The sequence below is a fragment of the Ooceraea biroi genome, chromosome 3 (genome assembly GCF_003672135.1).
Source record: "Ooceraea biroi isolate clonal line C1 chromosome 3, Obir_v5.4, whole genome shotgun sequence".
Lineage (NCBI taxonomy): Eukaryota > Metazoa > Arthropoda > Insecta > Hymenoptera > Formicidae > Ooceraea > Ooceraea biroi.
The window spans coordinates 5,790,327-5,862,415 of record NC_039508.1 but is presented as its reverse complement, the minus strand read 5'-3'; the positions used below and the strand labels follow the sequence as shown (position 1 = coordinate 5,862,415).

The 72,089-nt window shown below is 44.7% G+C and overlaps 1 protein-coding gene and 1 pseudogene across 1 annotated transcript; both read right to left on the bottom strand.

The window, feature by feature from the left end:
• Positions 1-41,909: 41,909 nt before the first annotated feature.
• Positions 41,910-49,069, bottom strand: LOC105277495 (zinc finger protein OZF). The gene is made up of 5 exons (XM_026968481.1): positions 48,956-49,069; positions 48,398-48,744; positions 47,960-48,041; positions 47,202-47,577; positions 41,910-46,293 (listed from the first exon to the last, which is right to left on the bottom strand). The coding sequence occupies exons 1-5, from the start codon at positions 49,067-49,069 to the stop codon at positions 45,959-45,961; spliced, it is 1,254 nt and encodes a 417-aa protein (XP_026824282.1). The 3' UTR covers positions 41,910-45,958.
• Positions 49,070-64,065: 14,996 nt separating this feature from the next.
• On the bottom strand, positions 64,066-66,282 carry LOC113561687 (annotated as a pseudogene).
• Between the last annotated feature and the right edge of the window lie 5,807 nt (positions 66,283-72,089).

Genomic DNA, 72,089 nt, shown 5'->3' with positions numbered 1-72,089 from the left:
ATCGAATCACGACGAGGGACGGATGGCTAGCCGCTAGGTGAGAAGCGGGGATTTAATCGCAAGAAAATCTTGGTGGAGGATTAGGCGTGTTTGTCTCATTACAAGCAGTGGTGACGAGCAAATCTCCTGCCTCGCGCTATTCAGTTATATTCCGCCAGAGAATGCTGATAGATGCAGCGATGGAAATAATGCCACACGACAATCCACCGAGTCGGTGCCAACGTAATATATCGTAGCTGAGACTTTATCCAGAACTGATCGTTGACCACCACGATGTCAACAGTACCAGGGAGTGTGCATTCGAAGGCGACTCGCGCTCCTAATTAACGTAACGCCACGGCGAGGGGTGTTTCCAGGACGGCGTGGAGGGTAGCGAGACGTTCTTAGCCAGGCGAATGGTGCCGATTAATAAAAGCGAAGAAGCTCCGTGCGGAACTACGAAGGATTTTCCAGTCACGTTCGCCTTGGCCGGGAGTTAATTTACGAAATAAATAATATCTTCTTCTCTCGCGCCGCTCGCCGAGGGGCGGTGGGAAGCGAAGAGGGAGCGTCGGGAGCGAGTAGAAGACGTAGCAGGATGGAGCAGGGGGAGGGAGAGGGGGTCGCGGAGAACGTTGCAAGGAGATATGGCGAAGGTCGAGGGACCAGGGGAGAGACTCATAAAGCTGCCTACGTGTCGAGCGTAATGAGAACCGGTGATTTTTCTTTCCGCGCTCGCGAATGTAAAAGAAAAATGAAGGCGCGCTCTTTCTTCTCCCGGGGGGTGTCGTTGTATGGGTGCCACCACCGTGGTTGCCGCAGGTGGCGTCGTCGCACCACCGTGTGCCAGAAATCCTCCTTCGTCCAATATCAACGGCGGTCGACGGCATTCGCCGGAAATCAACGCCGCGATGTTGTATATAAAGCAAAATCGGATCACGACCGCAGCCGTAATGGAATCGTTAACGATTCTGTGGCTGCGTGGGAGAGCTTAGTTATTCGAAAAATGGAAATGTCAATGTTCCTTCGCATGTTCCCATGATGAAAAAAAACTCTTCTTCGCATAATTATATTTTATGCAGAATAGCAAGCACAGTTGAAACAAATCTCTTTTGTTTCAGATTGTTAACGCATATTGTGCTGAAAAGATCAATATCATCTGAATATGAAATTGACTAAGAAGATAGCGCTATTGTTCTTTGCTGTTCGCTCTGTCGTAAACTGGGTTAATTAAAAACGCTTCTGAAAAATGCGGCGCGGAGCAATGTATCATGTATCGTGTGCCGCGTCGATGAGCGAATCCCGAGGAGGCTTTATACCCGCGGCCTGCCTGGCTACCTAATACCCGGGGCATATACACGGGCATCATTTTTATAGCGGCAATTTCATTTGAGCCTCGACTCATGCAGTGGTTTCTGATGAGCGAACTAAAGCAACCCTCTTGCTCCGCTGCCGGCCCTTCCTCCTCCGGCTCTTTTCCCGAGTCGCCCTTCCTTTTCCCTCCCGCCCCCGCCGCGACGCCATCTTTTCATTAAAACGGTTCATCTGTGAGCCGTACCGGGGCGCTGCCCTTCTCCAGATCTTCCGATGGTGAAGAAGAGACGATGAGAGACGCGAGCTAGAGGGACAGAGAAGAGGAGGTAGAAGAAACAGCGGAAGAAGAGGAAGCCGGTCCGTGGTAAAGACCGAAGGGGGAGGGGTAGGTGGCTTCGCTAAGTTTTCCTTCGTTTCATATCTCAACTCGCCCTCCCCCTTCGTCGGTCCTCTGCTCGGTCTGTTTCTCTCTTCCTCCTGGACCAGACCGGCTAGGCGTGCTCTGATTAATGCCCCCGCTAATAACGTCTTCTCCCCGGGGAAAACCAGCCCCTGCTACCGCCATCCCCTGCCACCGGACCGGACCGGGCAGACTTATGCGGAATTAAAAACACATCTCGCAAGCCAGCACCGAGTTATTGCGCCGGGCATTGTCTCCGATCTTCCGCGTCGCTGAACTGTTTTTCGAAGATGCCCTCCGCCAACCCGAGTCGCAATCGTCGTGAGATAAAGGCATACTGGTCGTTTATAAGATTCATAGCTGCGTCTTATGATTTTCTCTTTGAAAGCACCGAGACATAAATGAATTAAACGTGTCGGAATAATGCTACATCCAAGAATGGATCGAGTGCTGTCTTCTCTCTTTCTCTTTCTAGGTACTCATTTTATTTTCTACAATCATCTTAAATGCTTTTCTGTGACATTTTATTAAGTTTGCATTATTAACATTTTAATATGACGATGATCATAACATTAAAAACTGATTTTTAACTATTAACAGAATGTCTAACGTGCAAGAGTTTTACATTCTTACAGGAGGAACAATGATTTGTATAGAACTGAAGATTTGGCAAGTTTCGCTGAGTTTATCGCCATCCAGCGAGAACCTTTCCGTATCCACTGAAAATCATCGCGACCATAATCACGGCACTTTTCACGCAACCGCGTGTCAAACGAAATCACTGTGTAAGAGCGCGGCAATTTGTAAATCTCGTTTCTCACCGGAGAGACCAATCTCTCGCCCCGTGGACGCGAATGCAGTTTCGCACTCGTTCGTTTTGTTCGTCGCGCGGTATCGCATAGCCGCACAATGCCAGGTTTCTCTTCCTGCTGCAATTGCTTCTCTTCTTCGTCTATTTTTTCCCTCGCTCGAAGAATTCACCTTCCCCCCCCTCTCTCTCTCTCTCTCTCTTTTCGCGAGAGAACACGTGGAATTTCCTGCAAAGTGCGAGCGCAAAGAGGCGAACGCCGCGGGAGAGAACTGTCAGACTGTCGTCACCTCCGCGCCGGTCTGTCGTTGATTAATGACGGTAATATTCCGCCGTATACGGTGACCCGGCCGCGACCGACACGAGATCCATGCCGTCTGTGGTATATAAACGGCGTTGCCGTTTTACCGCGACACCCCGCGCAGCAGCCACCCCGGCCGGCTTTTACAGTGTCAACCACGACAACGTCGACAAGAAACGCACCACCCATTGTAAGATTAGCACGGATCTTCGGCGTTCCGTGAAATCGTTCCCCTGACCAGAGACATGTCCGCGGCGATCGTTACGTTCAAAAGTTACCTGCGTCGATTTCACACGCGCGGCTAATCACTCGCTAGAGATCGCAGGTCTGATCATTATCTTCGTTCCGTTGATGGTTCAAATTCGCGTTAAAAATCTCTCTTAGTAAGTAAAGAGTAGTTAAATTGCAACCATGCACATAACGGCTTCAAACGATAACCGATAACGTATCTTTGAACTTTCAGCGGAAGAACTGCCTGGAGCGGCTGGGCTGTTCCTCGCTTCCATACTGAACGAGCATTCCGCATCGCGCATCTTCGATTATTCAAGTTACGTATCTGCAATTCTTCCTAGCACGTACGCGGCGCGAGCAATTACTTCGGCCACACATTCGCTTTGGACTCAATTGGTGACTTCAGCCTCTACTCTGCATTGTCGACACCTTCAGAGTGCGCGAGAGCACCCAATCAGGCCGAACTGGATGAGAGAGTAAACTCGAGTAAAACCAACAGTGGAATCTCGCGCCAATAAGCGATGTAATCATGTCACCTTCCTGGCGGAGGCAGGACGGAAAGGGTTTCGCGGATCTCGCCGGCTGCTGGAAGATGGTACTCGGGGCTGTTCCCACGTCGTTAAGCAACTCTTACCTCCACCCGGGAGGATCTCTAACAGCGAAGTCGACAAAGGCGTTTTTGCATCGCGCGTAAGACCGTGGATCGCTGTGATTTTCTTGCGGCAACAGCGAATACGTCGGCATCCATTTCACAACGAAGAGACGCATGCATTATATTGAGCTTGATTTCCCATTTTATTTTGTTTTATTTCCCTTTGCGTTTTTGGTTTCCGTAGTTTATGCACACGTGATTGATGAGCATCATCATGAGTAACACGGGATGCACGAATCAGCATCGCACTCTTCAAAAACGCATGATTTCAATAATTTATATATTTATATTAGAAAATTATTATATGAGATTTATTGCAATGTGAGATTTATTAATCGCTTTATATAAATTATTTTTTTATTCTAGAATGAAAATAGTATACTATGTTTTTCATTTTCTTATTAAAATTGGGAAAACTGATGCAATTATATAAAATAACAGCAGAGACGTTCGATAATTATAGGACAAATTAATTATAGGACAAATTGTCTAGAAAATATCGGAAACATCGGTATCTTGTAGACAAGTGTAACAAGCTGTACTTAACAAATAGCGTGATGCATCAAACAAGAAGGGCCGTGAGGTGAAGGATCTCGTTCGCGAGGAAGATGATGATTTCGAGAGATCGTGTTCAGGCAGGCGTGACAGCTCGTTAGCCATGATATTCGATTGGATCTCGATCTATTAGGTATCGGCATCGGATATCATACCTAGTACTTATAGATATATATTCCCATCCTATCTCTTTCTCTCACTTTCATCCTCATCTTTTTTCTCCTCGAGAAAATAACTGTGTAGTGGAACTGGATCACCTCATATCTTTATCGTACGTTAATAATAATAAGCTAGCTATGAAACAAGCAGATTCGTGCAGAGAGATTCGTGTGAAGAAAGGTAAAAGGAAAAGAAAGGGGAATCGTGAGAAAATAAATTATAACAAATATAGTTTATACAGATGATGAAAATCTTTATTTTAAGATTAACTCATGCAAAATTTATATTAATATCTAAAATTCATTTTTCATTTGCATAAAATTGACCGTAAGCGCTTTGTTTGTAACTTCGAAAAATATTACACAAATGCGGACACGTCTCTACGTGTCTACCCCGGAAGAAATTTATAAATTTTTAAAAATAACAATTTTGTAAAGTAAGCTTTGTGGAATAAATTTTTCAGTGGCTCTGATAATGAAAAATCATAAGTGTACTCGAGGAAGATTCTTGATAATCGTTAAGAATGACTTGCAGGACGCGCGCAATGAAAACGCGTAACTGGAAGGATCAATTAGCACAATCATCGGCGTGGACAGGATAATTTCGTTACCGTTACCAATCGTCCGTAAATTCGTTTTCGCATTAAAGCTCGTTACGCGATCGATTCGATTAGATTAATGGATAATACACTGCCTAACGATCCGAGGGAAAGATGAGGAAGAAAGCGCAATCTGGCTCGAAATCCGTCGAATTACGATCGGTAAGATCTGAGTCCCCGTCGTACTCCGTATTATCTTCGCCTTGCGCTAAACCATTTAATACGAATGTTTGCAGGTGAGCAGTCCGCATCATTGTTGGAAACATCATTATTGCACATGTGGTTCACCCTATCCAACTAAATCGTCGACCCTCGATTGTATCAGCTCGGCACTATTCGCTGATCCCTGACGGATAACAATTGAGGTATATGGAATATAATTTTAGCGTGTTCAACGAGAAATAAATACTAAAATAAAAGTCCTGCACTTCCTTTTCTCAGATTTTAATCCTCTTAGATTCAGGATGCCAATTGAGACAAACCGCATAAGATAAAATCGATACGATACAGTACGATGATCCTCGCAATCCCATCGCGTCTTGCTAGACACGACCTGAAAAGTCCACACGTATCATGATGCATCGAATGTACCATATTAAGGAGTATAATATTATTTCCGTCTTACGTGACGTGGGCTCGTTCGCGGAGAGTACCACCGTGTAAACCACGCGAAGAAATCCCGCAGCCGTAGCAACAGCGTCGACCTACCGGTTAACTCTATGGAATATTATATATGTAGACGGCCGGAGAGAGGTGGACTGACGCGATCTCTATTAACCCCGCGTCGCAAGCCATTTCGTTCGCAGCTCTCATCCGCGGGGCTCGTCTCGGCTGATAGGGTTCAATCCTAGCATGCGGCTACCGGTCGCGCTACCGCCGCCGAGGGACCATCCATCCGCGACAGCGGTGTCATTACGCGCACGTGTAATCCATTCGATCCTCGTTACCGCGACGTCCCCCTACGCCACGTTAACACCTGCGAGGATCAAGCGCGCTCGCGCGATCCTCGGCGAGCCGAGCACCGGCTGGGGGGCGCGATGATTGCGAATAAATTCACAATCGAATTCGACGTTTCGACACGCGTGATGAGTTACGCCCGTCGAGCCTGTTTGAGGAGAAAGGGCTACCGCGAGAACGGTAGCCGATTGTCTGCGAGCCTCCCTGACGTGAAACCTCTTGTCCTTTTACCTGAAATATCGCGACGATTGCGCGAGAGACTGTGCGAGAGACTGTGCCAAACAATGCTCGAGGAACTTGTTGACAGGAATCCTTTTTGATTCCGCAATGCGAGAAACTTGGTTTATATTACTGATAAATAATCTATTATAGTTTACGGCTGAAGAAAGCTACACACATGCTTATTGTGCATCGATCAGCGAAGGTATCCAATTAACAATTAATAATTAGAATTACCGCATCGCCGTAATATCGCCGATCGTGCGCGTGTAGCAGTTTTAATAGGCAAACAACCGAGAGAAAACACCGCGATTCCATCGGTACGGGGAGATCCGCGTGGCGGAAAGGCCGCATCTTGATCAGCGCGCTCCTCTCCGCCGGCAACCTCGCTGGCAGCCTCCAGGGAGACGCGACTTCCGAGGTAGGCGAGGCGTAATCCGGTACATAAAACAACAAGGAGCTCCTAGCATTGAACTTTGCCCGCGGGAATGGGCTGTCAGTGCGGGTGCCCGGCTAGGTAGGCCTGCACACGCGTGTGCATGTGCATGCACTTGCACACGCACGAGCGCACGTGATCGCCGTCTCGAACCGAGCCGAGAGCGTCGAGAGGAGTTGCTTTCCGACTTCAGAGCCTGAAGAGTTCACGACGTGTTCCGACAAGGCATCGCGAGACTCGAACACCATACGGCAAACAGAGTAGAAGGAGATTAAACCATAGGATTATGGGGCTTGGAAAGTACATGAGGAAAGATCCCCATAAGCACACGGGAAATTAATCATTTCAGCAATAATAACAGCTCGAAGAGTATTCACGCGGAATACGCGTGAATGAACACTGGACCAGAGGGATTCCGATCGGCGTGTTCATCCCGCGCGCTACCGTTACGATCTCTCCATCGGCGGTCGTTGCGTCAGTGATGCTTGCCCCACGACAGTGGAGCATTTACGCTCGCGTGGGAAATATCAGCGTGTGATAAAACCGTTACAAATCCGTGGCCTGAGCCGCGCGGCTCGGTGCAATATTTGCGTGTTGCATTATCAGGCGCTCATCCGCCGCCGCATATAAATAACGCCTCGCGCGATACGCGGCCTCGCTGAAGGAGCAACGTGCATTAGAGTCGTAATGCTATTGGCTCTCGTCCTGATGCCCGATAAGCCGTTTGCAGCAGGTTTTGTAATCTCCGTCAGGGATTATTAACCCTTAAACGGATAGTACGCGGGTTGTACTGTACGCCGCGAGAAATGTTAGTAATACCTATTAATCGAGCGGCCTGTATCATTTGCTCGGCGCGGTTGCATATCTCGCAGGTCGGTACGTGCTCTATCGCGCATCGAGGAAGATAATCGTTCGCGGATAGACCTGCGAGCTCGAAATCGCCGAGCGCGATTTCGCCATTCGCGATGCTAATTCGCGAGTCGTTAGAGCTAGAGACAGTCGACGTTAAGTCGACGTCGTTACTCCGGTATATCGCAGGATCCTCGACATTTCAGACGCTGCACGCCGCGCCGGGCAGATCGCTAAACGCGCGTTTCCCGACTCGTCTCGCGTATAAACAGCCCGCCACTTCTCTCGCGGGCAGAAGCGGGCAGAAGTCGTGCGAGATCGGAGGGAACGATAAATCGCTCCTACCAATAAAGTTCGTTACCTCGGGGAACACGCACGCCCCGTGTAACGAAGGAGAAACGTCAAATTAAGTGAATTACGCGCATAATTACGATGCGTACGTTTATCGCGCATCGACAAACATTCGTAATACGGGGTTGTCTGTACGCCACCGCAACTCGGCGCGGTGGGACTCGCACGAACTCGCGGCGTTTGCCCGCGATACACGGCGGAATTGCCGATGAGCAAGACGCGAGCTGACGCGGCTACGTGTGAAATTTCTCTGTGGAGACTCGTGGTAACCCAATTCGCGACCCGAATCGAAACTTTGAATTGCAGTTGGAGCGCCACGCGTTCCACTACTTTCGATATCTCTGGAAATGCAGCTGCTGCACTTACATTCGTAAGAACGTTAATTACAGAATTTTAACTTTTATTTTTTAATTTAAATATTTGATAATTATATTATATTTAATTCTCTTTGTTTTACAGTATTAATGGAGAATCTTAATGGGGAATCTTAGTCCCATGTAAATTTAGAGCATTGCGCCAGAAGAGAGTAAAAGCTTGGTGATCTCAATCGTCACGGTAGCGTTGCATGAAGCGCATTAGGAGGTCCGATGCAGCGTGTACATGAAGGAAAGCTAAAAGTAAATCTGTTTCAGGTTACATGCCGAGGCGGTCGGAGCGTGATGTGGCTATATGGCAGCGAGTATTGCGTACGACACGTCGATCCCGTTTCCACTTATAAACCCGCGCGTTTTCTACTTTTCACTCGATCGCGAGGCGCGCAGCACGCCCGTTCGATGAACATCTACGGTGTATGCAAAGCGTTTCGTGTCTGCCATAACAAGCACCTCATTGACCCGTCGCATACGCGATACTGCTATTGTGTGTAGCTGGCGAGGCGCGGAACCAGTTTACACGCTGGGTGGTATTGGAATCCGAGATGGTTACGGCTTTCCTAGCTTGAATATCTATCGCTCGATATCGGGACCGCGCCCTATTTCGCAGTTAAAAGAACGTTTGCTCTAGATAGCAGTGCTGTTGGCGTTCACGTACATTATACATACAGTCCTCTTTAATACGATTCCATGCGTTTCATGCAAATGTAAATTTCCCTCCAAAATCATCTTGCTTCAAAAAAGATGAAAATAATTTCTCCTAAGGTAATTTTTAGAATCAGCAAATTCTATGAAACAATCTACTCTCACTCGCAACAATGGGAACATCCAGAGGAGCGATGTAATTTTCTACACATGTGTCAAAAAACTCTCAGAAATAACAAATTGCACTATAAATTATAAGTTTAAAAGAAAATGAATTTAAAATGTGGGAAAATCGAAGTGAAAGTTACAATTTTTATTTTAATCAATGATAGATATCAATATCCGCTTCTTTTGGGTCCGATCGGTTCAGAAGTCGATCGGACCTGTGCAGGAAGACCTCGAGAAGCTGCAAGTGCGCGTACCGGGTGCGGTCGTGCGATCGCAGCGTGTCCGTAGTCGCGGGGATCTCGATCCGGTGTAGATCCCGATAGGATCTCTCGGGCCCCGGCCAATTACACCCGCCAGCTCGCGAAGAGGCACCAAGAAGATCTAGCTGCGCCGGTCGGCTTGGCCGAGTTAACGCTGGGCCTTAACGTGTTCCTGCATACGTTTCGCCATCGCCACGATATCCTCCGCACCGCCGTCTCGTGGATCTTATCTACGCGTCACGTTACGTTAAACCCTACGTGTGCGTGTCGTGCGTGTATACGCCGGACGACCGTTTATACTCCCGCCGTGAAACGGTAAGCACCTCGTTGACTGTAATAGCGATTTTAGATCCGCTCGCACTACTAACCACCACCGTCGCATGCACCGTCGCGATTCTTCTGATTCGTGCGAGCTTGTTGCAGGTTGCAGTGCAACTCCTTGATTTTATTTCATCGGGATTATTCATGAGTGGTTGCGCGGAATGATGATTTCAGCAGACTTCACGTTTTTCCTTTTTGCAATTATGTCTTTTTATTATTTACAATATCTATACGTGAGAATAATGATGAAGATATGCAGGATATAATATTAGAGGAAGCTGTGAGATAAAAGTAGGAAACTGCCGTTAAAGAGGTGTTTAAAAACAATTTATTTTTATGCATGTGAGCTTACATGTTTTTACCGTTTTTCATTAAAAGTTTGCACCGTTCACGGCTTTGCGAACAAATTAACGATACGGGATACCCTCGTGTATCCGCAATAACATAAAATTGCTCTCGTATGCGGCGAACTGCTTCGCAAACATCATGCAATCCACACGATCGACTTGAGCGTATTGTTCCGAGCGCGTCATAAATATTAATATAGCAGCGCCGCGCGTAACAATTATACACTTATCTGTTCGTATAAAATAATCGCGCGCGGGATACTTCCGCGTTTCGTGTTTACTTTGTACTTTCCATCGTATCGACGGTATTACGGCGAGCAAAGGCATGAAGATGCAGAGTTTCTATGCATCATTGACGTACGTTGGACCGATTAGAATGCTTTCGCACAGCTTGTGTTTGCGGTGTTAAAGCGAACGCCTCGCGTGCGCCACGAAACTCGCGCCTCCCGATGATCTCACGGGATTGTGTATGCTTCCTTCCCCCGGCGAGATTTTCGCGAGATCTCGTTTCCGTCTCGGCAAACGAGCAACGGAATGAAGATCGCATCCGTACGCGGCGTAAAAATAATTCGCAACATTAGACTATCGCGTGTGTGCATGTAGGGGCATGAAGCTGTCAGACTCTCTCGTGCACCCTCGACAAAAATGCGTATAGTTTCGCGTTGCTCAACTAGATGCTCTAGTAACGAGTAATTTTTGCTAGCTGCCGAGAGATATAGCGAAGATGATAGGCACAAAGTAGCCTGTAATTAATATATAACGCAACATTGCTACGCGAGGCGAGTACGACGAATTAAGTAGTTCCAGCTCCAAGTTGTCAGACATTAATTATACGCGGCGTAACGTATGTACGATGCATAAGCTGCAGGAATGGACTGACTCTCGCGTGCGCCACGAAAACTGCATAGCATCCTGCCTATGCTAATGATCGCGCGGAACACATTTCCCTCGTTCCCTTGGCGTTAACCTTTCCGTTGTGGGCCCCACCGTTTCACCCTGGCCCAGTACGGGCCCGTAGTAGACCGCGGCAACATATGGAGCATCGCCGGGTTAGCGTGCACGCTCGCAATGTATCATGAAAGGGGGAAGGCCAGCCGCGCTCGGCCACGTCCGATGCCCGTGTGGTGTCTGGTTCGGTAGGGCCCCGACTCGGCTTCCTATCGGACCCAGAATCGACTCGCGTAATTGGCCGCCTAAGAACGTACGATATTGCACCATGCAAATGCGCGGCGTCCGCCACGGCGGCGAAAAGAAAATAAAGCATGAAATACGCGGGCGGGAACCCCATGCATGCATGGGCCCCGGGAACAACGCGTACACCGCATCAACCGAGGAGAAAAAGAATGCACAGCTTCAAGGAGCTGCGAAATTGGTGAGAATTTATCGCGCGACAGGGCGCACTGGAAATCGAAACGATATAAGCGGTTGGGAATAATTAGATTCGAAAATCGCGTGAGCCGATCACGCAGCGTACACGAGCTTCATTAAAGTGCACGTTTGTTAAAAAACTCTTTCGTGAATGAAATTTTCCAGCGGTGTACTTTCAAGTTATTTAAACTTAGGTATCGATATTTAAACTTAGGTATCAAAGATAATAAATTTTTGTTACGTCTTCTGTATAATATTTTTAATATTATAATATTTTTAAGATTATTAAAATCGTTGATAGAGAATAGAGAAAAATATCATCAAGATTAAAACATCGTATTATTAATGAATTGAGATAATAAAAAGATGGCACACAAGAGCAAGATGAGGCCTGAATCATTTCGTTTACAGCTAAGTAGCTCAACACGAAGCGATTTCGCAGCTCGGCTCGTTTCATACAAATAAGTGGGTTAACTGATTGTTATATAACACCGTCCGCGCGATTCCGTCGTACGTCGTGTCCTCGCATAATCGTCGCGTTTCCTGCTGCCAGCGAGCGGCAGTGCTCGGCGCGGCATGAAGCCGTCATTTTTACGATCGCGAAATTTAACGAAGCCGAGCGTAGCGTACGACGCGCGGCTCATTAGCGGCTCGTAACTAACACGACGGGAGAAAATAGGCGCTGAAGAAAATAGGCGACGTTAATGCGCCGTGACAGAATAATTCGCGGTCTAAACGCCGAGGCGGTGCCTCGTTAAAAATCTCCACGAGAGAGCCGAGGCCCGTGAATCGCGGCATGATCCGTCCCAACGTGTCCGCGTCGCACACGGAGATACATGCACCTCAGATGTGCGCGTTGGCACCGCGAAGGTCCGCACCGCTCACGGGTTTCTCTTAATTGGTCGGTTTTTGTACCGCACAGCTACAAATTGTTCGTGTTGTAGGTATGCGGTTCACCCTACCGTCCTCGTGGTCGTGGTCGTGGTCGTCGTTGTCGTCGCTGTCGCAGCGTCGAGCTGAAGCTGATGAAGAACGAGGAACGCCCATGATGGACGAGGGGAAATCGCGGCCGGGCCGCTTGGCCTGCTTGTATTTTTCCTCCGTCCCTTCTGAAGTCTGCTAACCGATGTTTCCGGGAAAGATTCTAAAAGCTTGCTGCAACCGGTACCGCGCGCGACTCCGCGAGCGGCCACCGCGCGAAAACGCGCCGCATGGAACTTCGCCGGAGCTTTCTAGAGTTACTTTGATGGATTGGGAGAGATCGGGTGTGCCGCCAGATAAATGCGAGGTACATCGCGCGATCGTGGATCATTTTTAGCGCTAAAAGCAGTTACGGTGGCTTTGATTCTCGTCTTTCCATATACACGTAACGTAATTGTAGTAGCTGTTCTCTTATCTCAGCCACTTGTATTTTTATGGCTTTACGGAGAATTGGATGCATTTTTACACTTATCTAAAATTACTATTACAAATCTGCAGGGAATTAGAAAAAGACGAGGAACCCAGTCGCAAGACCGCGATTCTTTGCGACTTCGGAATCGCATTATCATCCTATTCCTCGTTTGCCTCCTGATTCGCTTGTCGAGGTGGCGATCTGAGATCGTGCTCGCGATGGACCATTCGGGAATCGCCCGAAAACCGGCGTTTCGTGCGACAATTTGGTCTTCGTCGGTCGCGCGGGGCCGCATTATTCTACGCGCTTTTTCCGCGGTTGCGATTTACTAAAGCAAGATCGGATTCCGCGAATGGATTGGACCGCATTCCGTTCGCACTTGGGTTCCTGGGCTCGTTGCTTCTTCTGCAAGTCGGAGGACACCGCCTGGATTCGCGAGGAGAATCTTTTCTTCCATCTGCGTGATTGCGAGCGCGTAACTAGGCGCGTCTGTGTTACGATCTCGTCGGATCGATGGAACTTATGATCAGATTATTTCATAATTTTCCAACAGAGATATTGACGCATTTCAAAACTAGGCAAGCATTATACATATTTAAACGATGACGTACAAAATTTTAGGTATTAAAATAATACAATTATGATTACGACAAAGCGTCTTTATAACTCTAAACTTTGTAACTAACAAGTATTTATGTGTAATATTTATTAAATTAAAAGAGATAAACACCCTTGGCCATTGATTGGCCAGTTATTTTCACTGATTGCTTCATTTATGTTTGATTTATGTTATATTGCAACGCCGGAGATTGAGAAATATTCTACAAAGAATATTTGCAAATATTTCCGTGGACGATAAATTTATTTTGAGCTGTACTTAAATGCCATTAAAGGCGAGGTTTCAAAAGGAAAAGAGAGAGAGTATGGGAACATTACATAGCGCGCATAAATATGCGAATGCAATTCAAGGAGGCTACGAAGCACTCAAAGACATCCACCGGCAGAACAGCAGCTGCGTTCCTGCCAACTCGCCCCCAGTGGTTCGCATAATCGCCAGAGGGGAGAGAAACGCATCAAGATTTATCTTCCTGTAATTGTATTTTCCCGAAGACGTAATTGTCATACGAGATAAAAGACGTTCACTAATCTTCATTTCTGTACGAACAATACTTATAAATTAATTTCTCTTTGCTTTTCTTTTAATTAAAATTTATGTCGCTTTATTAAAGATATACAATATAGGAGAGACTTATTTTCAAGCAACGTGAGGAGCTTCGGAGCCGCATTTTGCTCAAAAAATATCCATCGCAGATACGTATAAGAAAATTCCACTCGTTCTCGCATCTGCATCAATATTACTCAAATCAGACAAGGCAATGAGATAGAGATTCAGATTGCTGATAGAATTGCAGGATCAGTCAATTTAAAATTTATCCTTCGTGTATTCTCGATGATGCTGCAATGATTCAAGACGATTCCATTCTCGATTCCGAGCAAATTCAAATGGCGAAGGCGGCAGTGAGCGTCACTGCCGAAGGACAGTTTCTTGCGCATTGGGCGCGCCCGTAAAAACAATCGTATCAACTCAACTCACTCATGGCTGGCCGGTCGGTCCAGGCTGATGCTGGTCAGTCGAGGGAACGCAGGTTGCAACGAGCCGCTCGCGTCTTGAGACGCGGCGAGGTGCAACAGCGGTTATAAGCCTGCTCACGGCCGTCGACGACCGCGTCGTCATCGTCATCGGGTTCGTCGCTATGCCCGGCATTTCTCAGCTGAGATTCCCCGACAGAAATGGCCGTATCGGGGGTGCAGCTCGTACGTTTTGCGATCCGCGCGGCCTTTCCGCTCTATCAGCGCGCAACCCTTAATTTCCGTTTACCCGTCTCTGACTGATTCCGCTTGCTCTCGGCGATTCGCGCGAGACGATTAACTGGTGCATGACGGAGGTCATTTCGTCTGCGACCTGGACCATGACAGAGAGAATGAGATTGACAATTATCAATGACGCAATTTTCAATTACATGGTATATCGAAAATAATGTTTTAATTAGTTTTAATAATGAAGCAATTGAAGAGTGAATTCCTCCTGAAATTTGTAAATTGCGATTCTGCTTGCAGCGAAGCGAAGTATACGTACACATCATCCAATATTATTCATATTATTTGAAGCGTAATTATTTCTTTACGTTCAAGTTGGAAGACATTTCATAGTTTTAGAGGTAATGCATCTTGGTGTCAGCGTCTCAGCACCTCCTTGCGTACAGAAGCGATACGCTCAATCCCTCGCTGCCCGTCATCAAATCCTCGACTTCTCGAGCGGCATCAAGTGTATGAATACGTATCAGGTGCGCGTCGTTGCACGGTGTTGCACGCCGCGTACGTGACCACGCATGGGCTCCGTTTTTGCCCCTTGAGAATGCCCGGGACGGCGGTTCGTTTGAATCGTCCGGGTATCTCTGATGGCAACCCGTCGCGATTGTTATCGGCCGCCATCGGCCTGAAACAGGCTGATTTCGTATGAGACGCGGCGCAACCGGTTGATCACCGTGGAATTTGTAGCTCAATTATAGCGGACGCCATTGCGAGTCGTCACGTGAAGCAGAGATCGGTGGGTTCCCCCTCAGCCACGAAGAACGGCTAGAATCTTGAACTTGTCGCGATCGTCACGTAAGGAACCTGCAACGAATCGCATCGCACTTGACGCGGCCGGACGACAGAGGAATCCTCCCCGGAAAATCCGGAAATGGCGTCCGTGAGATACGAAACGTATCGATATCTTCGAACTTGATGGCAGCGACGATTCTCCCAGCGACTGTTCACAGTCGTTGATCCCGCCAGCGGTCTTCAAAGTGTACACGGGGAAATATAACGTCACATTACCGGCGACGTTTGCACGCGGGCGGTTCGCTACCGAAGCGTCGGCAGCCCTGAAATGCTCGCGGATCCTGCCGGGGTGGCGACTTGATTTATCCTTGCCGGGAATGCAGATACTTCATAAATTATATACATTGGACGTCGGACGTCGGACGTGCATGCGTTTCAGGCCGACGAGACGTCAGCAGGCACGCAAGGCACGAGGGCAACCAGATACCACCCTCTCTTCTGCCCGTCTTCGCTTTTGCCTCCTTTCTCTCTTTCTGCCTGCTCTTTCTTTCTCTATCCCCGCTCGAGTATCTTGTCCGCCGGATGACAACGCTAGACGTCCAGGTTGATTTGCGAGTCCGTGAACGACAGAAATGGTATAGGGGCGTGTTCGATGTAGATTGGTACTGATTACATGTTGCCACATGTGACATTCTTAATTATTTAAATATCTTTAATGATTCTCTATTTTTAAATTAAATCTTCTTTCATTTCAATCTTTTTACATTGTAAGGGCTGCCGTGTCTTGATCTTCTCTTGATCTAAAAACAAATGGACACATGTGCAATTTTTTATAATACGCGCGTATACTGCTATATTTTTTTATTACGAAGAAAACGCAATCGCAACCTTGTGGTTGAATAGATTGCCAAGTATCCTCTCTCTGCGACACCGTGGCCTCCGCATAATCTTGCTATCCAGTACCAAGGAATGTCACTCGTCAATATCGGTCATGAAGATATCGATTGTATACGCACCTGTGTGTGCATATGCATTTTTCTATCTGATCGACGATAGTAACCCGCAAATTCCGTAAATTCAGTTTCGTGGAACTTCAGCAATTCCTTATATGACACATGAACATAATATAACAAAGATAGTGTGCATAGTGGTTACAAATGTGTCTTATTTCTTCCAGGATCCAATTTAATTCTTCCGTTTAACGCGATACGTGTTATCCAACATTCTCAGAAACCGCGATAGATTTAATTATTAAATTATCTTATCACTTCAGCCATATCATGGTACACGCTTTGGAGCGTCGAATTCCGAAGATGAAATTTTGACATTAGCTGTATATATACGCTAGAATTCGCGCACTATATACCAAAATTAGGAACGACACCGAGATCGTGCCAGTCTGGCGAATTCTGCGGTAGGAAGAGGCGCGGCTGATAGCCGGGCCATACGTCATCCTTGACGCGGGAGGCCGCCGCACCGCGATCCCCGTCGTCCTTCTTGCGCGAAGAAATCGGTCCTTCTTGCCCGCTATTCTCCCCGGACACGTCCTTTAACTTGTACGAGCGACACCGACGCGACGCTTCGATCGCTACTTAAACAGCGTTCGCCTCTCATCGATATGTATGGACCGACACGCTGCTGGAATTTTAGTTGGTCTCTCACCTATCAGCGGACCCCCGGTACACGACGGGCAAATAAATAGATCGATGTCGTGATGCGGAAAAAGGAGAGAGAGGGAGAGAGAGAAAGAGAGAGACGGGCACCCGCACCAGGAGCACTTTGAATTTGTATGGCGTTCGGTCCTTTGTATCGTCCGCATAGCCTGCAAGAAATACTTTCCTGCGTTCTCGCGAGTGCAGCGAAACAACGTGAATACCTTTCACGAGTACTCTCTACGAGAGACCAAAAGTACACGCACTATTTTTCTAACACCTGGATGCCAGGTGCTAACTGCTGCTATGAGATTTTTGGTACGTCATGTTACGTTGTACTATTGATTTTTAAAAAAAAGCGGTTCGTATTCGATATGAAGATCATTAGACTAAAGCAGACTGAGATCGTCAACTGTTCTCTTTTCCGCTCACGCGTGACGTTAGGCACCAAGTTTTCCCGCGATCGGCCGCAATCGTTCCGTTGCATCCAGAAACGAACGCATTGCGTCAAATCCGATACGCCACGGCCGGATTACGCCACATCGCGTTAACGAGACGGGAATGCATCTAACGTGCATCTTCGCGATTACCGCGAGAACGGTTTATATCGGCTTGCGTCGTCTTGCGAGATTATTCAATACGAAGGTGCAAGAGGAAGAGACTACAGAAGAAAAGACAGAGAGGGAAACGACGAAATGACTGAAGCAAATTTGTACACGTTTGATTTATAGCATCGTTACAGCTGTCGCGATAATTATGCATTATTACATGCGATTAATTAGGAGAAAGCGATGCAAATTGCCAGATAAAGCCGCATCATTCGCAGCGAGTCCGATGCGTGATAACACGGTAAGGCATCGCGACTTCATAATCGCGGATCGAACGATCTATCATTGTCAGTGCGCTCCCGGGGCGCGTCGGCAAAAAGTCACGTTGTATCTCGCTGTGTAAACGACTCGCCGACGTGTATCGCCAAGCTGAGCAAAACAATTATAAATTATTTAATGTGTCCCGTAAAGAGGGACTGCGGAAAGTGGGGGCGAAAAGGAGCGAGAGGGATTCGCGAATCCTCCTAATTGTAAGGAGAAAGGAAGCCGAGCTCTTTTTTCGCATAGTGATCTCCCGCGTTAAGGGCTTCCCCGTATATTCCTTCTTGCGTAATTCCTATCCCTTTCCTTCTCCATTTCCTTCTTGCGCTCGTACCTGTCTCTCCTCTTCCTCTTTGCATTTTCTTTTCATTGTTTTGCTCCTGACAAATTACGATGTCCAGGAAAGTCGTTGACCCTCGAGATGATCCTTCGATCGAGCGATATATCGATATATCGATAATTCAACGTTCAATTCGATTCAAGATACTTATCGTGCTTAAGGAACGGTGATGATGGTAGATGCAAATGAATGCGATGTTGATGAAAACAGCAGTAGTCCGTAAAAAGAATTTTCTGCCCGATGTTTCTGGAGGCAGTCGAGTTATTCGAGTCCTTGAAAAGGATCCTTGGCGCGAATCGGAAATGATCGTCGACCGGGCTGGAGCTCGGGGGATAGTGTGATTTACGATCTACCTACATCCTCTTTTTGCTGGATTGCTTAAAAGGTGCTTAGAAGTCACGCAATCGCTCGGGTTGGTTAAAGCAATTGAACTAGGTTGGGCAATCATCGGGGAACCATACCGACGTGAGAGTAATTAGCTGTCGATCGTTCCGACAAACGCCGCCGCGGATAGCTTCGGCGACTCGTGTAATTGATAAATTAACGTAATTTCGACGGCGTCCTGTCGTTTGTCTTCATTATGATCAACTTATGCGCCCGTTAAGTGATTCTAACAGAGACGTAAGTTTCGACTAGTTATATTCTAAAAAAATCATTATTGCTAATCTGATTGTAGAGCAGATTATAGTATCCTTCTAGAATCGAAATGGATTTTGGATCGGGGATACATTAACGTGTAATCATTCGCGTTACAGTAAATTTGTTACATTACATGTCGATGAAATTTTAATAAATCCTAATTTAAAAAGAACATTAACTATTGGAGGTAACATTGAGAGATCATTGCCTGATCGAAACGTTCATCCAACAGGCAGACGCTGATGCCTGATATTTTGGAAAATTCGAGTTTATCCCGCTCGCTCGCGGACTGTGCTGCGTGTACTTACGCGCACGTAGTTCGTGCACTTGTCCCGTGGAATGTAGAAGCTGCGACAACGACGACGACGGCGAGAAGATCCAGAACCGTGGGAAGCAAAAAGTAGCTTGAGAACCCGTACGAGCTACGATAGGTCGTTGTATATACGGGGCTATTCCGACTCTAAGGAGGTGTCGTTCTACCCCTACCTCGCGAACCCGCCTACGGACCGGCCAGTTTATCATCGATTTCGTATTTATCCCGGTATCCCGCCTTCTTCTCGGTCGGCTCGTTTCGATGACATGTTATCCGATGGTCTCGCAGCGACGGTCGCGAACGCATCGCGAATTGAACAGCTTTCATCATCTACCTGATGCACGGATGCATGAGAGAATTTCTTCTGCATTTATCGCATTGCAGCCAATTACTGATGCATCCGAAATGACAATCCACATTTTTACGCACAAACATAATTTCAACATATTATATATATGAAATATTTTATAAAAATTGACAGAAAAATTGAACAGGATATTTATCTAATACATGCAATCTATTCACAATTGCATATTATTAATACATCGATATGAAAATGTGCGAATATAAAAAATATGTTTCATGTTACATTTAATAGAAATCGAAGCTATGCGTTTGCGGTCGTCCAAAGCAAGCTACAACAAAATCGTACAACAAAATCATAACTCATCCTCGTATCTCGTCACTTATGCTTGCGTAAGTGGTTGGATCCAATCCATCGCTACTTGCGCGGTGAAGCCGCAAACGCGCTGGACCAAGACGGCGAGATAAGCGGTAGAAGGGGCGAGCCAGAGTGGGAGAGAAAGACAGCGCGTTGGCAGCTGGTAGGGAGATGCAGCGAGATGTTTCTGGACCAATGAAGAGGCTGCGCCACCGCAACCGTATGCAAACTGCATCACCGCCTCCACCTCGAATGCTCATCGAGTATGCAAAGTCTTTGCTACGTGCTCCGCCCATCGAGACGAGTAGTAGGACAGATTTCTACGTGCACTTGAACACGTACTGGCATACACATACTTACATACATATACTTACACCCGCGCACGTACCCAACGCAAGTGCAACCGTGGATACCCCGTCTCGCAAAAACTCAATGACCACTCGCGACATGGACCTTTATGGGCAAGCAAGATTTCCTCTCACGTTTTAGTGATTTAATTCTCCACATTGGAGTGACAAAGATCGGCGCAATGCATAATATGTAATTTAGATTACATCTATTTGATATTATCTTGTGCGCTGAAATATCGTGGGAAACGCATGACGTTAAACATGGTGTAAATTAGAAAACTACAAGATGAGGGGTAAAGCACGTCGCTCATTAGATTCCGATCTGAGTCGCAGCAATGCGCAAACTGGGATAAATCAAGGTACGTTTCTCTGCAACAAGTAGCGCCTCTCCCACGTTCCCTTGAACAACATGTATTCGCACGAGGTCATATTTGCTATCTTATTACTTGCCTACGTTTTTAGTTTCCGCAGCAATTTTTCAAGCTGACGTAAGAATAAGCAAAAGCACGATGCACGTTACCTTCAAGTGCCTGCATTAGTGCACGGAGGGGGTTGAAGAACGCCCGATCCAATCGACAATGGCCAAGCTATGCGCGATCGATACGTCGTTCGTGGTACGTATATCCATCGCTACCACCCAGACAGCGCGCGTCGAAGCACCGCCGAGCACACGCGTTTAGGGAAGCCTAATGGCAAAAAGCGGCATAACGATTTCAAGAGAGTCATACCGATCCGCGAGCACGCTCCGCCTTATCCCGCATGTATGTATACGGCAGATATAGGCGCGTCATGCTCGTGCAGGGCTCTCGTAAAGGTAAGGACGGCTTGAAAATCCATTATTAACCCGCCGCGATCCGCTATAAACCCAGAAGCGACGTCGTTCGCTCGTCGCGGTGACGATTCGCCGGGGCGCGGCTGGGGGTGCCGACAAATCCGTGATATTACACCACCGGCGATGACCGGTGGGGTTGGTTGGCTGTAAAAACAATAATTCCTCCTTAAAACCGGAGCGGCAACCGCGCCGGCTACAAAACGCCCGGTGTGACGTCATATACCGAGATAATAATTACTTTAGCTGCGTGTTGGTGTGCGTGCCATCGAACCCTTCGGAGGCGGCGGGCGCGCGAGTGCACGAGCCGCGAGGCTCGAGCCACCCCCGCGACGCGTCTACATGGTCGAGGCTACGGCACGCTTATACGACAAGTTGAGGATCGTAAAGTCCGAGGAAGCTGAGAATTTTTTTTTTTCCAGGACACAAGGATTCCGCTATCGACGTGTGCAGGGCAGTCGTAAAGAAAGCATGGTCTTGCGTAAACTAACGTTTAACGGGAGGAATTTCCCTCGCACACCGACACGGTTGATGGTAACGTCGCAGCAACTCTTTAAATTGAGCTTTAACTGTTCACGTAATGGACACTTTTGTCTCGTACGTAGCAGAGTACAGAAAAAATTGTGTTTGTGAACTGATATGAAAATAATTCGATCGTGTTCTTGAAAATTTTTGAGTTTGGTTTTTGTGTCTGAATGCGATAAGCATCAAGCTTACACAAGCAAACGTAAGTAGAACTGATAACATGCAATGAAAAGATGAAACGACCAGCAATTTTCGTAGGAAATGTTAGAACTAGACGGACCAGGGAGGGGTGTATTTTGAAGAGCGAAAGACCAAGGGTTTATGGTGGTCGCTCGCGCGTTATCGGTGTTATGCGGGCTGCGGGGGTGACTGGTCACCAGCCCCATCGCAGATATCAACCACCCTCCAGACCTGTCTTTTCCTCTTCGCTCCCCTATACACACATATACATTCCGTGAAAAAGTAGGTGCGCGTGCATTAGGTGTCACACATGCTAAGCATATTCGTGTGGCTAATGTGTGCAGATATGAACGTTCTTTCGATCGAATAGATGATTTATCATGACATGCTGAGAAAACAATAATTTAAAAACTGATATAATTAAAGAATATATAGGTATAAAATTTATTTCTCTGAGAACAATTGGAATAATTAATCAAAATAATGAGAATTAATACATGAAAGATAACTAAATATTTGAAAAATGTAAATTGGGTAATTGGAGTTTAGAAATCAATACTTACAAATTATTGTTTAGATATTTTAGATCCACGTAATTACAATTCACGTATATAAAATTACCGTTACCGTAAAGTAATGCATCGAACTAACGATATCCGCACGAAGTCAAAAGTTGAAGTAAGGTTCCGAGGAAAAGATCGAACGAATCTTCACAGGCAAAGGCTGGCATTATGCCCACTCGTTAGAAGCTCGGAAGAGATCGGTGTCGCGATTCCACCGATCGAGTAGATTAATGGTCATCGCTGTCACTTAAGCACTGAAAATCGAGATTTATCTCGCCAACGGATATCTAATTGTTTAAACCGACGCGCGCGGGCCCATATATAAACCGCGACGATCTACCAACGTACGAGTATACTGGACTTTTTCAACTACTTTCAATTCTGCGATTCTGCCATCAATTTCATCTTCATAAGAATTTTATGAACTGCATTACTTTCCCCAGCAATCTTTTAGAGGTCGCATTCTCAATCATTTCTGCGAATCAATCTCAGATTAATTCCATTTAAGTGTCTCATGCCATCAGAAGATTAAATTTACAACTGTTGACCAACTGTCGCAACTGTTCATCGCTATTCATTTAACGCAACGTATCTCAAAGCGTACGCTCCCATCGGTACGCGTTAACGAGCAAGAAGCGAAGGAAATCTCATATGATGCAACGTGGGAGAATCTCAAAAAGGCATCGAAAGCGTTCTCGCTTCCTGATGCCTCCTCGAACGCGATAGTCGATAGACGTGCCGTTTCCGATACAGGTGCGAATCGTCGGCGCTTGTTGTATTAATGAGTCTTCCGCCGTATAAGCACAGGCAAATGCATAATACGGCGAGTGTTGCCCATGGACGTGCGTGCATGCGTGCGTGCACGCGTGCAGATGAACGGATAGATCCGGGACGAACGATAAAGCGAGACGGTGGCATTTCTAAAACGACGACCGCCCGCGTGTGGGGGCGTAAGGGTCCTTTGATGCGAGCCGCCACTTCGACTTGAGGACGCGCGCGCGAACGTCAGATCCTTGGATGGCGGAGGAGCGAACACGGCTCCGGAATTCGCGGGATATCTCGTAATGCGAATTAACGCATAAGATCTGATATTTATTACGAATTCTCTACGTGACTTGAACGTTCCTAAAAATTAAAATTAAACGAGATTTACCTAGTCGACTTTTATTTTACAATGGAGAGTTCGTTAATTAGAAATTTTTTATGATAAAGAGAGTCTATCATAAAAATTGGTTTGTTTGTTGTAAAATAGCTTAAAAGTTAACTTTGCCTATATATATTTGCGTGAGTAATGGAGATTGCTGAACCGAGAGAGGAATTCGCGAATTTATTTTTGAGTTTCAAAAGTAATTCGAATTTCTTAGATACAAGTCTTTTTTATATAATGATTATTAGTAACGGAGTATATAATAAAACTCGATTTAAACTTAACTACTATTTTAAGCAATGTACGCTATGTACGTATATAAAAAAGTTTTATATTTTAATATTTCTAGAAAGATTTATATATTAATATTTCTATAAATCTTAAGTTACTGCACATTACGTATCGCGCGAATCATAAATAAGTGCACACGAATTTATTGGCCGCGCAACGGGTGCGTAACCGCGTAAATAACTCTATTACGTACAACAATGTCAGCGCCCGATAACTTCAATCCGATAAGATCGCGATATCTCATCCGGATGTTTATTTCAAAGGCGGAATTACGAGTCTGGAGCAACGCCAGGCGCCGTAAATTTCTCGAAGCGAGAAAAATGGCGTAAATTCCCTACTCTCTCCACCCACAGCTCCGTCCGTTTAACGTTTCGTTGACAAGCTGCCCGCCAAAAACTGCGATAACGGGAAACAGATACGTCAATGTAACGGTACAACTACATCTGTGAGATGAGATTAATCATCGGAACATTATTTTTACGTTCACATTTAGCAGTAGAAACTCCCTTTCTCCTTATAAAATTATTCCGCGTCGGATACGATTTCGGGGAAGACAAATTATTCGAGCGTAACATTTGACGCAACCTTATTTGCAATGCTCAACGAGCGAATAAAAAGAATAATAAATGCAGTAAGAAACGCTCGGAATAATTTTCGAGCGTTGTCGTACGTGTCAGCGCAAATTATACTTTATTGTTGCACTAATAGCCATGAAAAGCGAGTAAAATCCACTTTTTCGCCGCTAATCTCATGATATCCGTTTTACGAAGCTATAACTAAGGCATAGCTCCGCATGGTTGACTTGTCTTTTATACACGCCTCACTGACTTTTCCTTTATCCTGCAAAATGCGGAAGTCGCTGGAATTCCTCTCCACCGGCTAACAACGATTCTCCTCCGTCGTAAAGAGTAACAATTACAGTTGGACGAGCGAAAAGTGACAAAGTCGCAAAAAAGCACCGCTCGCGCCGTGTCATGTCGATAGGAATAGTTTTTCGTTTAGCACGATACTCGCTACATCTTCAATAGCGTACCATGCAACGTGTACATACTATCTTTTGATTTCGTTCCATGCAAACGGAATTTCTAAAACAATTTGGCAAATAGAAGAATTAAAAAACAAATTTCCCTACCATTTATAGAATCGAGTGTAGAATGCAAGATTTATCGATCCTTTTATATTTATAATTTTTTTATGCACATTTTGAGCTAAAGAATTCTTTCTCATATAAGAAAATGTATGTAAGAAAAATATAATAATAAACAAATTCGTGTCGCAATTTCCCTTTTTGACAAAAGCTCATATATAAAGCGCGCCTCGCGGAGCAGCGTCGGCGGGCAGCAAGGGGTGCGAGCGGCGGTCGAGGGTGGCGTTCTCGAGGTGGGGTGTTGTACACCTCCGCGATCCATATTTTACAATATGGCCGGGGGTGGCAGGCAGGTTAGGGGTGGCCTATAGGCGGCACGCTGATGTACGCAGGTCTGCCAACGATTGGTCGATAGCAACGCGATGATTCTCCGCGAGAATGCTTCTCGTGCCTTTTTCCCTTCCGTGGCCACCTCGCCCTCGCACAGGCACAATTTACGCGTATCGTATGCGTGCGTGCGTGTGTGTGTGTGTGTATGTGAGCGTATGCAGATCCTTAGCGAACAACCCCACCAGATCGCCCATTTCATCCCCGTAGGAGAAACCCTTCTCGCTGTCGCAGCCTATCGCCCTCCGTCTTCGCTTACGCGGATCTTCGAGGGTGGATCTTTTTACAATACCTTTCACATGTTTCGAAAAAAATGGCGGATCGCTTTGCGAGTTAGGAATGCAACACGAGTGGAAATATCAGTACGAATTATGTTCACGTTAAAAAATATTTGTTATGTAAAAAGTAATAAAATTTGGATGATTTATGACAAAATCGATAACGGATAAGCTGAATCATGCTTGGATACAAAATACGTTATCTCAAAAATTTGAACAAATGCTGTAAAATGTATAAAGCTTCGAACGTTATAATACAGACGATTTAGCAATTTCAACTTAAAGCTAACTTGAAGGATAAACGACTGGGTTGCAATAGCCATCACTTCTGCTAAATCAAACATTTTGTCACAACTGCCCATTGTTGATAAAATTATTTTAAATGATTTAATGCACTCCATCCACTCCAAGGTTCACATTTTAAATTGTTGGTATTTTCTACCTCTTTCAGTTCAATATATCTAACAATTACCAACTAACAATTGTCAACTTTGGTTTTACTAATTATTTTATAGTATATATAATTTAGTGCTTTTTCTGTCGCATTACTCGCGCACACAATTAATGAATAACATTACTAACGTTATTACATTCACGTAAAAATATTGTTTAACATAAACTCTTGAGAGCGTCTAAGCAGCTGTAATCCTTCATCATAAATTTTTAATCATTCGCAAGCAATGCAGACGATCGCGAACACACACTCGCGTTTCCGCGCAAACGGAGGGTAGGAGAGCGAGCAACGAAAAGTTTCCCGGTTAGACGGTTCTCCTCTCCCTGCGGAGCGTACATGGCGAAGTGGGGGTCGACTGCTCGCCCCGAGAAACAACGAGAATGGCAAACAAAGGACCACGAGCTAGGTACATTATGTCCTCTCGAACTCATAAGAAAACGAGACTTCGAAATAGTAATGATATTATGTTTGCGCCGCTTTTCTCTCGGCGAAGGAGTCGCGACGGAGGACCGGAGGAGAAGAAGGACAGAAGGGATGGAGGGAAAGAGGATCGGCTCGTCCACGACGAGGACACGAAGGGGGCAAGTCCGAGGGGTGAGTTGCAGGGAGACGCTTAGGCAGCCGGGACGGTCGCAGGGTAAGGAGGGAAGGCGCGGAATCCTCCAACGTCACGGGGGGCTGAGGCGTAATATCCCGAGTAAAACTTTTCACTCAACGCGAGAATAGGAGGGGTGGAATCGGGTGGAGGCGAACGATGGTTGCGAGAGAGTGAGAGGGAGAGAGAAAGGGAGAGAAAGAATGAAAAGAGGAAGAAGGAAGGAGAGAACGCGGGCGACTAAGTACAAAGAATGTAATGTCCTCCTACCGCCAGTCCGCTATACCTTTCACTGGATTTCACTCGGACATGTCCAACGGAATAATAAGGATAAGGACGCCGAAAAGAAAAATCCGCACGCGAGATTCGCGGACTTTATGGATGCTAAAAATAGGCTCACACGCGTGAACGGGGGAGTAAAATCACATGGACAGTGTTAACGCCAGATCGATAGGTGCGTCCTGTTACTCGTTGAAGATAAACTCTTGTATGCAGTTGGTTTTGCAATTTCAGTCGCACATTGACTTTTTTTCTCGTTAAATTTGTTGGTCACTGAAATTTCATCTCCATATTTTTTATACAAAATCGATTGTAGTTTCCTTATTTTCTAACTTATCTCTTGCAGCAATAATTGAGAGGATAAAGAAACATTTGTATGTGTATTTGTGTGTGTGTATGTTTATTGGATCTGAAATCAATGAATGCGCGCGAGATCTCTCCAGTAACTGAAACGTTCGCTGCGATGGTGACTTTTTGCGACTATTACTCTTCGATGGCGGGGAAAACGCAGGCCGGCAAAAAAGCGAAAAGAGACCGGGCGATCTCGTGGCGATGGTGGGAGTCCCATGGTGACCGTTCCATAAAGAACACCGTGAGAATTGGAACTGCCTATGCGCCACGGCGACAACGGGTCGTGGAGCGTACGCTCAGCTAGGCTTAACCACGAGAAAAACTCACCTTCATTATGCCATAGGCATCGTAATATAATGGCTAAAATTGCCGTAAATGGCCGCGGCTTATACGCGCGTTGCACACGTGAGCTGATGCGAAAACTCTATTTCAAGAACTCGCGAATAATTAAGATAGTTGCGCGCGAGATTGCGCCAACCGAAAGAGGGAAGTAACACGTGCACAAATGCACGTGAACGCAAAATATCAATTTTCCGATTTACATGTGTTCTTGCATTTCCGACTAGACGGAATTGTATGGCTACGAGAAGCAATTATTTAATTCGCTACATTATATTAATCAATGATGAATTATATTATTGTACTGATGAACAGAATCTAAAATGAAACCGACGCGTCGGACGCTCAACGAACTGTCGTCAAGATTTCAAGCACAAAAATGGCAATCATCTATTAATTGACTATCTGCTAATGTGGGAGAGGTATGTCGTGATTGATCACGTATAATTGGAACACAAAATCGCATTTATCGGATCGTGAGAATTACGTCTTGGTATGTTAGTGCATAGTTGGGTTCGCTGCTTCTTTGGAGAATCTTGGTGGACGTATCCTGAAGAGTCATCTTTCTGCGAAGCGTGCATTCCTGCTGTTTAATTATGGAACAAGGTATTTGCGTACATATCCGAATCAATTAAAACGAAACGCAGCAATCTAGATGTTGCAAATTCAAATCCGATACGGTTGTAGATTTCAATTGCTCTGCGCTCACTTCCTAGATCCTTCCACGCACAAGATAATGCGCGCACGCATCGAATCATAATAAGATCGTTTACTATTGTAGGTGTAATTAATGGTAATTTATTGAAATTGTAAACGTCGATCTCTAGACCAGCTCATTTGCAACATTTAGAAACCTTATTTCTAAAAATGGCTTACAAATTAATAAGCGTAATTGATCTCCATGATGCCTGTAATCTCAGAATTTCAGCTACAGCTATCAGAGCGCAAATTATAAATTATTATAACATTTACAATTCTTCAATGATACAAACACTGTTTTCAGTATAAATATCCCTCGTTTCCTCGCAGGATCTTTCGAGTTTTAGCGTGTAATTCAAACGACGATACTGCATAACAATGCACATTCGCGCGAGCGTATTGCAACTCCGCTAACGGCGAGCGTACGCGCTCGAGCGAGCGCGCGGCGAGTAATTGAGTGAGCTATTGCGAAGCGTGAAATGCTCAATCGTAAGTAAATTATAGGGCCTGGGTTATTGAATAACATGGTACATAAACGTAATGAATAATTACCAGGCAATTATGCCGCTACGTGTAACACTATCCTGTTCACGGTAATACACGCGTGCGGCTTGCCGGACGTGCGTATGCGTGCGCGTGCGTACGTTGGTCGAGATTTTTCCGTGTTAGCCGACAAAACACGACCTGACACCGGCCACTAATAGCCGGGAACAAGGAGCCTGCAATTGGCAAGGGAATCATGCTTCTTTACTCGAATCCCGACTGGAGAGTACGTTGCTACTGGATCTGATGAGGAAAGCTTTTCATCGCGCTGGTGTCAATGCGTGGCGGTCCGTTCTGTTACTCTTCATTGTCATAAAGCAAGCTCAGCATTATGTACAAGCTTATTTTGAGGATCCTAAATAACTGCTATAATTATATTCAAGTAACGCGCATGAGATTGCAAAAAATACATCCGGCGTATTCTAAATTTAAGATTATCTCTCTATTTTTATATTTTTATTTTTGCAAAGGCATTAAGTGCTAAAAATACGGTTCGTGAAACAATGACAGTTTCAATTGCTCTTTATTTGTCGTAATCTTAATACGCAAGGTAGTTCCTCTTTTCTAAGGTTAGTATTTATTTTATTTATTCCACGCATTAAACAAATGTAAATAAGAAAGGAACAGAGAAAAGTAGGAAATATTAAATGAAATTTGATGAATTTACGACGTTCTTGCATTGCTGTCACGGATGATATCGCACAAGGGTGTAGTTGTATTTGATCTCGTTCAGAGAATGTTTTTTTCGGCGCATTTAATTGCACGGCGGCGTGGCGGCGCGCTAGTATCGTCGTAAAGTAAAATCAGCGTTATTTATAAGCTCATTTTGGGATCCATAATTAACGGCAGTAAATGCGCGCGAACTTGCTCGCTCGTGCTCGCATCCACGCGCGTTATGAAGCGACGAGGATGCCGGTACCGCTAATAGGTGGAAACGAAGACCTGGCGCAGCTGCCGCGCGAGTGATGCGCCGACGTCGTGCATGGTGCCCCCTTGATTTTAATTGCGGCTGACCGCGTGCGGGGAACCATGGGGGGACGGGAGCGGTCTATCCATCTCTTCCAACGCGTACCTCGCAACGGGATTCGACTTAGGAAGTCGTTCGCTTCACCTCCCTCCTCTTCCCTTCTCCTCTTCCTCCTCCTCCTCGGGGAACCTTGACAATTTCACCGGAGGTTCTCTCTCTGAGAAATGATCTCGCGGCAATTGGAGTTAAATGGCGATTTTCTAGAAAGTGGCCGGTAATAAATTCGTCCCGCTAATTGTTAAGTCGACTTCTTGTCGCGGCTTGCAGCCACGGACCCGAGTATTACCGAGACTTACGCAATATATCCCGGCTTTTACATGCACATAGTATATACCGCTATGTCCGCGTATGTACGCCTCGCGATGCTATTCGGTAAATATCGTTACTCTAAAATATGTGTCTTTCATATAAGACATCGATCGTAAAAGAGAGCACAAAGGACTACATCATATATATTAAATCCATCCAAGTATGAGATTGCGTAGGAGCAATATAATAGGTTTAAATAAATAATAAAGCCTGACGTTGAATTTTTCATAAATGCTAAACGCTTGATACCCAAAGTCGATTTTCATGTATGCTGACTTTCTTCTGGGACTCACGAGCGACCTTTTGCCAATAGTTGGGACGATTCGCGAAGTAACTTCTGATGGTAGCCACCTACGTCAGTGATAGCACGTGTCACGCCTTGCTGAGGAAATGACGTCAAGCTGTCACAAGGAACGCATCGACAACGTCGGAATGCGCATTACGATAGAATGGCCGAGATAACGGGTCAGTGAGATCCTCTATAATTAAGTGATCGTTGAATGTTGGATATGTAAAGAGTCTATTCGCTATGCTAGTAGATTAGTCGATAATGGATGCAGACACTTGTCTGCGTGATTAATGCAAATATTGCGTTAAAAAAGCGTTACGTCAAAATGCCTGACAGAATATTAACCGCGTACATTAACTGCATGGAGTATGCAGCGAACGCATTATAACGCATCATAAAAATGTTTTGTAAATTCTATCGATGTTTATTGGTGCATCGTATCATACGAAAGACGTACAAAATGAAGAGTCGATTCTGCCATCTTGGGGAGGTCGACTCAACTGCTTGAATTCCGTAGCATCTAAAAATCAATGGACTCGGCCGAATAACGTGCCATCGCATGATTCCTCTCTACGAGCTTCTTCGCGGACTCTTATAGAGCAACTACGTTTATAAAAACAAAGTTTAGCGAAGCACATCGTAAGCCGTGCATTCCTATTTATTAAAATAGATATTAATGATAAAGAGAGTGCTTTTACACGTTCGAGACTTTATAACGAAAGCGTGCGATTTTCTTAAAGACACGATTGAAACAATACTATTAACAGTACTAAGAATAGTAAATTTATCGATAGCTCGTAAAGCGATTGTGGTAACGGCGGAACTGCGCTGACCGTCGAGCGAGGATGATACTGACCCTGCAACTTCTTCGCGACTACTACTACATCGCGAAAGAAATTGCTCCGGCTAAGCGACTGCATAAAGAATGCAATTAAGCGAATCATGTATTGTAATTAACGGCCATTCTCTTCTTTTAGCCGATGCGCTCCTCGTCAGGTGCGTGCAGACGCGCGCGCAGCTCCGACGTAATCCGCTTTCTTCTTTTTCTCCTTCTACCATTGCACCGCTCTTCTATCTCCTCCACGAGGTGTATGCGAGTCAGTTGTTGGCACAAGTATCGCGTGAATTAATAAATTAATTTAAAAATAAGTAAAAGAGAAGAAGAGGCAGGGAGAAACGTTAATTTCATTGAAAATAAACGTGTCTTGTAATTCTGCTTGATTGTCACAAGAATTTGATTGGCAAAATAAAATTTACTATAATAGCGATTATTTCTCGATGATTATTTCTCCGATTGATAACATTGTTAATCAGAAAAATTGTGAAAAATACTGATTTGTTGCATATAAAAGCTGCACTCACCGAAATCATATCATTTTCAGTCTACGTTTGGGACTCAGCGTGGGTAGGAGTTATTATTTACCGCGATGTTGCTGCATCATCGTTTATAATTCCAGAAGCAACAACGTAATCACAATAATCCATCAACCATTGTCGCCGTCAGTCGATGCACTCTACGTTTGATTCGCGGGGCACGAAATGCCAATTAAAACAAATAAGCCGATCGTTCCTCTCGATTCGAGTCGATTGGCAGCGTTGATCCTGAATGCACCGTGAGGACAATCACGCGCTCTTAATTGGGGCGGTGAAACATGCCGAGGAAGATACGGTCATATTTTCTCAACCGTGCCTTTTGACTTGTACATTTCATTTTATTTTTCGTTTTACATACAAGCAGATCAGTGTTGCCTCAGTAAAACTACTGTGAATAAAATGAACGATTGGCATGACGACATTAATAAGTAAACTACAGCAAAGTACTATAATGTTATATTTTATTGCATTATTATACCGAGTGGCTCTGAATAGAGCAACAATAAGAAACTATGTGACGAGGCATAAAACAATAGAATGATTTCTTCTCTCGCATCTGGAGCAATATGAACGCATGAGGGTCAAAGGAAATCCGGGGGATCCCAAGGATGCCAAATAACTAATTGACAGGGACGATCGCCAATCAGAACGGGCCGAGGGAGCCGAAAGTTGACTCGCGTCGGTCGCAAATTCAATTAAAAGTTGCGGTTATTAGGTTGGACAATGAGTCCCCGGGGTATCTGGGCGCTCGACGATAAAGGTGCGGGGCAGCGGGAGTTTCGCGAAGAAAAAAGGATGAAACGTAAAACTGATGGGGTCCTTGCTGATTCCGCTCGGCTGCCACCTTGATTAAGCTCCTCGCGACGCTTCGAGAAAATATAATGACTTCTTTGCTCTGCAAACGCCGTCGAATGAATTCCCGTCCCCTTTCCTTTCCGCGCCGAGCAAGTCGGTCCTCGCATCCCCGCTGCCGCCCGATGGAAGACGCACACCCACCAGAGTAAATCAGCCACACCGATCCGGGAACGAAAGCGGGAGTTTTCTTGGTTCTCTTCCTTTTCTTGCGCGCCGTCATCAGCTACCGGCCAGAAATCAGGTAATTGTTACATGGTATTCGCTCACGTTCGTAATCCAAGCCGCGCGACATTGAATATCGCTTTCTTGAGTCTGTACTGGCTAATTAGAATTGAATTAGCACTCTCTGTCTTTGAAGACACTTCTCATGTTAGAGAAGATACGGAATTAAATTTCATGAAAAATATTATACAATAGTTAAGACATATGCTTCTTGTAAGAATTGTTTGAAAAATAAGCATTTGGAACTTGTCAAGATAAGTACTTAAAAATAAACATTTAAGACTTGCCGAGATAAACTTTAAGAGATTAATATCGTAGATGAGAATGAAATATAAATATACAAGTTTTTGTTCAATAATGATTATTTTATTTGAAAAGATGATATCATTACATTAAAGTATCTTAACGAATACTGAGAAGGAATAAATTTTATCGTTGTTATTCTCAAGCACTTAAGAAATGAGCACATAATTTGCCTGATCGTTCGCTAATCATCCTTGATACAAAGAGAAAGGCTCTCCCTACCGATATCCTGCAGTGGCTGCACAAAGGCATCACGGATCCGTATAATTTTCGCGGAATGCACGAAAAAGTTGAAAACCGCGACGCACCGCAATCAATCATCCGGATCGAGGGAAGAGACGAAGAAGAAGCACGGGACTGCTTACGCGCCGCGGATTATTATGATAATCGGCGGCTTAATTAAGACCTTACGGTATAACGCAGCGGATAAGAGGCAGTCACGAGCCACGTCTATAGGTCTAAACAACGCCACGGAGAATGGCCTCCCCGAATTGCTTGTGGTCGGCAATCTTGTTCGGAGTCTCGGGGCTGAGATTAAGGGAATAAATATCCAGGCCCGATAATTGTATTGGTAGTTTCAGTAACTAATGATCTAAAAGTCGTTAACACGGCCGATCGTGAAGGGTGTTACGAGCCTTATACTTCGGTGGGGTGGCTTCGTACGGGGTGCAGCAAAGGGTTCCCGGCGCTCCCGGCGAAAATGAAACCGACACCTACGTACGTTCATCGGACGCACGACCAATTCGGGGTTTGCGCGATGGTAATTCATGATCGGTCGATCGACAGATGTAGAAAATTGGCTGGGAGGCGGAAATTCGGAACGTAAGAATGTGCAAGTGAGATTGCAAAGGAATAATAAAAAAACTAAGATACATAATTGACGATTTTATTGTAAATTGCACAATTTCAATGAAACTTATAATTAAACACATACAATGATATAATAATTTTTATATACTTATTCAACATTGCAAAACTAGCGGTAAGGACTCAAAGCTGCGTTTTCCAAAGACTCAATATATAAAAATCCGTTTAAATCGAATCTGTCAGCGTGGAATCCAGATACAACGATCGAACAAGACGTACACACGTGTACGTCTACGTATCCAACTGCGTTACAAGCGTCGTACACTTCTACGTCGCAAAATTCGTTTCTGCACGTTTCATCTTGTCTCGTAGATCGCGAGAGATGCAGTAGACACGATTCTGGCGGCGACGAGCGCATTGTGTTTCACGGCGATTCAAATGTTTGCAAGAGAAATATCGATACGCTGGATTGCACGCGCGGGGGAAGGAAGGGCCCGTCCGGCTGGATGTCGAGGGCCGACCTCCTGACCTCGAAGGGGTGGAGCGATCGCTCGGAGAGCGCCGTGCGTGCATCGGTAAGCCGGAGTGATAAATAACACGAAAGTGGCCCTGCATACGTGCATATACGCGAGCATAACGTGCATAACGCGCGTGTGCGTCCTCGCTCTCGCGCGCGAGTGCGCCCGCGAGTTATGAGGATGCAGGAGTTCGGCCGATGCACTCGGTGCTAGATCCCTCGCCCAGCGGGACGTCCACCAGGCGATACTTCCCGCGCGGAGTGTCCGGAATGCAACCGGAACAGAGACGCGGACAATGTGTTAAGCGAGTGCCGCGCCGTAACCGCATTTAATCCGCTTTTAATTGAAAACTCGCTATCACGCGAGCAGCTGCGTGGCCCAATGCTCGGGAAGGAAAGAGAGAAAGAGTTCAAGGAAGTTCTTGCGCGGTACAAACTAATTCCCGCAACGCGATTTACTTCTCGTTACGCGCTCGTGTGGACAGGAGTAATTGTATGATCGATAAGTACATACTTATCTGTGCGATAATATAAATGCGAGAGCAATCTGAATAATTCCGAGCGCGAGCGGGAATTATTTGCACGAGTCGACGCATGTGAACGCACGAGAACGCGTTTGTGTCCAGCGTTATCGTCCGCTATCTGCTATCGCGTGAAGCGTTTTTCTGCTTCATCAGAACGGTCGAGAGAAGACATGGAGAGCAAACCGGATCGTGTAGATGCGAGATGCGCTTTTAATACGGACGATCCGCCGGCGCGGACAGATTTGATGCATCGGCGGATAGGTAGCCGCGAGTTCTCACTTCATTTATCAGGGGACTGGGCCCACCTGTCGTCACCTCCTCGCCACCTCCTTTCACCGCCAGCCGAAGCGTACGCCCGACAGACCGATGCATCTCGACGCATCTGCGGCTTGGCGGGCGCAGCCACACGTGCATTAAATACTCGCGAAAGGTGCGGGATGCGATAAAACACGGCCGAGTGATTCAACGGATGATCTCAGTCGGGGCGCACCGCGCCTGATAAGATTCGCGATATTTTTCACGGACCGCGCTGCTCGGGGAAATCACCGGGAATTTATGACCCCACATACATCGCTTGTAATTACGAACGCGATCGTAATAAGTATTCTGGGGTAGAGAACAACTCCCCATGGTACAGATATGGATTTTTGGTAAAAGAAATATTTTCACAAAGGTTGCTCAATTTTTCCCAGAAGTGCTGTGCTCTGGATAACATTTTAAAGAATGCGCGCAGGATGATGCTGATCGCACGAGGAGTAACAAACATCACGAGGATCTCGATGACGGCGGGAATAACGTGGCTGGTCGCTCGACATCGCAAATTATCACGGCGTATCGACGTCCCCATAACGATCGTTACGATATAATGAGGAATCCTGACGAGCCTCGCCTTCCGGGACACTCGGATCCACGGATCGAAAAACGGACTGCTCCGAGAGATGCGGCCGAGAAGGCAGAGAAAGAGAAAACGAAGAAGAGGACGGGCAACCAGGAGGAAAGGAGGGAACGGGAGTGCGCTCGGCGGCTGCGTAAATTATCTCGGCGGTGTGTATTTACCCGGAGATTTACAAGCGGGCAGCGCGCGTTTGATTTACACGCCCGTGCGCCCGTAGCCACGCTGAAACGGCTAAAAGGGTTCTCCAGGTGAAATATGCAACAGGATGCGCCAGGACCCCTCGAACGCATCCGCCCGGGCGTCGTCGCGCGCTCGCCGGCTTCGACGTCGCTACGCGCGCGTCTGCGTGCGTCTCTACATGCACCTGCACGCTTGTCTGTCAATGATGCCTTCTCCCCCGCTTGTTACAGATGTAACGAGTCCATCCCGCCGAGATCTGGGCGTGTATTTGCGTAAAAGGTGGGAGGAGGTGCGTCGACGATATGCGGTGAGGAGTGTGCTTAGGAGAGAAAATAACGTGTGCTGAGAATCGGGTTCTTCCACGTGGAAACTTTAGGTATCTATATGTATTCAGTGGATTCTTTATTTAATTTCTGACAAGTCGGTATCTCTTGGTACTTCACCATCACACCGAGCATTTGTATTTATCCGATTACAGTTTTGGTTTTATTAACTTTATAGTTTCGTAATTCTACGCTTTCGATTAAAAATACTTCAGAAGAGACATAATTGGTGCAATCTCCCAATAATTAGTAATCACAGTTACATCATTATCAACTTGATATCATATCACACCGACATGTTGATAATCTAACATGCTAATAAATGTAGATTGGAGACTGACCATCCAAAATAACAACCGCTCTCGTCACGTCACCGATCCGCGATCGATTCCGATGATGGGACCGAGCAATGGGCGTTCTCACCGGGATGCTCGCGCGAGAGGAGAAATCGGCGCGTAGACGCGGACGGCAGGGATGCAGCGCGCGAGAAGACCGGTAAACGGCGACCGTTCATACATCGGTCCGGCTATGAATCGTCGGAGCGTGAGATCGTAAAGTCGTCCTTATCATCGTCTGCATCTTAATGCAGGCGTACCCCGTACGTTACGTAGAACGTTCAGCGTACGTTACGTGCAAACGCTGCACGTGCGTGTGCATCTACATAGACACGGGTTGCCGAGCGGCGGAGTACCTCACGGGCTCCCGCGGGACGAAGGGGGTGAGAGAGAGGGTATGTGGGGTCGCGAGAGGTAGAGAAATCTCGGAACGAGGAAGAGGTGGAGGAAGAGGAACGGCCGGCATGGACCGTATGCAGAGCTCGGCCGGGGCACAGGTGTCCGACGCCTCAAACAACATCTTTATGTCCCGCTCTCAACCTTAACCAGCTCGCGCTGCTGCGTTATAATATATTTCCTCTCTCTCTTTCTTGCTATTTCTCGGTGTGCACACGCGTACGCACGGCGGCGTACGCGTTATTTAATGCGTTACTCGCACGGATACGTTTCCGGCGAGGCGTTCGACAGGCTCATGTAGTGTGGACTCTTTCGTCGTTTGAAGAATGTGGGAGCTGATTCCGGCTGAATCGCGGGAGCATCGATTGGCCACAGTCGATGTTGAGTTCGAGTGCACGATACCAGGATCGGTTGCTGCTTTGAAAATTTGATAGATCATTATTTGATCATTGTAAAAGTATCGTAACTGATCAATGACATAGTTACCTCATGGCAAACTTGTTTAATTAAAATTAAACGGAGATATCACAGTTTTGCAACGTATTTTGTAACTTGAACAGATCATGTGCGTTTGTAAAGAGAGCTAATACGAAAACACAGACGTCCGACACTGTAATAGTGTGATCTATGGCTTTGCTGTTTCTTTCTAAGTGTGCCTTATTTACGATCCAATTACAACATGTAAATATATATCATCCATTTTAATTTCTATTATGTTAACGAGGACGCTGTTTTCTGGCTTAACACGAAATAATATAACTGATAAGCTTCAAATGCAGACGTTTCCGTTTTATATAAATTGAGGAACGCATTAGAACGCGCGGTGCTGCATTTAAAAATATACGGAAATAATTATGTGGAGAGCATTTATACCGGCTTGCGATAGATCGTAGACGTAGACAAACATTGCTGCTATGGTGTAGCGCCGCGGCGCTAATAGCTCCATATAATTATTCCGTAACACGAGGACGCGACGTTCGCTAAATAACTAGTCGGCAACCTCGCAATTATCCACGCTGATTCGAGATCCGATCATTGCCTCGAGCGCGTGCGACTACATAATAGATTCCCACCCTATCCGCCATAAACGGGGGTATCAATAGTCTGGAGAGCTTCCTCCGCGCAGATATATTGGTCACGGTTATTAACAGTTTGCTAATGAGCCTAATCCCGTCTCCGTCTCCGGCCAAAAACTCATTGATTTATTTAGTTACGTCACACATCAATCGAATAGATAATAATAATTTTTCGAGAATTGTCCGCTTCGATCTTTGAAGTTTCGCCGTTCTCCATTTGCAGAATAACGATATTCGCGTACGGACGATCGACGATGTCGACGTTTCTCCGCCGTGGCTCCCGTCAAAATTCCTGAAACAATTCCCATCATGCGCAGCCTCGGTCTCCGGGGATTCCAAAAAAGCGCGCTCGTCATCGTCGCATATCCCGACGATAGCGCATTCAAATAAAGGCGAGGCCGGTGCGCTCTTCGAGCAAGAGAGAGACAGAGAGAGCAGGAAAGAGAGAGGATAAAAGAGAGAGAGAAAGGGAGAGAAAGAGCTGGTGACAAGGCCCTGACGCTACCCGCTTTTGATGTCGCCGCCGCTGTCGGCATCTGATTAGCATCCTCTTTCTTCCTCCGTCGCGCTCTTCACCTCGCTCCACTCCACTTCTCCTTCCGTCACGAGGAACACCGTCATGGAACGGAAAGAACAGCGGTGGATCGCGGTGCGGACGTGGTGGATATCAGAACAGAGAGAGAGAGAGAGGAGAGGAGAGAATGTAGAGGAGCCTCCGCGATGTCACTCTGGACCGTTGACTGAGCCGCGTCTCTTCCTCCGTCCGTCCATCTAGCTCGTCTCTAAGTTCCTCCTTCGGTGGCGGAGGACGAGGCAGGGAAACGAGGGGGACGGGAGGGAAAGCGCGCCGCTCTGAGTTATTCCTGCCGGTACCTTTCTCTCTTTCTCCTTTTCTTTCTCTTGCTCTCTCGCCCCTTTTCTCGAGTCGAGTCGAGCCGCGGCGACATCATTTAAATGTCCCTTTGCGGAACGCGTCCGCGGGTTTTTAGTCCCTCATCTCCGAGAAGCCAACGGCCCTGGACGGCCACGGATACGACGAGAGCAGCCTAGAGATTGAGCTGGTACGAAACGGACACGCCGGCACACATGGACTAGTTTTCCTCGAGATTCCCCGGCACATCCAGCGAGCGGTATTCGCGGAGATGGGAATTAAAGCGGTGCCGGTTATTTACGTGTAAAACCACGATCATCCGATCCGCGTCTATATTTTTAGATCAGGTAAATTGCGAGTCATTATCAGTGCTGTCTCACTAATCATCAAGCCCAACAATCACAGAGACGTGAAACTGAAAAACTCTTCTCTTTCAGATCTTTTTTGGACATTCTTCCCACGTCATTTTGATTTTGGTATTGTCCGGCAGACCACTCGGCCGTAAGAGACAATCACGGTGCTCGCTGACAGCAATGACACTGCATTCCGCGTGTTCTCGAATCGACGGCCGAGGGTGACGAGGGCCGTTGCGTTTAACCGCGTCTTCGGTAATTGTCATTTCTGGCCAGCTTGACATACCTACCGCGCCCCGTGCAGCGCTTGGGCCCTCATAATAATATGCGACCACGCGGCGGTGCCGGTGTCCTCTGTACTCCGGAGTTCCAGTCGGGGGCCCGGTCGCCTAATAAAACGATCGTCGATTATCGTGCAATTATGCCGTCTCATTAATCCACCGGCAATTATGCTCCCTCCACCCCGCCACCCCATCGGCCATTCGCCCGTCTCGCTCGGTGCCCTCGACCACCTCGATCACCGCGTGTCCTGCTCTGCCCGCTCGGAACCATCCGGGCCGATCTATCGCTCATCCTGCTCTTTCCTTCCGTGGCCGAGGAACTGCTTGCGCGGGCGGGAGGGCCGGAGGGTGGCAGAATCTTATTCGCCGGTTTCGTTACTTATGAACGTGGACGTGCACATGCAGCAATGCCGGGACAAGGCGCCGACGTCGTTCCTCTCATCGTCGGAAGCGGCAATTACACCCTACTTGGAACCAAAGGACTCGCCCGGCCGCTCCTTTTTTCCCGCGAGCGGCACACACCGCGCCGGGACCGGAAAGAAATCGAGACGGAGCGGAGATACGGCCGGCGACAAATCGCTGGATGGATCTTACGAGAAGCGCGCGAATGAGAGGACTTTCTGCGGTACCATGCGGATGATACCGCAAAATATCTCCGAATTCTTGCTTCATCTATACATGTCTTCGGAAACACGTCTCCTGTTCCTCGTTTTTTATCTCTTGAAAGATGAACGAGTACTCTCAAGACATCATTAATTAATTTTCTGAATAAGGGATACTCTCTAAAGAGATCTTCTTGACTGTGACATGCAAAATCGACATCTTATTCTCAAATTCTTCTTAATTCCCAAATATAACGTGATACCGAATCTCTAATTACTCGTTTAACAATTATCGGCTGTGGTGCAGAATTTTCTTTGGCGCAGAGAAGCTCGGGCGGAACAGCAGAATAAGCATCAGCTGCGAGGGAGCCTTTTCTCATGCCGGCCTTCGATGATTGCAAAAAAAAAGGGATATCCGACAGGCTGGCGATGACGCTTCGGCGTCAGTCTTCCTTCACCGCCGCAACGGTGGCGGGCATCGAGCCGGTGCGGTGAAGGAAGGAACAACGTCGGTCGGCGGCGCTTTTGCCACGATGTAGATTTGTTTGCATTTAAAAATCAAATCGACCGCACTCCCTCCCCTTGCCCTCGCTCTCCTCTCGGTAGGACGCGCTGCCGCGGGCTGGTATGCGTGGCTCTACCGATGAAACACAGAAATACTGCCCGTTTCTCTCCTCTGCTCTCCTCTGCCGGCCAATCTTCCTCTCGTTCCCTTATTCCCGTCCTCCCCGTGCTCACGGTTGGGGACAATGCACGCCAGTTTTTGCGTCGTTTGCTTCCACGGAGACGGACGATGGATCCGCCGGCGGCTCTCCGCTGCTGCTTCTCCCCGTTTTCCTCCATCTACCCTACCTCGTCCCTCTTCCTCGGTGTCCTCTGGCCTCCTTCTTCGTCCCCACGGCCCGTCGACCCTTTCTCTCCATCTTTCCGCGACGTCTTCCTCGCCCTACGCCTCGCGGCTTCTCTTTTTCCTCTGCCTCGAGCCCGGGAGAGGAACTCCTCCGGTTCGGGCTCAACCCCTCGCATACAATGAAACCGAAAATCTCCGCGGCACTCGGGGAATGCGGCGCATGATTACCTACATCGAAACGAAGACCGACCGGCAAGAAGAAGCGCCGCGCGCTCTCTCTTTCTCTCTTCTCTTCTCTCTTGTTCCCGTATGCTCGTTCTCTGCGTCCCTCGGCCTCTCGAAGACACCGCGGCACTTACACTTCGCGAAAGCGGACGATCGCAGCGAGAATCGGGCATCACGAGGATCGAACGTCGCTTCCGAAACAAACTATTCTCAGTCCGGAAGACTACTATGAGAACATCACCAAATTTTTCCTCTTGTGTCGCCAAACCTCCACATTTATAATACTATGGTGGATTTATTAAGATAGCGGATTCTTTTATAATTTTAAGAGAGTTTAAATTATCTCGCATTGATCTTCCGCGATTCGGATAGATATATTTAAGTCAATCCTAATAGAGATGGCCGTACACAACCGAATTGGAACACAGACAGATGAATCGACGAAAATCTACAGTCATCATGCCAACGGCATAAATCTTGGGTGCGTCGATCGCAAGCATGTGACATCCTCATTATTTCATGACCGTGGACCGCTAAGATCACTGAGATCGATGGATGATGATCTTTAGTACGATCAAAATCGATCGGAATGACGGGGCGCAGCTTAGAAAAATGATTTCGTAATGAAACTAATGTACAGCTTTAAATTTAATTTATTATAGTAAATATGTTGTTCTATTTGTTTTTGCGTTAGTTGCATTTACATGTAACTGTTAGTATTTAAATATTACGCGTGTCTATTTAATCGCATCACTCACGCTATTTTTGTTTCTACGCTTTTAATTATCGCCTCGTATCGCTCTGTATTGTTCATATTATTTCAGTACATAAGTGGATTCAGCTTGTCCGCGCGCTGCAAGAAACGCTACCTCGATTAAATATTTTTTTAATGACGTACCAGTAAATCGATGAACCTTCTCGAGTGAGCGCTCGATGCACGTCGTTCTCGAGAAGGTTGTACAGTAGCGCAATTATGCACTCGGTGGACTCTTACTCCGCAGAAAAAGATGACAGATGCATCAGCGTACGCGAAACAGCTCGCTTGCGCAGGCAGGAGATATAAATTTCAAATTTCACCGCGCCGCTGGGATTTTTGCTGGAATTTCGTTGACTTAATTTCATATCCAATTAGATTGTATCGGCTTGCATCCGCGTGCAAAAACCCCGCTCTCCAAATATGTATTCGCAAACGTAGAGTATACCACAGGATAATTTGCTTTTTCGTTAAATCTAAACTATTATTTATCATTATGTAGATATATCTTTTCTTATTTTGTGCGAGGCAACGCGCTACGTGATCTCATTAAGTAACTTTATATGTTCCTCTTCTTCACTGTTTAGTGCTGCCAGATGCTGCGTGATACGTTTCATGTGTGAATATATGTTACAATATTTTACATAAATGCATAAGGAAGCAATATAATTCCACGCGTTGTACATTGGGACTCTCTTGGGAACAGAGCGACTAACGCATCGTAATGCTTAAATTGTAGATCGCGTTGGCCGATGGATCTACATTGAAAATCTCAGGAATACGCCCGGTCATGCTATCCGCGTTGTTTCTCTTCGTATTGTGAATTAAATGCGCATTAACCCTAGAATCGCGCGGCGCGCGATTACGATCAGGTGGAGTCGCGCTAATTAAAGACGTGCAAGACGCAGCGAGGTCGTTTGCTAAACAATTCGCGTGTATATTTAAGCAAATAATCATCGTCCGCATTATTTTTCATATTACCGCTCTCTCACGCCCGCGGTATCTTTTTCTCTGTAAAATCGACAGCGTGATAGCCAAAAGCGGAAGCGCGCGTGAAATTTCGTGTGAAATCACAAATGAATTTGATCGTGGCAGCAAAAGCTTCGTGTGGATCAATACTGCTTCGATTCACGTAAGCCTGCCGGAGTCGGCAGCTGAGTTTCGTCTTCGCGGATTATCGATTAACAAGGGCAAGGCGATGAAAGAGTTGGATGAAATAATGACGGGACCAGGTCGATAAATAGTACGCCTCTGCTCATCTCTCAGAGGCGGAGTGATTCGGGTAGGGAGAGAGGGGACCGGGGCCCTTCAGGGTCCGTGCTAATGCCAGCCGAGAGAAGACAGCTATCAAAAGCCCGTATTTAAATATTATCAATGAAATTACAGTGCTCACTGCTCGCGCAGCCTGCTCGGTCATTACCGGCTAGCAATTCGGGCTCTTTAATCGCCGTTGTCAATACTAATCGACATCGTCGTTATTTAATATACCCCGTCCCATTTTTCTTTTACGAATCTCCGCGCCACCCCCCGTTTTCGCCCTTTCCTACAAGACAGCCGCTGGGAAAGGTCCAATTCGTTCGGGTGGTGCACACGCGGAGAGATTGACCGGAAAATGTCACTTACACTCAGTTTCATAAATCCTCTGCTACAATTATATAAGAGATGTTATGGTAAAATATTTCTCCAGTTAAACAATGCATACAATGTACAGAATAATAAAAAAAATCAACTCTTCTATTAGTTTGTTCCGTCGTAATGCTTTGTGATTTATAGTATGTAATTTACAGTATATCCACGCGTAGTTTTTGTTTTAATTAACGAGTAAATAATTTACATGAATGTGTGTCTTATCACGATTGGCCGGAAAGAGTGGCGACGTTATATAATAGAAATGCACAACGAGGATCGACGGCTGAAGTCGTTACGTATTATTTCCCCGAGTTTCCAAATCCGTCGTCCGCTGGACGCGCACGTAATTGTGAGCTCGCAATTAGCAGCCGGTACGGCAAATAGTATCGGCGTTGCTATCTGCATTAAGTGTCATTAGCATACCGGCGAACGGAGCAGCGCGACAGAGGGGAGAAGGAATATAATTAAACCGCTATGATCGTTATCTAAATAATTAGGACTTGGCGTGACTCTCTGCGTGCCGCTGTGTGTAACGCCCGTACGCGAACTGTCAGATCGTAGATTTCACGAAGCACAGGCATAATTAGGCGAGAGATATAGACGCGAAATCCGCGTATTTAAATCGCACTGTTGCTAGGAAGTTGTAAAAGTCCAAATGGACAGAACGAGGTTTATTTAGATTTAGATTTACGCGACAATCTTGTTAAACGTCATGCAGTTTTATTTCTCTTTAAAACGTCGACATCACTGGAAAAAGTCGAAGATAATAATTCCTACTCCAACTTGTGTCAATGTATATAATTTTTCTAAGTTATATATATATATTATTTATACGCAAATATGAGGATTAAATTATACATAATATAAGAAACTTAGGTTTTGAATAAAAGAGAATGAGTTAAGATAATATCTCTGATCAAAGTTGTCAGTGACTTGGACGAAATTGTATTTTTCTTTCGAAAAGTCTCTTCGAAATCGTTTAATGTATAGCATGAATTGCAAAAACATTTCTCTCTTTTACTTCCTGTCGCGTCGAAATAGAGAAACGGGGTCAGAAGGCGGATACGTGTCGGCACTGTCAAAGAGTTTAGCCGCAAGGCACGCGAATCAGAGATGCGATCTGATAAGAAGCGGAGCATCTCGGATTACTCCCTACAAGCCCCTGCTGTGTCCACGCACCTTAAAGCACCATTCTCACGTGCGGCGACATAAGCAGGGCCCACGCGCTCGAGATACTCCCGAGGAGGCCGCCAAAGAGGCGCTACATTAATATCTCTGGTAATTGCATGTTCTACATTTGCAAAACCATTCGTTTTTCTGCTGATAAATCTCAAGTTTGCAAATTTGCTGTAAATTAAATTAAAATTGTTGCTTTAACAATGCTTATGTCTCAGCCTGATTATCACGAAAGACATTCATCTACGGAACCAGAAAGAATGAAGTGAGAGTCGCCTCGTAACATCACTCGTACTTTATTTATCCTGCAGATCTGGCAGAGCGTAAGTTTTGACGAAATCAAGGAAGAGGTAACTAATTCTCAGATATTGCCGGTAGGAAGACACCGCGCGCGTATTATTTGTATTGCGAAATATGATTTCTCCACGACAGGAATGTAAATTACGTAAACGATCGCGCGCGATGTCCAAGCGCGACATGGCATATCACGAGACATCGCGCAGCGAAACACGTGGAGATAAGTACCATCGACAAAGTAAATAATTACTCTCTCTGAAATGGTCGTTACGTCGTGGAAGCTGCATTAATTCCGCTGCGCCGTTCGGTGATCCCAGCGGTCACGTTTGAGCAATATCGAATAAAGACTGTGATTATATACGATACGTTGATGACGAACCTAAGCCGACCTCTCCTCCATGCGAGTCGGCAGGCCAGCTTCAAGCTCGAAACCAATTCGTATCGGAGTCGGTTCAGTCTGGGATTAATCGGTGTTTTGTTCTGCGGCGAAGTGCTTATTAAGGCCGTGCCTTATTAAGCTTCATGCAAACACGGATGGGATCCGCGAGGATAGATTTGATCACGAATGAAATGGCGACCGACCATTGTATCGAGAAACCAGTCTTATTATTAAAAAAGCAATCGTGATCGATAATAATTAAATTAATTTACGAATGATATCTATGCGCCTCCTTTTCGAGAGTTGCTTTCGAGAATTATTGTCTTCTTAGTAATTTAATTCGACATTCTTAATAATCTTTTCGAATGGAAAAGTCCAAATTTGCAAATTTAATTTATAATACAATATTTTCTACTTTATCATACGTTATTATGTTTGATGATATATTGATTTTAATTTACTTTTATCAGATTTTTCAACAGCCTTGGCTGGAAGAATAAAATTTGAGCAGCTTTTCGTCCCAATGAGTTGTCGGATAATGCCGTGCATCTGTGCGCCTTCAATTGGTATCTCTCGCCATACTGACGTCCGCAGATGTCACACTTGTAAGGTTTCTCGCCGATGTGCGTGTAAATGTGATTCGCGAGCTTCGTCTTCACACTGAAGCGCAACTTGCAGAAGTCGCACTCGAATTGCTTTATGCCAGTATGTCGATATCTGTGCACTTTCAGTCCCCAGGATCTCCTGTAGCACTTGCCACAATCTTCGCATTTATAGGGCCTGATACCTGCAAATTAAACTAGTTATAAAATTGTACAGAATCTTACTCTATCTTAGAGTTATGTAGAAATTTGTACAACATTATGGATACTCGAAACTTTGCATAAAAATCAAAGAATGAAAATTAATTTTCAAACGGTGTACATTTTAGTCGTAAATCGGTTTCTTTTTTTCCTAACGCTTCGTAGGCCAAAATCTGGTTGGACTATTCCAATAATTAAATTTCTTTGACTTTAACAACATTTATTAAATCCAAAGAAACATTTTTCTCTGTGTAATAAAAAGAACACGCTTTTAAGACCATCGATGCGAATTATCAGATGACTAGTAATCACCGCAAACTTGCCTATACTATATGCAAACTATAAATCAAGTCACGATATTAACAACCGCGATATCTTTGCAGTCGCGTTGAAGAGTGAATTTTCAAACTGGCAAGAGTCGACTCGCGGCGAGAGGAGCCAAGTTCCTCCACACGTTCACCCCGGTTAGACAGAGGTTAATTAAAAGTCCGGAATACATTTCTGCGCGGCACGCGGAGAACGCCCAGGTCGCGCGAGAAACGCGAACGTACATATTTAAGCGCGCTGAAAAACGTACGCGTTTACGCGCGCGCGATTTTATTTGTACGCGCTGCTTGCAAATTCCCCCGGACTTCCGATTATCTGCGGAACGTTCCTTTGTTTCGCACGGGTGATCGTTTCACAGACTAAACGCCTCGCTGGATTTATATGAGAAGCTAATGGGGTCCTGCGCGGCCTGGCAGCTCACGATAAAGCCGAGAAGGCAGAGAAAAAGGCAACAAAGATACAAAACGGCGCGATCGCGCGCGATGCAGAACTGTCTAATCACGCGGCAGATACATTCGGCTTCCTGGAGACGTATGGGAAGCTATGAGAATATTCACAAGCTCACCGTAATGCGCCAGTACGTGGTGCTTGAGCGCGCCTTTCAGGTGGAAACGATGCTTGCAGATGTCGCACTCGAATCTTCTCACGCCCGTGTGCGTCAGCTTGTGCGTCTTCAGCACGGACGATCTCTTGAATTTCGCCGGGCAGAGATCGCACGCGTACGGCGAGTCCGCGGTGTGGACGATCATGTGAGTCCGGAGGCTGCTGGACCTCAGGAAGCTCTTGCCGCAGGTCGCGCACTCGTGAGACCTCGCGTTACCGTTCATCAGCTCGAGATCGCGCAGCGACCGCTGTTGCAACGGCTTCTTCTTGCCACGGAAAGAAGCCTCGAAGGGTTCGGAGTGCGTTTTAGTCTGGTGTTTCCTCAACTCGCGTTCATTCTAATAAAAATGCAGCATATTGTAAATAATTTGTTATTAAGTTATTTAGTTGGTTGGTTGTTAAAGTAAATGCTCGAATGATAAGAGTCATGAGATATACTTAAAGTATGTCCGAGAGAGAGAGAAAGAAATTATCTTGCACATCCTGTGCAGACGTTTATTAATCGTTTTTTAACTTTTTGCGTTTCTTGATTTATTTCTTTTCCTGATAGATTATTCGGTAGATTAGATAGGGCTGACTGTAATTTTGCATGCAGCAAGGTACTTCACTGAGCATTTATTAGGCTGAATACGGAGTGAGTAACACTTTGTGCAGCAAAGAGTTCGAAGAGATCTGATATTAAGACGATTACATCTACGAATGGTTATTAGCATTAACTACCTGAAATTGGAGCTCGCATTGTCTGCACGCGAAAGGCTTCGGAATAAAATGCATATGCAAGTGATCTTTTAAGGTTGACGATCTAGATGGGAAAGAGATAATTACGTTATTAGTAATAAATACTATGTAACGATGAAGGCCGTTTCAGGCCAGTAAAGAAGCAACATCGGAGCGTTATACGTGTCAAATGAACGCGTAATGACGTCTGTGTCTTGAATATTGTGTCTTGAATACGTACAGAAACATTACGAATATCTTTTTCCAAAATTAATGATTTTATTCAGATCTAATCTTGTCTCTTCATTTTTATTACAGAGATGTAACATATAAAATATCTTGTGTTATTTTATTTACATCGAAATTATTCTGTTCGTATTAAGAAAGATATTGCAAGATCAGAATAAAATGTCCTCCGGATCATCTGGACATGGTTCATACCTAGGAAATTGTCCGTTGTACTGGAAACATTTTCCATGGCTGTGTACGATCATGTGAGTCCTGAATTCGGCCTCGTTCGGAAATTCGATCCTGCAGACGCTGCACATTAAAAGCTTTCCCCTTGTCAATGCCACGATGTATTCCTTTAAGTCAGTATACCCGTCCATTTGTCTCCGAGAAAGTGAAACGCTTGCATTTCTCTGACAGTCTGATTCTGGGGTCCGTTCGGAATTTTCATGGCGCGATACTTCTTCCAACGGTTCGCTCTTGACATGCTGTTCAATATCCAGCTCGTCGTTGGCGGAAAAATTCTCGATCTCGTCTAGAACCTCCTTCTTTATTTTAATCTATAATCCAAAATTATAATGGAAATTATTATCACACAATAATTCGAATAATAATAAAATTGTGGAAGCGCGAATCGCGGAAGCGTACGATTGTACGCTTATTGTTAGCGTTAAACGGAGCGCTAAATGCGAGAGAGAGAGTAAGGAAATGTACCAAAGTGTCATAACACTTGTAACCTAAGGAGGATAAATACACGGGAGAAAGGCATACTTCTCGGCAAATCCTGCACGGTTTGACGCTGTCGACGATCTTCAGGTACTCCGCGTCGGATATCGCTTGATTCTGCCGAGAACGACCGCTCATAGCAAAATCTTTACTCGCCATGGCTTGCGCGGAGGAGTATAATACGTGTATCTTTTCTCGCTGAGATGATCGCAGGATGTCCGAAGATGTCGAAGGTAAACGTGACGTTGCGCGGGAGACGCAGAGAATTAACGAAACAATTGAACAACGAATAATCCGTTACTGGGAAGCGTACAATCTGGAGCAACTATTCTGAAGACGAAATATTTGATATAAACGTTATCTACTGGCAGAGATGAGAGTCTTTATAACAAACAAGATTTTCGTTATTTTTTCCGTTAGTTAATAATATTTCTTATTTGTACCTAGCAACGTCATTAAACAACTATGTCACATATTTATCGATACATTTCGATCATTTCACTTAGATATATCATCTTTCTTTCTTATATATATTCTCTTTGCTATCTCATCTCTTTGTTGTAAATAGTTTACCAATAAGTTGTTAAACCTTGACGGTTGAAACCTTGATGGCTTCGCGAATAAGAGTACACCAAAATGTTCGCAAGGTTACTTAAGAAACAGCGAGACGAGAGGAAATGTACGGGGCATATTTATCACTTCATACTAATTGGTCGGTTTCGTTACTAATTTATTCGTATTATTCGTATTATTAATCCAATTAAGCGCAGGGATCCAATTATGAAATCAGTACGCTATTAAGTTATCTATTCCTCCTTTCCAGGCACAACGATGTTAAGACCTCACACGGATTAATTACAACAGTTGTTAGAGAATCTGACGTGATATTTTATTAGCGCATGAATAATGGGTACGATTGCAGTAAGGCGTAAGTTATATCTCGCGGTCAAAGTTAATATGTATAAGCCGAATGCGATAATCGCGAGGGTGCATCGTTGCTTTTTGACTTAACGAACTCGGAAAGATACGAAGATACATCCCATGCGCTGTGCGCGCTATCAAACACTTCGCCAGCGAGATCATTGGCAGTCTGAAATGCCGCGAATACTTATCTCAATATTCGTAGAATGATACGCCATCAGCCAATTAAGGCAGAAAATGTATATAGCGGGGAGATAAGGTGTACGAGATTTTAGAATTCATCACGGAACACACGTAGTGAGGAATAGCTTTTTTTTATAATTGTACTCATACCGAGTGAGATAAATACATCGAGGTGAGCAACATCGGCCGCGTTCCAACTTCTATTCAGCGTAATTAGCGGCCGCTGCCGGCCGCTGTCCGTTTGCATAAAACGGTGTAATTGAATGAAATTAGAGGAAACGAGTTGCGCGCATTCCGTTCACTCGGAAAACTTCAAGAGGAAGCACCGCGCGCGCCGAATAATTCTTCATGCGCATGCATAGAAATTGATTTATTTATGATCCTTCCGCCTACTGGTTACACGCGTGCCTTTTTATCTGCCGCGACCAAGCCAAATTAAATTTTCAATCAAGCCCCGATTACGGAACGCTTCTATATGTAAAATGATGCGCGGGTCATGATCACATTTCAAATTAAGATTTCAAATCGTAGATGTAAGAATGAGATTTATGACCACGATCATGCAACATTGTTGGCGTACGTCATTCAGTGCTGTTGCGAAAGCTTAATTAGTTTACGTCCGCCCATAAATGAAAACTAATTAAAGAAATATCATATTTACACGGTTTAATTCCAGCAGTAATACGGCACGTTTAGAATTAAGAGTTTCCGTAACTTTGTAGCTAGCTAGTACGAAATAAACTGAGAAGAATCCAACTTCTCTTAATACGCAAATATATGTACATGCACAAATATATGAGAATAGTTTGGCGGATGGACTACGATGAACGATGAATGAGCCTCGACTAAAACCGAGCATCGGCGCCGCTCGAGTTCCTTCATATTTTTCATACAGAATTAATCGCTCCCCTTCGCCGATAAATTATTGAAGCGGCTTTTCCGCGGCTTTCCCACGACGATTTCCTGCGCCGTCGTAACTTCAACTTCGGCTTTGCATCTCCACGTGCCTCGCCTGATGACGACGACATCGTGCACGCGTCGCAAAAAGCGCGAACGCTCTTCTCGAGAACGGTGTTCGTCGATCGTGCAAATAAATCCGCGTACGATGCGCGCTCGCTCACGGGCTGATGCATTATTTCATGGAACTACGGCAAGGCCTGCAACCGCTTGCTCCGCTGAATGCACTCGCCAAGACGTGGCGCAAGATGGAGAAAGAAAGAAAGAAAGAGAGAGGAGTGAGCGGGCGCGTGTGGGAAACTCGTCGGATGCATTATGTATTTATCGCTTTACTTACTTAGTTGGGAATTACTTTGCCATCGTAATGAGTTTCAGGTATAGCGCGCTATCTTAGGAATGCCATACCGCTGATTTATCGACCGGACCACGTTTTTCTGGGGTCATTTTGTCGCGAACGCTGGTACCCGTTCGCCAAGATGAGTATCATCCGCGAGTGTCATCGACAACCGAGTTTGATTCGCGCTGCGAGACCATTGACCCTCGTTGGGCGCGAGAGACCCGAAATGCATTTGTTGATTAGTCCATCGAAGGGAAGCGATCTTTTGCGAAGAAATTATTTTCGCTCATTCGATGAACCATTATTATCTTGAAGCCGTGAATGCAACGAATGCGCTGAGACTTGAACGTTGAATTCAAAAGAACCGAAAATTCGCAACGGTACCCGAAGTAACTTCTTAAGAGCCTTCGATGTTCTCCAAGATCGAGCAAAATAATGAATTAATCTGATCTGAAGAAATCTTTCTTTCAGAAGCAAACATTGCTTCTCAAATATCCGCGGCGCGACCAGAATTTGGGATTGTAAGCGACAAAAGGATTTCTCAGCGTGTCTGCGTCAATTTTTCCAAGCAGCACGCATTCCGCATCAGTCGAGCACGGTGAATTATTAAGTAACGAGAAATATTGTTCATGCATCGGACCACCCGCCGGAGTTTAATCTCTTACTCGCGATGGATGCACCGGAGGCGGCCGCGTGTAGGAGCGCGCGTATTCAGGCTCGCGGCGCGGGTTGCCGTGCGGATAATATCGGGAAATTGAATACGCGGAACGTATCTAGCATTAATGAACTAATTATGGCGAGGATATATCCCCCGACCGGCGCATCTGAGAGCGGTACGTTCTTACGGCGAGACGCCGACGCGAATACTGCGGCTCGGCAAAGAAATCGCATTTATTTTTTCTCGCGATCATTTCGCTAATTGCCTCTCGCACTACGCCCGCGTGCATGAGAAGACGCAATAAATATTCGTGATTAATTAAGAATACGGGATACAAGCGGACGTTTTATAGGGTGGAGAGAAAGAAAACGCGCGGTTATAGGTTCTTCTAATTGGGCGCATCAACTCGCGCTCGCGAGTAATTTTCTTACGATACCTCGTGAATTACGGCCGTAGCTGTGAAAAGCGTCTTACACGCGCATTTACCGCGATGATGGTCATTATCAGATGGTATATTATTTACGCAATCTCATTTCTCTAATATTGTATACTACAAGGCGCACGTTGTTGTTTGCTAGAAGCGATCATAATTTGTAATCCGATGTGTCGTATGTCATGTTTTTCCAAGACTTTTGATCTTTTTCACGTCTAATCCATAGATAGTGTTGCATGAGTTCGTCATTAATGCGTTTCTGAAAAATTACAATTATACTTCTATCCAAATGAATTTTATTCGTAATCGAGAAGCCGTTTGCATAATTATATTTATATAAAACCTGCGATAAAAAACACGGAAGTTTCATAAGAGCAATGTAATTATAGTGGTAATCGTAAGTGGAAACATAAGCCTAATTAATGTTGCATTTTTGATACATATTTCATCATACACTCTTCTACATGTCCAAGACGATAACACAAGATAATAACGATGCCTTTGCCGATAAGGCATTAGAACCGTACATTGTATTAAACATTGTATAGATGCAAGGCGATTCACTTTGTCGATGTTGCCTTATCTGATATTATTCCTTAGACTTATACACATTTGTTGCGCGATAGCATATTAAGAAAAAAAGTCGAAACGAAGGAAACGCTATCTTCCCTCTTATCCAATAGCTGGAATTGAATAAACAGCGCGAACGACATTAAGATTGAGTAACTGCTTACACACGTCGTACGCAAATACACGTGCATACAACATTTTTTTATTTCTCATCCGCTTATCGAATGACGACTCACTATCACTATCGACATTATCGATAAACCTAGATAATATATTATCGCTACATCGTAATAATATCATCCTATCCTATGCACGTTGTTGCATCGTGTTATTCTTTTATTAACTTTCGAAATACTTATTTTACTTATCGAGAAAAATTAATGAAGAGATTTAATTTCTCACAAAATAGAGGAAAAAATGTAATTTTATATCTTAATCTAATTGCGGATCGTATAAATAAATAACCGCGAGTGTGAAAATAGCAAAATACGCGCACCGGAATAGAACGTGATAAGATTAATTATACATTGATCTTCGATTTTTATATCAGAAATGAGAATTAATCTATATAATCTATATATATATAAAAGATTCGCTCGGGAATTGGCAATATTTGGCATTGGAATGCACGACGCATTCACCGCGCGATGAAAAGCGCAATATGTCTTCCGGGAAAAATGATTTCCTCGGGCGTACGCAGATACATAGAAAAAAGCAAGCGGAGACCTGGACGATGCGGAATTTCCCTGATGGTGCCGATAAATCAGTCCACGTGCGATCCTCGCCGCGCGGCCGCTTAACGACACAATGAGAGCCGAGAAAACTGTTCCACGCCATGACAGGGTATGTCATTACTGCGTTACTTATAAAGCTCCTTGCAGCCACGCACGCCGCATACGAATGAGACGCATCGCGGACGTATCGCAGACGCGGTGGCTGTTGCAAAACCCATGGAAAAAGTGACCAACCCGGCACGTCACGTATGCAAGGATACGACCGCGAGAGTCCGGTCGCTACGGCTCTTAATCGAGCATTAGCATGCATGTTGAATATTGATCGGCCGATCCGTGGAAAACGCGAGTTTCTTTCGCGCCTGGAATCCACCTGCGTTTTCATCATCGCGAATGCTTCCCGAGATAGAAGATAAATGATGCTGATGATCCCAGTCACGAGAGATTGTAGCTATATCGCAATGCATCATATCCGTTCTCCACGGTAGACCATGATTCAACGGTATAATTACTGAAGAATCTGAAACATAAACGTCGCCATCCATAAATCAGTCAATTCTAAATATTTTTTAAAAATATTTTTCCATTTCTCAGAAATTAGGATTAATCTCACTTCCATGAACTTTATCATGAAAGTTCTATAAACGTGCAATAAAAGAGCGAATTCTCATCTCATTGTATGGATCTTCTGGAAATACGACCTGCCTAAGAATCGCATGTGAGTTGTCCAGAGAACCAGTCCTTCCGCGCGTTCTCCATTGCGACGCGAACGTTTCGAGACGTGTGTGCCGAGAAATCCCATCGAAGCAACGGCAGCATTGTTCTCGTCCGTGACACCTATCCCATAAATAATCTCGACATCGAATTTCGTTTGACGGATTCATCGATCGGTGATGAGTTTTTCCTCCATTCGGACACGGCGTGTCGAACGATAACGGTGATGTCGATGTTACACGCGCGTAGCTATAGTCGTGGCAACATTCTGTTGGACGGGTTGGACGCCCTTCGACGCCGCTTTCTGAAGCAGATAGAAAACCGCTTCGCTAATGCCATCCGAGCAAGCAACCCTTACTAGGCGCGCTCAGGGTTGAAACTTCGCCAAGAGCAGCTCGCAACTTTGATGACTTTGAAGTTGGACGATGAGGTAAACGGGTCATCATATCGTTGCTTCTGCCACCAAACGCGTATAACATCTGAACTTATGGAAACCTTTCGTGGTTGCCCGCCACCACGTACACTCCCTCGCGCAACTCGAGGATATGTCCGCAAGGAACAAAACGACTCGGAAAAATATGAGCTTTCGTGCAATTGCTCGATGATTGAGGAAATGTGAAGCTGACTGTTGAGAGAACTGTTCGATCGCAAGTTGATAATTTTAATTAACTGCAAATGCTTGATAATGAATGAGGAATTGCAACGAATCAAGAGTTTCTCACAGCAAAGGTGGATAACAATGATTTATTTCGCAATTCTAAAAAATGATATTGATTATTATTAATACTTAATTTGGACAATGTATGAAGAAATGCAATAAAGGAAAGTCAATGTTAGTGCAGTCAGGAGAATGCTGCTTTTGGGACATCCTGTATGAGGAAGAGGAAGCGGCTCGGGAGATATCGAATCCCGCTGGAAGTTCATCCCGACAAAGCTCGCCGCCACTGGCACGAACGGATCGAACGGTTCCTGGATCAGCAAACTTTTCAACGATATCCCGCCAAACTTTGAGATCTATACAACGTAAATTGCTTCTGGAACGTAATAATATCGTTTCAAGAAGAATGAAGATCGAAGAAAATCATTTAGATTGGGAAAGCGCATTTTCTTTTAAACCGAATGACTTTGGACGTAAATTATAACAACCTGAACACGTAGGTGCAAAATGATTGTTGCAATTATTATCTTGAATAAACTGAGAAACATCTTTTTTGTAATTAATGTATAAATATTATAGACACACGTTACACTGTTATCATGATTAGCAACGGCGATTTTTCATTTACTATAATAATAAGCATCGTAGAAAATCTCTTGCGCAAAGATACAGCAAACAAGTAGGTTTGGAAAAATGTCCAGATAAGGCTCGTCCAATATAACAACTTGAGGTTTTATTAAGATTAATTTTATTACTCAGTACAGGCGAATGTAATCAATCCAATCATGCCAAGGAAAAGATCGTCGATAAGCGTATTCAACAATTTACATTTTTGCAACCTATTAATGACAGACAAAGTTATCACTGCGGATAAGATAATTGTCAAAAAATATTGTAGCTGCTTTTTACGAGTCATCATTTTGTCTCGATAAATGTACGGAAAATGAACATCAAATGTGCTAACGGAGAATATTCAATGTGCTTCTGGCTGCTTTTAACACAGAATTTTTCCGACCATTTCCTCTCTTTTTATATTCTGAAGAAAATATATCCCCTCTACTTTGTGAAAACTAATCTTTTCGCTCATATTTAGGTTTTACCTAGAAAACTAGGACTTGCGTATTCATTACATGCTATTACCAACGAGCGAAAGAGATCGCCTTAACACAATTTTACGATACCTTCGTTAAATTGGATGCGGATATACCGGCAGCAGGTGATGTATATGCAAGTAACGTGTATGAAAAATGGAGCGCTCTCTCAAATCGCTCTCGCATGCAGAAGCTTACATATTTATGGTGGTGCTAATGAGTGCCGTTGTTAAACGCGTACGAATCCGCGAGTGAGCAAGCTGTTCGACAATCCGTGTTCTCAATTTTCACCCCTTTATGCATCACGAGGAATATGAAAAAAAGATACGCGACGAAACGAGCCGTAAATCCATTTCTCATAGTCACAGCTTGAAATTAAAGACGGAACAGCGAACTTTGCATGCAGCTGTGCACCTATTTGTAACATTTACGTTAAAATAATTTCTTATAGAATATTCGCTTTTGATAGAAATTTGCTATTTACTTGGGATATCGTAATAACGTTTATAGCATTCCATAGCTTTGAAAAATTTTCAAAAACTTTGATAAACATCATGTAGTAAGAGAGCTTATTTAACAATAAGTTCTTTGTATCATATTTTTTGGTCCTTAAATCGTCTTAACTAATTAGTTATTATAATATGATTGCGTCGCGAAGTGACCGATTTTTAGAAAATAAAAATTGCGAAGGTTCACTTTTCCGTGCTGATTGCTTTTGCGCGCAGGTAATTTTTTAACGCCCACGGGTGATGTAAATTTCGAGCTTGCTCTCCTCGCGCAAGTTTATCCCTCTCTTCCACGCTTTCTATTACTTTCTATCGCGGTGAGCATCTTTCGCGCGCGCGTGCGCACGCTACACAGATATACCGGTTAAATAATTTCCGCACGGGGACAGAAAGTACTTTAAGCCAGCGCTATCTACGGTTTGCGCCAACAAAAGGACGAGAGAGGAGTCGTTCGACAAGAAACCGATGAAGGGTTTATCTTAATCCACGGTTCACCGAGCAGACGAGCTTCTGTGCCGATACCCTCGGACCACCCCTTTCATCGTTTATGCCCGCCCTCTCGCGCGTAACCGATCACACTTGGCTTGTTTTACTAGATATTTTTTGTCATCCGGACCGCTTATAATCGTGGCCGCGTTTGTAACGAGCCGGGTCGTACAATCGCCGTCCGCTGCAAAAAGCTCCCAATCTCCCGCGTTTTTGTCTGAATCGATCGCCTCCTGTCCGCCCACTTTCTAGGAAGTCGTAATATATTCCTATTACGTCCGACTTAACGATCGCTGCTTTATTTCGATGTCTTTCGCGAGTTCGAGCACGCACACGCTGCAATTGAACGGAAAATACCGGAGAGTTTCAGACAATTAAAACGGCATTGCGACCGCGACGGGTCCCAATAACGGCGCTCTCGAACGCCGCCGCCGCTCGCGGAAAGACGAAAGAAAACCTACTTGAGTGCTCTACGTCGGGGACCACTTCCGGCGATCACCGATTCTGCATTCCGGGTAAAAACACTTAACGAAGTTATTGGTCGTCTTCGGCCGGTCGCGGGATGCCGCGACAAAAACGAGCTCGAAGTAGAACGAACCGGACAAGTTGCTCGATGGTTGACATTTTCCCAGAACGTTACCATTTCACACACCGCGCGGGTGGCAAAAGAACGGGGTCGGGGGAGAGGGAAAGTCTGACGAATCGATTCGAAAGGATGTCACCAGAGCCGTGGGGTTGCCGAATGGTCGCGAACACCTGTAACACCGTGTTCACGGCGTCACGTGCCCGGGTGTTGCCGTGACGAAAGTGTCGATGATCGCGCAAAAACCGGCCGGCGACAAAAAGCCGATCGCGCTCGCGCTGTTCGGTAACACGCGGAGGGAAGTTTCCGGAGAGCGTGCTATACGGGAAACGTTAAACCGAGAATTCGTCGTTAGATCTGCGATCTGGGATTTTGCGGCTTAGACGACGCGCGATCCGACACGGTTCTCGCTCTGGTAATCCTTAGTCAATCATTCGTCGTTTTTTCCGCGCCGTAGCGCAAATCGATTTTGCAGGTTGCTCGATCGTTATTTTGGCGCGTATGCGTTTTGCGTAACGATATCGATATGCTGAGAAGCTTAGAAATTACATTCGCTTCGTCGTTCACGCGGATGTGAATCGCGGCTTGCATTGTCGCCAATCACGTGTATGCGAATCGGAGAGTGTCCCATCTGCTTGTATGGTCAGAGAATCTCCACGGTGTACACATTAAGTACATCCAGATCGGACGAGCGTGCGTGTACCCGCTCCTCGCGATCAGATACACAGTCAGCATGACTCCGCGATCCGCACCCTCGACCACCGACGGTGTCCCGCTGACTATTTATCTTGTTACATCGAAGTGATCCGATTCTAACAGGAGATCAATGACGGCCGCCGACCACCGGCGGCTTCCCGGCTTCTTGTTGCGTGCGACTCCTCGCGGAAACGTAACGACAGGCGGCTCCGTCGTATGAATCCAAAGTGAACCGTATTTCCTGTAACAAGAAAAAAATCATATTTAATTATACATTATATATTAAACGCGTACGGAGATAAATCGCTGCAGAATATAATTGGCTACTTGGTTGCGTTCTGATTTCATCGTGCACGCACGCTACGCGAGTGCTATATCCGTGCGATCCTCGATGCGAGCAGCGATGAGTCACGTTTAATTGATCGCGGAACATGGGGAATCGTGTAAAAATGCATCTCCCACTCTTCCTCCCGATCGAGCAGCCGGCTATAACGCGGCCGGTCGATACCGCATGGGCAATGAATCAATAATGCAGAAACAAACCTTCCGGAATGGCCGTATAACGTGCACGCGGTCACTTAAGCCGCGCGACAGAGGCACGTCCGGAGCCATGTGTTAGCTAATAATTGCGTTCGGTTGGTCGCCCAACAAATATTTATTGCTACTTACCGGTCAGCGAATGTAAACGGGCCGGACCGCTCTAATGGAGAACACCTAATTTCGCCCACGTGGTCACGATCGAGCCCCCCTCCCCCCGCTCGTGCCTGAGGAAATTAATTCGATCCGCAGGTATCGTTTTCTGATAACGCCAACGTTCTTCGTGTCGGTGATACCGTCATGAGTCATCGCAGGCCGTTCCGTCTGAAATACACACGAGAAGTGTCACATGCAGCACAATTTCCGTTTATTATTTGAAAAGATTCCAGTAAGGCAGTTTCTTGCGACAAGAATCACGTGTTTGACATAACGAACGTTTATCATCACGAAATTTCATCTGCGCCTTGCTATTATTAATAGTTTCGATTTTTTTTTATTTGTCGTAGGCGAAGCGCGATGTGCCGTATTGATTTCGATTATCGACGAGCCACGAGACAATTTCCTTCGGACGCTAATCAACCAACAGGAGGTCGAGGAAGAGTACACGACAGCGAGATAATATGGATAAACGACGACGAAAATGCCGGGACGGATAGTAGCAAGAACCGGAACACGTGTCAGCCGGACATCATCGCCGAAACGTCAGTAGGTGTTTGGCCAGGTCGCTAATGTAATATTGTTTGCAGGAGTATCGGATGTAAGCGGCAAGTAACTCGGTAAGAGAATCGTTATGAAAGTCTCTGGAGCTTGGCAAAATATTTCTGATCGTCTTTTATAAGTGACATAAATTCTACGTGGGACTTTCCTTCGATATTTTCACTCTATTTTTCTAACATTTTTATCACATTTTGTCGTTTCGGGCACAAGAACTATATTTTATCATACATTTAACTGTGCAAAATTCAAACAAGATTAAGTAAATGTCTGGAGGTAACAGATATAATAGCGACATTTTAGCGTGTATTGTGTATATCCTATTTTGCGCCCAAACTATAGAACACCATAAATCAAACACCCTTTTCGCGAAACGTTACCGTGCAAGTCCGCCATATTCTCGCCATGTTCAACGTACCGTCTAATTTACACGGATACGATATGTTCCGATTAATCACTGGTCGATTACACCATCGCTAATTAACTTATCGTTCACGCGCGACCGTAGCGCAACATAGTTGCATCTCACCGACTGATGCAACGGCCAGCCCTCATGGTCTTACCATGCCTTGGAAGCATTGCGAATCAGGCGTGTACGTGGAAATCATAAATATAATTGACCAAGAGCAGGAGCGTGCACCAGGAATAAATTGCTCTCGCGTTAACGAGATCCGAGTGCGTGCAACGTTCCCTCGAGCGCGCGTTTCCCCGATTTCCAGGGAAAAGGAGCAACGGCTTGTTAGCTGTTATTGAGAGTGAGTATTGTGTTTAACGGACGTGTCGAACCTGTTTTTCTGTTCGCTCGCTAATCGCGGGGTTCATTAGACGAGCGACTTTGTCTCGGTTGCCACTGCATCACTGATTGTCGAGGTGTTGGACGAGCGAATACTCTATTCGAGTAAGTATCGCGTCGCCGTAAGTTATAATATGCTGCATTCGTTACGGATGAAAGAGTGCTATATTAGGAGTCGATATTGATTGGAAAACAAGTTGTGTAAACGAATGTGATGTTATAAGATGTAATTATTTATGATATAAGACTTAATGCCACTTTCTTACATTTATATGTACTAGAAAGCGATTTCTCTGCAAATCTTTACTGTAATAAGGAGGAGAATATTACTAGATATTGTGTCCCGATTTTATATGAATTGTAAATCTTATACTGATTAGATCTCTAATATACGTATTTTATGTAAAAGCATAGAAGATTCTTGAATGAAGAGTACTTCCTAGCATACATATCCGTTTTAATTACAACACTGACATACATGAGAGACGGTTTGCTTTGCCTGATGGTCGGTTGGCACCGCAATAAAAAGCAATATATATTTCCGTCTAAGATGCCGAGATGATCTTACCTATGATAATACCTGCGAAAACACGATCTGCATGTATCTAGCCGACGTGCACGTGCTGCGTGTTTCCGCGTGCTGAATTATTACCGCCGTAAAATAAAATTATAATTATAATGAAGAGGATACAGTCGAAATGATCGAAATATTTCACGTTTATTATGCGCACGAATTTGCATTAAAAAGGCGAATTTAAATTCCTCATGGCTCTCGGACAGGATTTCGGCTTGTACATGAATTTACATACAACGGCGATACTTACCGCGGGATTTTCGCAATTCGAGTACTTCCGCCGATCGCGTTAGCATCCATGGATCTGCACCATCGATCAACATCGAACGACGGATTCTCGTCACGGCGATCACGAGGTCGTTTCTTCTGTTCGCCGGCCAGTTAATGGCTCGGTTTCTTTCCTATGCCGATCCGTCATTGACTTCCGGACGTGCCCGCGGCCAACCGTTTCGCAACGCCGTAACTCGTGCCAATCGGTAGCGGATTTGCGTGACCGTGACGCAAACTACACCATGGTGCCTCCTACTTTGCCCGATTTTTGTGGTGCGGCATTTTAATGTCTCCTCGCGGAGCGCACGGTGATTCAGCCGTCGTTCCGTTCTCTGTAATTTATCGCCAACCGGCCGCGTCCTTCTTCGCCGCCATCCCTTGTAGTTCGCACGTGCTGCGGATAAAAGTAAATGCGTTAATCCATAAGGCAGCGCGATTACATTTTACAGGTGTACCTAAAAACAATCGATTTTATATGGATATCATCACTTGATGCATCGTCATTTTATCTCTGATGAATGTCACGCTGATGAAGGTGATTTTATTCGGGTTGATTTATGATCACGAAATATATTCTTCAATATTAAAAAAAAAATTCGGGTAGGCTGTCGGGACACGGCCGCAAGTTTTTAACATGAATACATCATGTTAATGGAAAGAGTTCAAAGAAAGATAGTAGTTTCAATCAACTGTGTATATTTTCCTATATATTATAATCCAAAGTCGACACCTTGTATATTATAACAAGATAAAGTAAGATACCCTATATATTATAATTATAATTAAAATGAGACTGTATATTAAAATTGAATGAAAGAAATTTCGTCACGCGTCCCGCGTGACGCGTCTCGCGTGACGCGTCTCGCGTGACGCTCAACTTTTCAAATTGGCATCCATCGAGTTATAAGACGTATTCACGTCAAAAAATTAAAAATTCGTTTTTCTATCTTGTAGTGACTGATATATAATAGGATTAAGTCAAAACGATCATTTAATTAGGTATTTCTGATTTAATAAAATATTCTTCGAACACAGCGAAACCGCGTTGCGCATAAGAAAGATAATCAGTTATCAAGGAAAAACGCGATCAAGCGTGGAAAGCAAGATCGCGTCTCGATTGGAGTCACTGACCGTTAAAAATTAAATTACTACGTATTTTATAATCGCGCCTATAGCAATCGATTAGTCACGATCGTAGATTAATGACCACCCACATAGTCGAACTATAAATACGACGCAGCGGTTACTTCCAAACCGCTTGTCTCAGTTTCTGCCCTCTTTAATTTATTACGTCATAGCTCTCGATAGCATCTACAATAGTCGTTAGACATCGTAGGTCTAATACTATTGGGAAGCAATAGTTTTATTCTATTTTAGACAACTTGGATTATTTGTGCACGTTTTCCTTTTTTTACATAAGTGAGCATGCCTACAAAAATTAATGAAACGCCTTCTTAATATGCAAATGCATCACGAGCTTATCATTGACTTAATTGTTTCCCACATACGAGGCCCTTATGACCGGACACGTTTAATACCCTTCAGTCCTTTATCTTCCATTAATTTTTCTAGCAATTATTCAGATGACTGCGTGAATAATTACGCAGCGCTCGCTCGGTTTACCACGATAAATGACCTGTCTGATTCTTATCTTAGATAAACATTTGATTAATCTCTGATTATTCAATTAGAGGAAAATATTTTGTCACGCTCAATTGAGCTTTCATGCAGGTATGATAAAACGTGTGTTAAGTAACGATCTATTAATCAAGAGACACGATAGTTCACATGCAGTCGAGGAACGAGAGAGATCGTATGTATACATATTTACGCGAAGTCTCTAATCGAACGGAGGTACGATTATTATATCTCCATAACGGCTGGAACAATCGATTGCTAAATAGGTTTAATCGATAAATAAATGAATTTAATTGATAAAATTATATTATTTTATAAAATTTTGTTCACTTTCGCCCTACGTGCCTATGAGAATATTCTGTCGCAAAGACAAATAAAGACAGAAATAGCTAAATTTAATATTTTTAACGACACAGAATTTTTGGACTGTTTGCATTGTCCTTTATACACGACGAGCTCAAGGCCCAACGAAAAGAGGCGCAGTTGCCCCCGAATAATTCCGATATCATAAATAACAATTCCGCGGACTTCCGGGCGGACCCCCGTCCTTCGTAAGAAACCGCAGAGACCCAGCAGGAAAGATGATTGGCGACTGGAAGGGAGAAACGAGTTTATCCGGGTGTAGCCCTCTCCCTGCGCCCCGACCCCCTGCTGTCGAACGCGCGATGGGAATAAAATGTGAAACTGTAAATTGTGCGTGGGAAGAATCGGTCCCTGGGCGGTCGTGGTGGTCGACCATGCTTTTCGTGGGGCGGTCGAAGGTGGAATGGGGAACGGGGGTGGATGAACTGATCGGGTGGCGTGAAGCAGCACGAGAGAGAGAGAGAGCGATTCGGTTCTCGCTCGAATGGGGTGAAGGATCTTTGAGGATTTAAATGCGCGCTCGGGCGTACGAAAGCGAGGGTATTTCTCGTATCAGTCAATGGAGAGGGGGAGGCGTTGGAAATTTGTTAGGCTACGTCGGACTATCACTCCCCAGCGAATATGAAAAAAGAATTCCTCGCGAAGCTTTCGAGGGTTGACTGCGGGGGTGGAGACCGCATATCGGTACTCCTCCCGACACCCTTTGCCCTCGCGAGGGAGCAGTCTGATGTGAGGGGGTTGAGGTGATGGTTGTACGGGGAGAAGCTGGTGGCCCGGAAGGTAGGAGGGATGTAACACGTTGCCAGGAATATAAAGCGGGGGATAAAGGAGATGGTGGTCACATATGCGACTCGTAAAAGCTCTTCTGAAAAGCTGCATCCGTCGTGCCACGTTCCACGTTCCCTCCTCGCTTTCTTTTCTTTTTTTTTCACCGACAATTTCGTTGGAGGAGGTACCCAGGCCACCTCCATTCCAATGACAACGTGGACTTTCGCGCTCTCAATGTTGTCTTTGACCAAAAAAATTTGGCTGTTGAGTACATGATCTAACGTAATGGCAGGAGGAGTATTCGCGTACGATTTTAACCAAATTTAGCAACAAGATACTAAATAACTTCTATAGATTAAAAAGAAACCAGAATATTTGCTATTATAATATTGTATTTCCATTTATGTTTAAATTAAGAGTGACATAAACTGTGTAATATCAGAATATCGAGTTAAGAAGATGCAAACTAGCGCATTTCTGCAAAATGCCAGGACGTAATCATTGCATAGCTGCAGGTCAGTCGCTGAGCAGGACGACATTGCGTTTCTATGGAGACGTGGCTTACCCCGGTTATCTCCCGATATCGGCGAATATTAAGAAATGCCGTTCTCGAGCGGCATTTCCGTACATTTGCGGACGGAAAATGAGCCATTCGTTTGCCGAGCGGAATGAGGCACTGTCTATGCATGGCACGGACGCGCCACCATCTAACCGTCCCATAAATAATCGTCCTCCTCTTTTAGCCTCAACGTTCTTCCTCTCTTGTCGGTCTCAACCCTCCTTTTTCCTTTCATCGCTCTCTCGCCTACTTTTTCTTTCTGTCCTGTATTCAAGGATTTCGAACGAGCTTTGTTCAAGAGGAAAAATACACAACCGAGATGTGAGAAACGTCAGAATCGTTATGGAAATTATTTATTATTAACAAAATCTACAATAACTTTTTTGAGTGCTGCACTTCTGTATTTCTACTGTACGCTCCCAAAATGTGCAGTATTTCGATTCAAAAAAATTCTATTCCTATTATTTGACGTTAAAATTAAGTCACAAAATTCGATTAGGTAATTATCAACGTTGTATTATACATAAAAAGTGAGTTATTATAAAAATGAGTAATGAATCAGCGAGATTAAAACTTTCTTGTCCAATATTTTCAAAAAAGATTTACTGCAATGAGAAAGAAGCTTTATTTGTTTTAAACAAATATTGCTCGTTTTCTCTTTCGTCATGCTATTCTCTCAATTCTTATTTCTAGACATAAATGGCAAGTTGCAAAAAACACATCGTTTTGAATGTGACTGCTTTTTGCGATAACACTGACCAACGCTTCCAGACAATTCTTGGCGGGTTTGTCGATCGTTTAATCGTCCATTTCCACCTGTCAGCCCGAGTCGATGGAAGCACAAAAGCGATCTCTATCCTGAGGAGAAACTCTGGCAAGAAAGGCAAGGCAACATTCGGCCAGGGGGGTTGCAGAAATAGGCAGTAAGGGAGGAGAATGTGCGGGCGAGGCAAGAAGAAGTCTGACATTCGAGGAGTCGACAAAGATTATGAAGCGCATACTGCGGCGAATAAAAATAGTTTCCGCGGCGGGGGAGAAGCGGAAAACAGAGACATTGTTGGTTGCGGGGAGTTGCTAGAGGATGTTCCGTGGAAGAATGAGGGAAAAGGTGGTTGGGCTAACGATAAATGTCCTATGGTTTATACATAACGTGGATCTCAACGTAGATCGCGTATTAACTCATTATTAGGCTTTCTTCTTCTGTTAAATTTTCAAACTTTTATTATTTTGTCAGAAATTTGGACCTGATACATGAAAAAAAATTAAAAGAGATATACCAGTTAATGTTATATTTACATTTTAATTCTTTCAGGGAACGAGTGTCAAATAATTTCCGTTAATTTGGCGTGTTATGCATCAAATGTCACAATATCAATTACAATTGTATCCTGCATAGATAAAACGAATATATTCGGACTTAAAATAAAATTAAACTAAAAAAAAGAAAAGAAGAGAGATTTCGAAATGCGAATATGCAAGATTCATGCAGATTGTGGAAAGCAGATAATAGATTCTGCTTCTAAATGATGTTCGCTGAGTGGAAAGCTTAAAATAATTAATCGTACTTAACGGTAATGACTCGACGAGATGTAAACCGGCGAGACGTGTTCTGCTTCTTTCACACCAGCCCATGTCGGATTACGGCAAAAATAAATAATATTTTTTATAGTGCAGGAAATTATCATCTCTCTCATTGTAATGAATGAACGTCTAAGACTATGATTATTAACCGTGATACACCAAATTACCAGTTGAAATATCTTCGCGATCTTATGAGTTCCATGAATGGAATGCTATAATTATGGGGTAAGTGCGCACAATCACGCCAAAGAATTTGGTATATATAAGCGTTTGCATGTTGAGAAACTTAAAGAGCTTTTTCGTTAAAATTTAATAAATCTACTCTTAAAAAAGCCGTGTTAAATCAAATCGAAATCATTGTTGCCTCTTTTCCGCGACGCTGATTGGTTATCTCGATTCGCGTTGTGTGTTATGTTCAGTTTAGATTACCATCGCGCGGCTGTCTTCGCGTGGAGGTTAACACTTTGGTAGAGTGTGATAATTGTGCATATAATAAATAATAGATGAATATTATTATTCGAAAACATTATTAATATTGAAAAATAAAATAGCGCGCGCCTGTGTTGTACTGGTAACAATATAAATATTCCAGAACTCCTCGGAAAAAGAAAAAATTTTAATAGCTAGAACTTTTTCAGTTATTGTTTTAACGAATTTTAAATTATCGAGAACTCTAGGCAATATGCCAAATAACAATATAAATAGCACAGAACTCTTCGGAAAAAGAGAAAATTTTAATAGCTAGAACTTTTTCATTTCTAAATCTAAAGGGTTTTCAATCGTCGAAAACTCTTCGCAATATGCCAAATCCACTCTTAAAAAAGCCGTGTTAAATGTCTTCGCGTGGAGGTTAACAATTTGGTAGAGTGTGATAATTGTGCATATAATAAATAATAGATGAATATTATTATTCGAAAACATTATTAATATTGAAAAATAAAATAGCGCGCGCCTGTGTTGTACTAGTTATACAAATAAGAGATTGATTTATTTTATGTAATTAAGATTATGTAATTATGTTGATATATAATTGTATTTTTTGATGTTTATTAACGTAATTATATATGTTAATAAACATCAAAAAGTACAATAAATGTACTAATAAATGTACAATTCTGAGTAAATAAATAAACTCGGAGTGATACATCCAGCGAAGTGGACCACCAACCAATTTGATGGTCGTGATGGTCGCGGCAAGGCTGCGATTACTGAAAAGGGTGGCTGAGGGGGTTGGTGCGTGGTTGGGAGCTTGAGTGACGCCAGGACCAGGCAGGGTGGGTTTCTTGCTCGATGGACACCTTTTTCTTGTGCCGATTGTGTGCCGCGTGGTCGCCGCGACACAAATAGCGTATGATTGAGTGAACGCCGCGAGGGATTTTCCGGTGTAGGAATGGCGCGGAGTGAGTTTCGGAGTGAGCGACGCGACGAGGGACGGAATCGTAGAAGGAACGTGGACATTTAGCTGTACGGAGAGGGTAAGGCACCCCGTGCAGCCTCACGGGAGTGTAACGGCTAACGGCCCCTAAAATGACGCGTTGCCGAATATACGGAATTCCTTGCCTTGCTTCCTCTCGAAATTTTGGTGCGCTAACGTGCGTGTCCGATCCGTTTATGCCAGAATCTTTTTGAGACTGAGAGAAAGATAATATAGAGAATGTGTTTTATATTTTTTTAATATTAAAATAAAGAACATTTTAAAGTTACAAATAGTTACAGTGTGTGTAAATTAGACCGTTTATTATTATTGAATGTTCTGCAAATAAAGGGAGTGTCAATGAAGTAAATGTATTCACTAACCAAGATCTGTTTTCGCACAAATGTCATGAATGTACATAATTTGTAGCATGTAAATTATTTATTAAATTCTTGAAACTTGTTCTCATTCAATCAGCAAATCTTATTAAATAAAAACAATTGGTTGTATAGCGTTCCTGACGCCGTACGTACAATCGAACTGGCCGAACGGAGTGGCGGAAAAGTGTTCCGAGTTCCGAGAACCGAAATTGAACTGTAAGATATACCATTGCTAGGGCTTTATTCGCTCTTTTCCATTTGAGGTAAACGAAATCATCGATAGTCGGCGGAGTCGATCAAGTAGACGTAACCCCTGAACTCGAATCAGTTCTCTCTTCTTCTCTCTTCCTCTCTATCTTTCTCTCGTTTTTCGCCGTCAGTAGAAACGGAAGCGGAGGGCTTGGCGGTTCCTGGTTTATCCGACCGGCGTTTCTGTCCGCGTATCGCGGTATCCTATCGTATCGATATGACGGCCCTGAGGGTTGCCCGAAGTAAAATCATTAGTAATGCCATTGTGCAGCCCTCCATCCTCAACCATTCTCGTTCTCGCGGACAAACCATCGCTCCACGTGCCCACGGCCTTTTTTTGCAAAACTCGAGCGGTAAAAGACAAAAGGGATCAACCGTTCGATTATTTCTGACTTATCCTGTTAATGTAAAAGACTTTTCTTTATACTTAACTGAACTGAAATGGTAACGTATTAATGTAAAAGCATAGTACAAAGTTTAGTTCAAGTTGTTTTATAATTTGGATTTGTGCTTTTAGAGGATTGTTCGCGTTCAATACTTCTTCAAAGCAGTCCAAACGAAATTACGAGCATCGAAGCATTTCGTACAGCTTTATAAAATTTCCGAGCAGTCCGCAATCTCATGGTAAATTTATAATCCTCATTGAAATTAAATACAAAGTAAACATCGTAATTATTTTAATATTATAATTAAGCAGGCGTCTTTTACTGGAGCTGCAATTTAATAATTGCGAAAATACTGATGATAGTACACGCCGTAAGAATACATTTACGTAAAGGGCCAGCGTAATTGCTGTAATTTAATCCGCGAGCTAGCGAGGGATCTCGCGTGTCATAAAGTAGAATAATATCTCGCAGATAGCCCGGCGATATTTTATATCGATCAAAACAGCCTCCATCGAGCACTCGGTATCGCACGTACGACCTAAAATGTTCCAAGCGGAAACTTTTCGCTTTGATTCCAGTATTTATCGGCACTCGTTGCGATCACTGTAATCGACATGCAATTAGCCCGGGCAGATTAATACCGCTCGAATACTGGTAATGGGTACTTTGCTGATATGTACAGGTGGGTGTGTGTATTTCGCGCACCAATACACGCGCGTACACCTATTATAAAAGAGATACGGATCGATCAGCAGGAAGAAGAAAACGAAAAAATGAGCCATGTCTATCTGATACTTCAAAAACGTATCATATGCAGCTGGGAATATACTCTTTTGCTACGCATGCAATTCGAGTATATCAGAAACAAATTTGCAATGACTGGAAATTATCACGTTGATTAACATTACACTCCACTCGTTAATTATTAATCTCATAAAATATGAGATTTATAATTCGTTATCTCAATTATTACTTCACGTGGTTAACTCATATGAAACTGATACAAAGTAGCACATTTTAACACACGAGCCGTACCATTTTACATCAGAAATCACGAGTCGTCGTCCGAACAATCAGACGCCGGAACAATCAGAATTTCGGTATAAATGTTGCGGTGTGACGGTAATCCAGCGCACATTCTAGGCACGCTATAGAACATCCCATAGCGCGGCGTCTCCGCTCGGAGACGACGAGAAGATACGACGTCCATTCGATATTTCGTGAGATATAATATAGATACATGTGCACGATATTCCGTCCGTATACGTGCGACGGCGACGTATCGATACAGTGCGGTAGGTAGATAGAAGGCACGGGGGGAGGGGGAATATGATGCGCTCCTATCCAGATATGTGAACGACGCAGATATAATACAGGTACGTACCTATACGGGATGCCCGAGTCCGGGATTCTCTGCCGCGGACGTCTGCTTCACGATAAGATACGGCGCGCAGCTCCGGCCGGGATCTCTCCGGTTTTGCAGAAAATTCGCGGACCCCCTTTATCGGGTTTCCTGATAGCGTTCCTTTTTTCCTTACGAGAAAGCGAGAGGGAGAGAGAGAGCGCAAGGGAGACGAGACGAATCGGGGGAGGAAAAAAGGAGGTTGAAGTCCACGCCGGAGTGGATATCGACATTTGGTTCCGTATAAGCGGCTCGAATCAGATTAGAAGCCCGATCGCTGGACGCCAGCGGCGACTTCGATATAATCAAAACGAATTTTCGACGGCCGTCCTGATAGTTACGATGTAATAACTGTCGCTAGCATAAGTTGTCTCAAGCATCGGGCATGTACGGCTGGCCGTGCTGAGAAAAATTGTGGAAACCTTGGAGGAACAGTCCTCAAAGTCCGTGTAACAAACGGCCGGTCAGATCTACTCATGGCAAATATAATGCAAAAACGATTCCTATAAATACGAATCATGAAAATACACTGTCATGATTACGTCGCGAGAATTAATTGAATGCTCCTGTTGAAAGTACTGAACAAAGCGGATTGTGGAACGTTGCCTACAGAGGCGTGCAATGGCAAAGAGCGATCGGCGGAATTTAAACGTCACGTCGAAAGGATTTCGGATTAGATAGCCGCTTGCATCCCGCGTTGCGGCGCGTCTGCCAGTCCTCTAACAACCAACGGACGTTGAACAAAACAGCAATCAATAAAGACGAAGTTAGGATCCGTACGGCGGATTCCTTCAATCAAATTAGAGACATCAAAGTACCCAGCAAGGCGAAGGAAAAGGACGAAAGGACGAAAAGGTGGATGAGAGGAGAGCCTGTGCAGGGTGGAGGTCGACATTCCTCGAGGGGTGGCTGCGAGGAATTAGCCTCTATCTCCAGAATCCGAACCCCCAAGACAAAGAGCCCACCCCCGCCACCTCCTCTACCTTCCAACCCCTGAGTCTCTTCGTCATCTTCTTCGGCTCGTGTACCCGAGACTCCTTGTGCTTCCTGATACCGGCTCGCTTAAGGAATCGTCTTGGGCGTGGTCTTCCAATCGAGTTCCAATAATTTACCCCTCGAATGTTAAACCGCCAACCCGCGAGATAAGACGTTACGAACGATTCATGAATTTTGTCACTTACAGGAAAGAGCATTACTTGTTTCTAGGATAAAGAAATGCATAAGGTACATGTAACATCATTTCAAAATTATTTTAAAAATATTCTAAACCAATGAGAATATTTCGTTTTTATTTATGCGTGCATTTTAATTTTGTGACATCTATTTATGTAAAAGAATTACATTAAAAGAAAGAGTGAAAAGTATTAAGAGGAGGAAAATAAGAAAGCATTGTTTTAACGATACTAAAAGGGAAGGCAACTGACTCTCGCGGGGAACTCGTATACGCACGACATCGTTTTCGCGCGATACGTGTTTCTCGCTGGAAACGCACACACGATACCATCTCGGAATTGCACGGCGTGCAACAATCAGAATGAAAAACTCCCGGTCTGTTTGATGTTTCAACACGCATGACGCGCGGTCGGTTGATGAGTCGCGAGCCGTGCGCCCGTAAAATCCGACGAATCGGCGTTTTCCGTGCAGTATGTGGCGCGTGTCGTCATTACGTATTTATTTATTACAATGCTACGATTTCCCGGACGCCGCGTAAGCGGGTGAAAATTGTTGCATACGAACCGTTGCTCTCGACAAACGCTTTCTATAATGGAATACATGACGTTTCAACTATGAGGTGATGAATGGCAAAACTAAATTAATAACAGTGATAAAAAAACGGTAGGTAATAGTAATAATATTAATATAATAATGATAACGGTTTAGAAATAGTAGTGACCGATGATGCAAAAACTATTTTAACTTAAATATTTTTTAACGCAAATTTATGATATACACGGCACAAGGGAGCAGCAGAAAAGATGAAATATCAATTTAATTGATTAAGAACATTTCTGGCAAGCGATATTAAA

Bases quoted from the DNA above. Each gene is read 5' to 3' on its own strand.
- LOC105277495 (XM_026968481.1), bottom strand. From the start codon at position 49,069: ATGGCGAGTAAAGATTTTGCTATGAGCGGTCGTTCTCGGCAGAATCAA. The intron at 48,745-48,955 runs GTATGCCTTTCT...TTTGGATTATAG, and splicing joins CGTGCAGGATTTGCCGAGAA to ATTAAAATAAAGAAGGAGGT. The intron at 47,578-47,959 runs GTAGTTAATGCT...CATTTTTATTAG, and splicing joins AATGCGAGCTCCAATTTCAG to AATGAACGCGAGTTGAGGAA.